The following is a 72,089-nucleotide window of genomic DNA, read 5'->3' on the forward strand; positions in this document are numbered from 1 at the left end:
GGGAGGGGAGGAAAGGGAAGGGTACCGATCGCTTGTTTTTTATTCATTGAATTTCATCACAACCAATATTTGACTGCAGTTATGCCTTAAAAGCAAACTGGTCAAATGAAGTATGCCAGACCATGGTGTCGGATGTCAAGTCTTATCATTATCATATCATTATTATTATTATTATTCTATTATTGTTATTGTTATTAAAACTGTCTATTATTATTATTATTATTATTATTATTATTATTATTATTATTATTATTATTATTATTATTAATGAAATGTCATTCTTCTTATTATTATTTTACGTATTATTATTATTTTCACCATCATCATTATTATTATCATTACTACTATATATATATATATATATATATATATAATATATATATATATATATATATATATATATATATATATATATATATATATATATATATATATATTATTAATTATTATCAATTTAATCATTACGCATTCTTCCTATTATTATCATCATCTGCACATTTAAAGCAGGCTGGTGAAGATTAATTTTTTGTTCTAATCATCAGGTAACACTGGTTCTGCGGAATAAGTGAAGAAAGGTATAGTAGTAGTAGGGATATACACGTCGGATAGGGGCATGAAGTTCTCTTTGTACACCTCGGATAGGGGTGATTGTCCGCTATGTTGGTGGTTTATTAAAAATTTGTCAGACTGAATGTTAAATCCTCCAGAAAGAGAAATCTGTTTTGCAATAGGTGGGTAGGAATTGTTACAAAACTCTGGAAAAATTAATTAAATTTTAATAGACAAGCGCGGGGGAGGGGGGGGGGGGGGGGGGGGAGTTGGTGACGTACTGTATTGAAGTTGCTTTTCGTTTCTTTAGTTGAAATGACGTTGTTTTGTATTTTCAACCAAATTGTTAATTTCTACAAGAAACTAACTGACAAACGAATATTAACGCAAAGGCATACAATTTATCATAAAATATAAAAGATCCAGATAATTTAGTTGCGAGGGAGCGTTGACTGTTTGAAGAAATAGTATTTTTGAGTTAAATTTTTTTTTGCAGTGAAACCTATCTGTACACCAATGCCATCAGCTATTTTTAGATCCAGGACTCTTTCTTGTGATCTTACTCCGTCGACGGATAAAAATCATGACGATATTGTATTTGTAATCATTTGTAAAAATATCTGCCGTTATTTGTGCATCCTCTTGACATTTAAACACATTAAATACCCTAAATTAGATATTTAGTTAACCCAAAAGCATAAAATTACGAACCTTTGGTTCCGCCATGTTTACCATGATTGCTTCAGCTTTGATAAATATCTTGCCAGATATTTTCAAACAAATAGGTACCACAAATATTTTGCCGCTTCTTTGTAATTATGCTACAGTGGTTTCCGCTTATGAAGGAACCCACAATAGTGGGCCGTAACAAGGGGTTGAGGGAAGCTGGTAAATATATCTTTATAAAGAAGAAAATGAAAGGAATCGTTTGATTATGTACTTTCCACACTCTAATCCAATCCAAAGAAATGATCTGCAAGATTGTCCAGCAATGTGACAACAAAACCACCAAGTGTTTATACGTGGAATCAAAGTGGTTTTTAATAAGCGTTTTGTTGGATTTCTTTGTTCCTTACTTTAAAACAAAACTCCAGCGTTGTTCTCCGCCAAAAACTAACTAAATAAATAAATAAAACGTGTCACTGAACGTTACCCCTTTCCTTAATGTCAAAAGGGACCCGGAACGATCAGCTGGAGGCTGTTTTACCTTTTCTTTCATATAGAAGAGACAAGAATTATTTTTTTAAATTTAAATCTTAAAAAGCATAACATTAATTTTTTTTTAATTGAACATTTTTCTTTTACACGCTATCCACTAAACGTGATCATATCGCTTTGCAATGGGCCTCTAGCTAGGTGCACATTTTGAAAACAAGTAGGCTACATATCGGTTTCTGGAACAAGAACATCCTAATTTAACATTTAATTTAGGCTTGGGACAGACAAGATGCATGTGAAACGATGTTACCTACAATTGTTTTTTTTTTCAACAGAGAAAACGCTGTTAACTGCCAATTACGTATTCTACACATGACTTTGGTGAGAGAATTTGAGTAATGAATCTGTTCTTAGGCAGGAAAAGTAGAAAAGGGTAGGTGCTGACTGAAGCCGGTTATCGTGAAAATTCTAACGAAAGAGTGAAAACGGAGAGGCTTCGTATGGGAATAAAACAGACAATGGACGTTTCAGGTACAAACCCTTCGTCAGCACAACAATACACAAATTAACGTGGAAAACAGATAAAATAAAATGCAAAATAACTTGTATCGTCTGTACTCAATGGTCGTTGCAGTATGACTGCAGTATGACTGCAACGACCAAGGAGTACAGACGATTTCTTAGGCAGGGTACCTTATTATGTTCTTGAAATGAGATTATTGAAAAGTTAACACATATCATGATCATTTTAAATTAAAATTTATATCAATTTATGGGTTGTATGAACTAAGCGCATGACACTCGCGGATGGTCCTGGGTTCGAGTCACACTCTAAGCGGCGCATAGTTGATTCTTATGAAAAAACTCTTTCTTCACATTCTCTCACCGCACTCAGATGTAAAAGGAGTACATGGAGGATTACAGCGTTGTCCATGTAAGGAAAATGAATATATTATCGCCTAACAGGCATCTGTCTTGTCTCATCTTACATGTTAAGATTTGCTGTCAACACTCTTAAAGTCAACTTCTGATTAAAGTCATCACCTCTTATTGGTATCAAATTTTCTGTCCTTTATATATGTGAACCCTCGTCTCAAAACGGTATTAAGTCGGGATGATTAAGATGCTGAAAATTGAATTTGTAGCCAAAAATATCCGACAAGTTGAGTTTGTTATGCTTTATAGAGGAGAAGGAATATCATATTTTAGAGTGCTAAATACCAACGTTTCATATTTTTGACCTGTTTAACTATAATTTGAATTTTTAGCATCTGGTACATCCCGACATAATACAGTTTTGAGACGTTGGGTCACATAATATGTGTTCAACCGTGCCTAAAGTCAACCAAACTTTCTGGCATGGCGGTGTAGGCTCTATAAGGATTCCACTATATTAGGTTATTCACGCAACCGTAGAGTAATGATAATAATAATATATAATTTACTGTAGGTAGGCATCCTTCCGTCTCAAGAGACGATGGTTTGCGCCCTGTATGGCTTTAGTCTCATCAGTCTTGTTGAGAGCAACGACGGGTGTGACTCAGCAGACCAATCCTTGCATGGCAGTCTCTACCGCAGTTGTTGCACACATAGTTTGACTGTGTGTTTGGTATTTAGATCTGCTGCCTCTCTTTCCTCCTTGCTCTCCTCTCCTCAAACTTCATCTTTCTCCTCTCCTCACCTCTCTTCACTCCCTCCATCACCGCATATCTCCAGCCGCTGCGGTCGTCAGCAAGCGACTCCCAGGTGTTTGAGTCGATGCCTGTCAATTTCATGTCTCGTTTGCAGACATCATAGAAGCGCAGAGCTGGACGGCCATTTGGTCGCCGTCCAGAAGCTAGTTCACCGTACATGATGTCTTTGGGTATGCGTCCATCGTCCATCCTGTGTACGTGACCAAGCCATCGCAAACGTCGCTGGCAGAGCATGAGATGCGTACTGAGGGAGTTTGCTCTTTCTAGCACTGAATTGTTAGTGAGTCTGTCCTGCCACCTGATGCCAAGAATTCGTCGTAGACAGCGAATGTGGAAGTTTTCCAGTCGGTTCTCCTGTCTGGCATATGTTGTCCAGGATTCACTGCCATACAGTAGGCTACTGACACATGCCTGGTATACTCTGAGTTTGGTATTCAAAGTGAGTTGGTTGTTGGTCCACACTCTCTTGCTCAGTTGTGCCATGACAGCGGCAGCTTTGGCGATGCGCTTGTCTAATTCTGCATCAAGTGAGAGGTTGCTGGTGATGGTTGTGCCCAGGTATGTGAAGTGATCAGCGACTTCTAGCTCCTCGTTGTCAATGTAAATTGCTGGTATAGAGGGGACATCCTGACGTATTGCATTTGTTTTCTTGATGCTGATCGTCAGCCCGAATTCCCTGCATGCGTGGGAAAACCTGTCCATCAGCCGCTGGAGGTCTTCCTCGGTATGCGCGCATAGAGCTGCATCATCTGCAAATAGCATTTCCCTTATGAGGACTGTGCGAACCTTGGTCTTTGCTTTCAGCCGTGCCAGATTGAACAGCTTCCCATCACTTCTGATGTGTAAGTGGACTCCTTCTGTGGACTCTTTGAATGCAAACTTCAGCAGTAAGGAGAAAAATATACCAAACAAAGTCGGTGCGAGGATAACAGCCTTGTTTCACGCCGCTGCGCATGGGGAAGGGTTCAGAGGCTCCACCGTCGTAGCTAATGGTGCCCTTCATGTCGTCGTGGAATGAGGCAATGATCCTAAGCTGCTGAGGAGGACAGCCAATCTTCTTTAGCAGCTGGAAAAGGCCCTTCCTGCTAACAAGGTCAAATGCCTTTGTCAGGTCAATAAATGCAATGTAGAGGGGCATCTGCTGTTCTCTGCATTTCTCCTGAAGTTGACGTACTGAGAAGATCATGTCCACTGTCGACCTCTTGGCTCTGAAGCCACACTGCGACTCTGGGTAGATACGTTCGGCGAGGACTTGTAGTCGAGCGAGGACAACGCGCGCAAAGACTTTATCCACAATGCTCAGTAGAGAGATTCCCCTATAGTTATTACAGTCACTACGGTCTCCCTTGTTTTTGTAGAGGGTGATAATCTTGGCATCGCGCAAATCCTGGTGTACCTTGCCTTCTCTCCAGCAAAGACACAGGAGTTTATGTAGTGGTTCCAAGAGGGCTGGCTTTCCACATTTGATGATTTCGGGTGGAATGCTGTCGTCACCGGGTGCTCTGCCACAGGCCAAAGCATCGATTGCTTTGCTGAGCTCCTCCAGAATCGGTTCTGCGTCTATTTCTTCCAGTACTGGCAGTTCTTCAATTGCGTCTAACGCTTTTTGGGTGACAGAGTTTTCTCTGGCGTAGAGTTCCAAGTAGTGCTCTACCCATCTTCCCATCTGCTTGTCCTTGCCTGTGATGGCTTCCCCTGTCTTGGATTTAATAGGCGCAGTTTTCTTTGTAGATTTGCTTGTCGCCCGTTTGATGCCCTCATACATGGCTCTTATGTTGCCACTGTCAGACGCTTGCTGGATGTTGTCCGACAACTGAAGCCAGTAGTTGTTGGCGCAACGTCGTGCTGTTTGCTGTGCTTTGCTGCGTGCAGCTCGCAACGCCTGCAAGTTCCTCTGACTTGGTTTTTGTTTATAGCTGACAAGTGCGCTGCGCTTGGCATCAATGACTGGCTCCATCTCAGTAATATTGGCTTCAAACCAATCATTGTTCCTGTGCTCCTTTTTGCCGTATGTCAGAACTGCAGTGCTGTAAATGGCGTTTCTAAGAGAGTTCCAGCTGTCCTGTGCGTTTTGTTCTGCTTTTCTATGAGCTGTGTTGAGATTCTTCTCAAGTTGCTCGTTGAACTCTATATTCTTTTCCCGGTAAGCTGTTTTGCTGATATTGATCCTGGGCTGGCCCTTTCTCTTTGAGTAATGAAGTTTCTTTGGTGTCAGTTTCACCCTTGTGGCAACCAAAGAGTGATCTGTGTCGCAATCAGCGCTTTGATAGGACCTGGTGTTGCAACATTATTAAGAGAATCGCGCTTAGTGATGATCATGTCCAGCTGATGCCAGCGTTTTGACCTTGGATGTCTCCATGACACCTTGTGACATGCCTTGTTCTGGAAGTAGGTGTTCGTCACGCATAGTTTGCGATAGCAGCAGAGTTCAAGAAGCCTCTGACCATTCTCATTCATCTTTCCTATACCGTGGTGCCCCAAAACGGTTGGCCATGATTCTCTGTCGGCACCAACTCGCTCGTTGAAGTCGCCAAGAAGGTAGATGTGCTCCACTTCTGGGATATTGTTGACAATGGCGTCTAATGACTCATAGAATTGGTCCTTTACTTCAACCGAAGCTTGCAGTGTTGGGGCGTAGACGCAAACAAGGTTCACCTAGCCCTGCATGGATGACAGGCGCAGCTTAAAAATTCTCTCTGTGCCGTCGGTTGGCGGTTCGATCATAGGAAGCAATGTATGGCGTACTGCAAATCCATCACTGTGCTCCCTCACGTCTTCTGTGCCTTTTCCTTGCCAGAAGAATGTAAAGTGTTTCTCCTTCAGGGATCCCCTCTCTGGGAGTCGCGTTTCCTGCAAGGCTGCTATGTCGATGTTCAGTCTGTTAAGTTCATGATCAATTACTGCTGTTTTTCGAGCATCGTCCATGGCCTGAAGGTCATCTGTCAGTCCTGAGCGCATAGTTCTTACATTCCAGCTTGCTAATCGAAGAGCTGGGGACTTCGTTTTCTTTTTCATTTGCTTGCCTGGTACACAGTTTAACGATCCACTTGTCAAGCTTGCAAGCTCTAAGCTACAGGCACCCTCTGAAGCAGGCAGATCGTGGCGGGTCAACACCTTTCTGCTGGGGGCTGCCCAGCTTGGGGCGGGCGGTAGCTGACCAGTAGGATTACGATGATCCCTCCCACCGTCGAAGACAACCCGTAGCGTCCAACTCTACGCCAATCGAGCAAGGACTTATCACTCGTAGACTGCTGTCTTCCGTGTTGTTACTCTTCACCGGTGAAGGTGAGACTGGAGTGTCCTCTCCAGGGCGCGGCCTGGGCAAAGTATGTGGAGATCCTGGGCTGCCCAGTAACCAGAACCTCCCTCTCTTCCTCCCTGGTGTGGTCCAAAGGATCGCACAGCGATACGTTTGGCATCAGTTTGGATGCAAGTTTCTGTTAGGTTTACTCCTTAGCCTTTCCTCCTCCCGAAGGTATCCACAAGGCAGTGGAGCCATACATCGATGGCTAGAGAGGGTATGAGTTATAGGGGTAGGTTAAGAAAAGAAAATTTACTACACCTAGTTTAAACACCGCAGTTAGTGGCAAGAATGTTTCGTTCACTGGCAGTCTGTACTCTATACATAGGCAGTGGTCTGGATGTATTTTACAAGTACCCATTAATCTTCTTATATGTTATGATATAATATAGTAAAAGGCGGGTTCTGTTGACAGCAACACTTTAGGGAACAACGTATCATCATTGCATAAGATTAGCCAGTTGCAACGTAATATAGCGGTTTAGTCTTTGCTTCGTATCCAGAATCACCAAAGTTCTATCCCCCAACAGCACTATGTGATCTTGAGCAAGTCACCTCGCAATAGCGCAATTTGTGGCGCTGCGTTGCGGCGGACACTTGCGTTATTCCAATCTTCCCACAAATAGAGCCTAAAATATTCCTTTTGGGATGAAACAAAGGGTAATTTTGATATTTTTGAATATTATTTTAAAGCATTGCTAACAAGAGAGACAAAATATATGCGCAGCTTTGAGATTTGACACTCGATTTCGAACCAGTAGGTCCCGATTACTTGTCTCGCTCTGAGTGGCGCAAAGCTAAGTCATTCGAAAAGGCTCTTTACTCATATTCTCTCACCTTACTCATGTGTAAAATGAGTAACTGGCTGTTCACAGCGATGTCTCCGTCGGAAAAATATTTACAGGCGTCATGTCTCGTCCTACATGTTAAGTGTTACAATTTATATTATATATATATATATATATATATATATATATATATATATATATATATATATATATGTGTGTGTGTGTGTGTGTGTGTGTGTTAAATAGAAAAGGGAATGGGCAATGTGAAAAACGAAACAGAAGTACAAGAGAAAATGCAAAATCAACACAAATTGAAGAATTGAAGAAAGCCGCCGTGGTGGTGGTGGTGGTGATGATGATATGATATGATATATAGATATATTGATGATGATGATGATGATGTGTGTGAAAGAGTGAGGGAGGATGTAGAGAAGAGAGAAGTAGAGAAGAAGAAAAGGAAGAATTGAAGAAGAGAATAGTAGTAGTAAGAAGATGTATAGTCAAGAAGTAGTGAAGTAGTAGGTAGTAGTAGTGGGTAGTAGTAGAGTAGTAGTAGTAGTAGAGAGTAGTAGTATAGTAGTAGTAGAGTAGAGTAGTAGTGGAGAGAGTAGTAGTAAGATAGTAAGTAGAGTAGTAGAGTAGAGTAGTAGTAGTAGTAGTAGTAGTAGTAGTAGTAGTAGTAGTAGTAAGAAAGTAGTAGTATAGTAAGTAGTAGTAGTAGTAGTAGTAGTAGTAGTAGTAAGTAGTAGTAAGTAGTAGTGTAGTAGTAGAAGAGTAAGTAGTAGTAGAGTAGAGTAGTAGTAAGAAGAGAAGAAGAAGAAGAAGAAGAAGAAGAGAAGAGAAGAAGAAGAAGAAGAAGAAGAAGAAGAAGAAGAAGAAGAAGAAGAAGAAGAAGAAGAAGAAGAAGAAGAAGAAGAAGAAGAAGAAGAAGTTCAACAACATTAACAACAACAACAACAACAATAACGTAACAGCTTCAACTGATCCACGGATGACCAATCAAGACATGAACATAGCAATATGGAATTAATGATAATAGTAACGGTTGACTTATAACTATGAGCATTGCGTCCAATACATCCTCCGACCAAACGGTAGCTCTTACTGACAAAACATGCTTATATATATATATATATATATATATATATATATATATATATATATATATATATATATATATATATATATATATATATATATATATAATATTAATTTTTTAAAGGAGCAAATAAATAAATAGTTTGGTTAAATTTGTAAATAAATGCAAATGAATGGCTGAATAAATGATTAATAAATAAATTGTATAACTGATTGATAAATAATTTAATAAGTTAATTAATTGATTTTTTTCGTAGGCTACCTTGAATTCTGCACCAAGATTAAAGGAACTAACGGGAGAGGGTGTTGCTGTTGGTGATTGATGAAAGGTTGCCAAAAAAAAATATGCTCAGATCATTATTATTCTGTCACTTTGTACGTGGAAAATGCTCAGATCCCTTAGTAATTAATTATCTTTGATTTATTGTGATAACGCCATGCCGAAGGAAAGGAGAGTTCGCGCATTCCAGCTCAGAGGCTACCGAAAACTACTAAAATATCATATTTGGAACATAGGACCAATGTAAGTGTTCTGGACGAAGTAAAAGAACTGGCAGGAATGCAAGAACCACTACTTGCAATGGTAAAGAGAAGGAAATTGTCTTGGTTTGGTCACCTCGTAAGACACGAAAGCTTATGCAAGACAATATTCAGGGCACAGTAGAAGGCTGCCGAAAAAGAGAGAGACAGAGGAAAGTAAAGCAGGATAACATTAAATATTGGACAGGATTGATGTGAAACAATCTAATGAGGAAAGCCCAAGACCGTGGTGAGTGGCGCCGAATCGTGAATCTGCATCCCGAGAGTCCCCCGGTCATGGGATAGAGTGAGTGAGTGAGTGTGTGTGATTTATTGTGATAACGCCATGCGTTTCTGATGGCTTGGGACCACAGACTAGGATTCTCTATGCTTGGGACCCCGTGTAAATCGTTCTGAGTCAATGCTGTCTATACTCTATACACTCTCTACATTGCTATGTTCTGAGTACATTTTTGTGGATTTTACATTATTTTGAAAAAAAAGGGCCCAGCTAGGTTTGACCTTAGGATACGACCTTCAAGTTCGAATCCGATCTAGGCTTCACGACGATCTATATTTAGAAAGAGCTTTACAGAGAAATTACCTGTCATCGTGTAGGAAAAGCACCTACAGCTGCTGTGGTCCATTAGGCGTGTTAGAGGCGATACACGTGCAGACGTCAGGCATCAGAACGCTAAAAGAGACAGCGGTTTCATTGTGCAATACTTCTATAAGCAGACTAAAATTTGGTCTATGTCAAAGTACTTCAAAATTAGTGTTCTGATCGTCATTGCAGATGTTATGAAAGAAGCAACAACCTAAGCCGCTGACCGCAATGGTTTTTTTTTAAAGTGTCAAATGTAAGCCTTTTGTACAAATTTGTAGACGGGTATTTTTATGGATGCATATAGATCTAGATCTAATTTAATGACCGAAAAGAATAAAATGTGTTATAACTAGTCATTGTTGGCAGAATGTCATATAATACTCACACAATATAATGATCGCCATTATATAAAACGCCCTTAAAGATAAATACTCTCCCGACAAAACACATATTTTAGAAATGGCAAAAAATTCAATTATCAACCAATAAAAATGACCTCCATCTTGCCAAAAGCTCTTTGAAGTTTGCAAGTCGACGGTCATTGATACTTGAAAATAAAAAAAATATTTCTAGTCAAAATGAAAAAAGTGTTGTTTTGCCAAAGTATACGGTACACTGGACCATCTGTCGCAGATAAACATATTAGATGAACTATCTACGGTTCAACAAAATCTCGAGGGGTACGACATGATTGCCTCTTGCTGATTTACAGCTTTAATAACTGTTTAATTTTGGACATTATCATGAAGGCCCTACGGCCAGAACATTCGTGATATAACATGAGAACTGTGATAAAATACATAGCAATGACAGAAGTGAACTCTAGGCTAATAAAATAAGAAAAAAGAGTCATTCGGACACTATATAACACGAACATAATATATTTCAGCATATTGAGAAGTATCATTTTGTCAGGGAGGCCTTGAATTGTAATTAGGTAAACACATAATTTGCGTACGGAAATACGCTGATTTGAAATCAACACATTCAACTGTTATTGCCAATATTATGTGGTCGATTCCAAATATCTAGAGATCTACTTTACACGAGGAAACCATTCATAGGCGCTGTGAGCGATTTAACCTTTAGGATTGTCTTTCACTAAGCCATTAGAGCAAGGTGCATGGCATCATCAAATCAGTGCGAAATGACCATCATGTGGAAGCTGTTCAGGCGTTGGTTGCAATGGCGCAAATTTTTGCAATTCTTCTGTCTTTTCGAAGGCACAGTAATGAATTTGGACTTAAAAGGTCCTCGGTTCGTAGAATCTTCAATGATGAATTAAAAATGAAGCCATTTCATTTTCTAGCTCTAGTGAGAAAAACAAGGCATGCTTGGTACTTGACAGAGTTGAGACTACGAGGATTTTTCTACGTATGTGCATTTTTTGGGCAATGTCAAAGGCCAATGGTCAGTTTAAAAAAATTCTATACATTCATGAGCTAAGAAATTAAGAAGAATTTATGGTTGTGAGATCTATCATACCACAAAAGAGGGAATTCTTTTCAACATTTCTTTGACAGAACGCATGTGGAGCCTTTTTTATAAATTGTAAACTAGCAAACAAGGGATATCTCTTCATTTGGTAAATTATACTATAATAAGTGGAGATTGTTTGTTTTTTTTTGTTTGTTTGATTGTTTGTTTATTTGGAATGTGCATATTTAAAAACAATAATTCGCTTTGCGTTAAGCGGCTTTTGTTGACTTCGTTGCTTTTTGTCCGCCATCGAGTCTGGAACACTCGTATAGATAGAATGAAGTTGACGTAACTCGGGCCTTTGTTATTGTTTTTTTTTTTGACATCCACGTTTATGAGTAATTCTCACTTAACTGTATTATCCAGACTATAAAGGTTTCTAAAAGAGTTTTGTGTGTTGGTACGTTATACTTCCGTATGGCAATGTTGTGAGCTTCTTAGCCAAGCGCATACTATCTATATGGCATATGCTTTTACAAGGACCTTATAAAGTTAAATTTCACCATTTAGGCATTAGCAATGATAGTACAAGAACTACTTAATACTGAAATATGGGACCATGAGGAAGGATTATATTCACAATGAAGACATTACAAATGAAACGGGACATCCCCTATACTTGGGCGTCGGTTCCAATGGTGATTGGTTGAAAGATGAAGCAGCACAAAAACCCATCGATCAACAGCTTCTCACGCCAGATGGTGAGAGGGTGGGGTGGCTTATTTGGATTTGGACGGGGACGAAAGGTCAGTTAACTGGAATCTCAACTCTAAATAGGCCATGTTTGGGGAGTGGGTTGGGGGGGGGGGAAGGAGAGGGGGGGAAGCATGAGGGGGAGGGTGGGGGGGGGACAGGAGGAGGAGGAGGGGGGCAGGAGGAGGAGGAGAAGGGGGGGGGGGGCAGCAGGTGGAGGAGGAGGAGGAGGAGGAGGAGGAGGAGGAGGAAGGGTGACTGAATGGTTTGTCTAAAAAAAATTGGATTGGCAACGAGCTCTACGAAGAACCCGCGATTGCTGAGGACGTGCGATCGACAAGGGTTTTCAGATTGTGTTTATTAAAGAATGCCAAACAAGATACAGAAAAAAAATTGCAGATTTATTTATCAATAAAAAATATCTTCAAATATAACAATCATAACTTTATTTTTTAAATCCAAATACTGGTTAATCTTTAACAAGTCTTTACCAACTTCCTTTTCATTTTTTTTATTAACAAATACAAGCGGAAGAAGCGCATAGCATATGAAAACGGTCAATATATATCAATATAATTATAAAAAATAAATGATCGCCATGCTTATTACTATTCGTAACTCTAGAAAACTATTACCCTTTAAAATGTTCATGGTAATAAGAATTATTGGAATTTGTGTCATTGACGTCACGTGACAAACCGTCTTGTTACGTTAGAGTAGTTTAGATGTGCAGAAAATTAAATTATCTACTGTCAAAATATGAAACGTGTAGACTGTATTGAATAGAATCAATATAGAAGATTGTTCAAATGAAAGAAGAAAAAACAGAAACAAAACATAAACAAAACAAAACGAAACAAAACAACAACAACATCAACAACAGCAACAAGGAAAACAAAAACAAACAAACAAACAAATAAAAAGTAAAACATCTAGAGTAAAAAAAAATGTTTTTTAAAACTCAAACTCCAAACAAGCAGAAAAAAAAAAAAAAAACGAAAAGAAAAAAAAGACAAAAAATAAAAAAATAAAAAAAGTAAATGAAAACAAAATCCTAATAAATGACAAAAACTAAAAGGAAAAACAACAAAACAACAAGATTTCTCATTTCTTATCTATTCACTCCCTGGTCACTTTCTGGTATCAGGTTCACCCCGCATAATGCCATATAGAGACGATAGATCACATATTATTATCTATCAAGTAATGAGATAAGTTGTTAGAAAAATATAAGCTAATTCGAAAAGAGAATATTAAAATATCAAATGTGTGTTTTGGTTTTTTATAACGAGCTCACATGTCGAATATTGGGATTTGGTATTAAATTGAAAAACTGGCAACCTTGCCTTGGACATTAGGACACTCCACACCTTTGGAAGTCAGATAAACTATTCGTAAGCCATAATAAAAAAAGGAAACTAATAACACAACACTATGACAAATTATTATGATCTAGTTAGTTGTGTAATGCTATTGTTTGTTACTTACACATTTTGATTATAATAAATGGACTAAATTTCACATTACACAAAGCAAGTAAGACCTATGAAACATCTTTGTCAATATTTGGCTGCCTTCAACGAAGATTCCTGCGTTCTCAGCAGTGAAACACCCGCCTGCATGTGTTAACAATAATCTTCCATCGCGTTTGGGCTTTTTGTGGTCACACTTCATAATGATAGAGGCCCGTGGTTACTTTTCGTGGTTCTGATTTGTTGGTATTTTATGAATGGCATGATAATAATTATTCTAATATCTGCCTTCCGAATTACTGTATTTTCTCTACTGTCTTAGGCATAATAACTGAAAGCATTAAATACGCTTTTAGTCCCCCAAATATTGTGATTTGTTGTACTATAATAGATAACATGGAGCTAATAAAGAAATTCCTATTGTGTGGATGCATTGTTTATTTAATGACATTGTGTGATCTGATAGTTAATGTAAATACGGTAATGGTGGATTCGCCTTTCGGCAAAATACAAGGCGCCAAGAAGACGGATAAGATTACTGGACAATCTTATCTCTCCTTTAAAGGAATTCCCTACGCCAAACCTCCACTGGGCGATCTCAGGTTTACCAAACCACAACCACATCCTAAGATTGGTGAGTTGTTTAAAAAAAATTATACTCGAATCAACAACAAATACAAAAAAAAAGGAATAAAAAATTACATATATTTAAAGACAAACAAATGAAAAACCAAAACCAAAACAAAAGAAAACATCTAAACAAAACAAAAACGGAACAACTAATAAAAATATAAGAAAAAGAAAAAGAAACAAACAAAATACCCCAACAAAAACAAGCCAAAAGCAATAACAAATAAAGAAACAAACAAAATACCCCAACAAAAACAAGCCAAAAGCAATAACAAATAAAGAAACAAACAAAATACCCCAACAAAAACAAGCCAAAAGCAATAACAAATAAAGAAACAAACAAAAATTGAATTGATTTTCTTTACTATACTTATCATTATTATTATCATCATCATCATCATCATCATCATCATCATCATCATCATCATCATCATCATCATCATCATCATCCTCATCGTCATCATCATCATCATCATCATCATCATCATTATCATCATCATCACCACCACCATCTTCTTCACTACTACCACGCTACTACAACTAACACTATTACTGCTGCTGCTACTATTACACTGTTGCATAGCGCTAGGATGTCCCGCCTTGAAAAATACAAGCGATGATGAGCATGTTTAGTGAACGGATGAACTGATTGCAAAACTCTTTCCACGGTACTGAGTCCTTGATTACGGTACATTACAAACTTTACCTTAAAACTCGACTCAGGTATGAAAGAGTCCCAGGTATTTATTAAGTTTATTTTCTACAACACAATAAGTCCAACAACATCAATAAAACAATGATATACTACTACTACTACTACTACTACTACTACTACTACTACTACTACTACTACTACTACTACTACTACTACTACTACTACTGCTGCTGCTGCTACTAGTACTACTACTACTACTACTACTACTACTACTACTACTACTACTACTACTACTACTACTACTACTTACTACTACTACCTACTACTACTACCACTACTACTACTACTACTACTACTACTACTACTACTACTACTACTACTACTACTACTACTACTTACGACTACTACTACTACTACTACTACTACTACTACTACTACTACTATACTACTACTACTACTATATACTATTATATTATTATTATTATTATTACTTTTATTATTATTATTATTATTATTATTATTATTATTATTATTATTATTATTATTATTATTATTTAGATATTATTATTATTATTTTTATTATTTACTAAACAAATTTTGATTTAAAGTTCCTCTAATGGTAAGTTATAACTATTAAAGTTCTCTGCAGCATCCAGCGATGGTTTAAAATACAATACTTTATTATCAGTTATACACGTACATGGTAGGCCTTTAGACCAATATAGAAACAATTTTACCCTCACCAGCATCATACATCAATCAGTATGACATTTCCTTGACCTGTGTCCCCCGTAAGATAATAACAACGTATGCATTCATATTCTGTTGTTTAAGCCATAACCTTTCGGCACATGACCTTTGCATTAGGAAGACCATTATAACAACTCCAGGAATCTTCACTAATATTGTAGGTACGGTACGGTGTGTGAGAATGCGAGAGTTTCTGTTTTTAGAATCTCTATCATCATCATTATCCTAGCTTCGCCCAAATAACCGGGTTATGTCCACTATTAGGCTTTGTAATTTTAGATATGACATATCATTCCCTTTATCTCTGTTCAGTGAGTGCAAAGCTGGTCCCATGAACTAGTTGTAGATGTTATATAATCACATAATATATTATATGGTTGTGGTAGTGGTATATGTATAACACTCGCCATCGGACGGGAAGGTCCAGGGTTCGAGTCCCGCTCTGAGCGGCTCATGCATAGTTGAGTCATTGGAAAAGGCTCTTTACTCACATTCTCTCACCTTGCTCAGGTCAAAACTGAGCACCTGCTTTAATTTTTTTTAAATCTTAAGTTTCAAGAATTACATTGCAAGTCAGATTTTTGGTGGCCCAGAAATCAGTTAATTAAATGTGTCTTTAAAAAAAATAATAAATGTATTATTATTATTAATATATTTTTTTTTTTTGGTCTTATAATCGACGAAGGTTTTTGAAATTCCCATTCAGTTTTCCTCTTTACATTGGACCCATCCACTAATAATTGCCAGTGAACACAGTTCAATATTCCCCTTTAAAATGGTAAAACCATTTAGTTAAAATTGCAAAACATAATTTGGTTTCGATTAGCAAGAGAAGAAATCAGTATCTAAGCAGTGTGTCTCAAAATTTATGACTCTTCTTTCTTTCATGTTAGTAGATTTCCCTCAACCCTACCTATGCTAATATTATTATTATAATATGCAGTTAAAAGGGGAATATTTGGCCTTGTATAATTAATACGAATTGGATTTTAGAATCCCTTCGCATTAGAGAGATTGAATGACCAATCCCTGTTTCCCTTCACGTTATGGTGAGATCACAGAAGATCAAAGAAAGGGGAGGTCACTGGTCACTCACGTTTGATAACTGTGTCAAACTTGTTTTTTTTAAAATATATTATAATATGTCCCGTGGACTTAAATTCTGATATATTATGTCATCATAACTACTCCAACCTGTTTCGCAGAGCTATTGGTATTTCAAGTCAAAGGGAAATATACATTATTTTTCAAAAATTCACGAACTGTGTGTAGTAACTCGCTTCTTCTGTTTGGTTCCTTGGTGTAATGACGTAATGATTTATATATATATATATATATATATATATATATATATATATATATATATATATATATATATATATATATAAATCATTACGTCATTGCACCAAGGAACCAATATATATAAATATATATATATATTATATATATATATATATATATATATATATATATATATATATATTATTGGAGGTACCAATTGGTAGAACGCACGCTTTACTCCACACACGGTAATGATACTTTGAAGCTCTATATAAATGTACATATATTATATTATTATATTATATACAAAGGGGGTATTATGCAGGGCGCATTATTGAAGTAATCAGTCGAGAGTTTATTTTAGGCAAACGGAATCGTCGTCAAATTTAGATTAAATAAATTATTTAAGTAAAGTAGGCACTGATATAAGACAATAAGGGGTAGTGTCTTCGCCTCGTTATCATGGGGTACTTGGTTCACAACCTACTAGCTGTGTTTGTGGCCTTGAGAACGTCATCTCGCTCTAGCTCAAGGGCACTCTTCTTAGGGTGACATCAAGAGCTGTCGTTAAAATTGAGCTTTTATATAACCCAATATCCACTAAACGTGCTCAAAGCGCTTTACAAGGAGTCCCTGGTCAACAGCAGCATTTAACATGTAGGACGGGACATGACGCCTGTTAGGCGATATTACAATTTTTCGGACAAAGACAACGCTGTTCACGGCCAGGTACTCATTTTACACCCGAGTACGGTGAGAGAATGTGAGTAAAGAGCCTTTTCCAAGGACTCAACTATGCGCCGAGCGCGAGGCTCGAACCCATGACCTTCCGATCCGAAAGCGAGGGTCATACCACTCCACCACATAGCACGTTACTCGAGGATAAATTTACCAATAAAGTTAAAAGCGAAAGTACTTTTAAAAAGATAATTTTCAAAAGTGATAAGAATAAATATGCCTTAAGAAACACAAACAAGAGACCATTCAGTGACGCGACAGAATATTCGAGATCGCGTCATTTTCTGCAAGGAAGTCCAAGAAATTAGATCAGTTTTGGGGCATAAGCCATCAATACACTTCAACAGTCATGACGTCTATTCTCTTGAAATGACGCATGGTTACTTAGTAACTGGCTCTAAGCTATCGGAACAATGGCCGACGCCCTTATGAAATATTTCTCCGACGAGCATAAAAGTGTATCCAGAGGAGAAAAACATTATAAATATGATCATGTTTTGAATTTTATACATTCTGATCACATGACATATGAAAAGTTCTAGCCAGCATGAAGAATAAAAAAGTACCAATTTTCTTTGTTTAGAACCACGTTGCTCGCCGTTTGCTGGGCGACGTGACATCAGACTATTGAATCCAATTGCCGCGCGCATGTGCGTCTTCTGCTGATTTATCGATGAGAAAAGGAATGAGCAGCAGGCTAATGTCGTTTCTCTCTGTCTGTTTATTTGTTTGTTTGTTTGTTTGTTTGTTTTTATTTGCTTTTGTTTGTCTCTGTTTTGCTGACACATTTTTATTAATTGACCATTATTCTGAACCTAGAAAATAACGGAGATGGCGGTAAGGTAACTTAATTTCATGAATTAAATATACAGCCAAATACGTTTTTCTTTTTAATCGTACCGAACAATCCCGAACCCCTTGGCAGGGCTTTGTCTATCATAAATTCTCCCAAATTTGATTTGAAAGTATAAATATTGAATTAATCTCGCATCCCCTCATAAGAGAAAGAATAGCATTTCGGACTGGTCTCTCATATTTAAAATTCGAATCCTTCCATTGAAAAAGTAGCAAACACCTAACCACAGACGAATAATTTTCTGCTAGCTCTAAATTACTATTACTAAGCTACTTGTCACTTCTTGGAGTGCAGATGACATTATAAAATTCCATCGTAACCTGGATTAAAGCTCAAGTCCTCCGAGTATCAAACCAATCTCACATGAACGAATCATTGGATCTTCAAGATAATATTTTGTAGAGAAATAACGTAGCAGTACTAACGAGAAAATCGAAATCGATAAAGAGATCAGTTAGTTTTGTTTCTTATGAAATGCACATGTTATCTACTCTAAATCAATTTGGCTGACATGAAGTCAACTGTTAAGTTGAAATGTGTTTTAAATACTAGATTTATACTCTCTCCCACACAAACACAAAAACACACACACACATACACACACACACACACACACACAATTTAGACAAGATATTTTATCATAAATTTGTTTTGGCCAGGCATGCGATTTAAAAACAAACAAACAACCAATCCACGCTTTTCTCATTTTCCTTCAACAGTGGAGACATTTGATGCAACCAAAGACGATAAAATCATCTGCCCTCATCCTGACTCCGCGACAATTGGCGAAAAGGATTTTACAGAGGATTGTTTAATTTTAAATATTTACACCAAAAGCATAGACAAAGCCAATGATTCGAAGAAAGTTTTGGTTTTTATTCACGGCGGAGGTTTTAGACTGGCCTTCAGTACATTTCACGATCCAAAATCCTTTGTTATAACTCAAGACGTTGTTGTTGTCACTGTGAATTACAGAATTGGTATTTTGGGATTTCTCAGCCTGGAGAACGAGGCGGCCCTAGGAAATTATGGTCTTTGGGATCAACAACTCGCCATTAAATGGGTCAAAGACAACATCCGGGCATTTGGCGGAGACCCTGATGACATTACAATTGCAGGAGAATCGGCAGGTGCTGCATCAGTAGGATTACAAATCATTTCGCCTCGTAATAAGGGACTATTTTCCAAGGCGTATGCACAAAGTGGCACGGGGACATCGAATTTTGCCATATCATTCAATGCTCAAAGCCACGCCTTGTCTGTCGCCAAGTCTACAGGCTGTTGGGGAAAATCCATTGACGATTACATTAATGTGAAAGAAAGCACTACTGTAATAGATTGCTTGAGGAATGTCCCATTTGCTGCATTAACCGCATTCAGTGGTTATTCATTGATTGATGTTCAATTCACACCGCGGGTGGATGGTGACTTTATTCCAGATTTGCCGGCCAAGCTTATCGTTGACGAAGAATATCTCGATTCCATTGGCTTTTATGAGCGTACCTATTTAACTGGATTCAATAACAACGAGGCCGTATCCTCTGACGGCTACTTACAGTCAATTAAAATGGTTGTGTCCATGGACCAGGGGCCATCAGATGAGGAAAAACAAACCACTTTGAAGTCATATCTTAAACGTATCGAAAATAATCACATTAAATCAAGGCTCGGAGAAGCAGCTTCATCTGACAAAAATGCATCAAATGCCATTAATAGATTTTATAAAAGGAGGTTTTTGGATGAACGTGCCTTCGTTGAAATGACGACAGACGTGGGCTATTTCCTCCCTTCCATTGATCTCCTAAGGGCTGCATCGAAACGCAAAACTTGCAATTCTTACCTGATATATTTCAACTATTTTCCAAACTTCATGAAAGGTTCTCACACTGGTACACCACACGGAGCAGACCTTCTTTTCTGGTTTGACATGGACACGAGCAATCTTGAAAAATTAATCCACGCTGGGATGCAAGAGGATTTGAATGAAGAAGATTTAGAGGTTAAAAAGATGTTCTCTTCTCTCATTGGAGAATTTATTCGTTCAGGGTGAGTTAATATTTTCATTCCTTCTTTACATACGAATTATTTTTTTCACATCTCACGTGTTAAATTCCAATATCACATCTTAAAAAGAACCAGCACGGCTTAACTGTGGAGGAATTGCTGACAGTTTGTTGTGTTATCTGATTAAATCATCAACTCTGTTCTTTGTTGTTGTTGTTGTGCTTGTTGTTGTTGTTTTTGTTTTTAAGGGTTTTTAGCCGCTTGCGACTCATTTAAGTAATTTCAGCGCCAGTATCGTCAACTCCAACCATAATGTTAGAATGTATGTCTTATTATGCACAAGAAAAACAACAATGACATTTTGTAGGTAATTTTAATGATTATTTTTTTTTAAATTGTGAATAGCAAAAAATAGTTATATAACTCATAGAAGATATGACAAAGTTTAATTTCCTTCAAAAAAGAATTCCCACCCGCTCAAGATATCCGTCGGTCAGTAATTGTTCTTAGAAGTTAAAATCTGCTATGCAGATAGAATAATTATTGAAACGAATATATTATGTTGAGGTATCTATTCGTGCAATACAAGTTATATTGAGACGGTCAGTGACCAGGTAGGGAATACTCCCAAAACTCTCGCTTCGGCGTTCTGTCCTTTGGTACGATGCTTTACACACATGATTCCATAGGCATTGGTGTGAATGAATCTCTGGTCATAGACGGTGAGGAATATGACCAGAGCGCTGTACAAAAAGGACGCTGGATGAGCATTTTTCTCACTGGTAAATCCATGGACATCCAAAAATGTTCATTTTACGTTATATCATATTTTTTTTCATATCTGTTAAAACCTCGTTTTGTCTGCATTCATTTTCAGAAATCCTGAGCATGCTCTGAAAGACTATATTTCGTGCAGTTGGCCGAGATACGATGTCAGCAATCCTCGGTACCTGAATTTCAACGACAAGCCATGGATTGGAAGTTTTCTGGAGAAAGACAAACAAGATCTCTGGTTGCACACCGTGCCAAATTTGATGGGAACTTTAGATGCGGAAAACACTAACACCCAATGCGGCATCAATGGTGTCCCATTTTTAGCACCTTCCCCATACATTCTAGTTTTCCTTTTTGGGCTGTTTTCTATTATTACTTCCCGCTTTTTATTCTGATTTGGTTAAATATTATTCAACAATTTCAAAATGGCAGCGATGTCTACATACGCTGTTTCGGAGAAAAAAAATGACGCAAAAAATATTTTTATCTTAATATTAGTGTCCATTCAAAATTAACCGATTTATTAATCAAAATGTTAATTTTAGTGTCGATGTTTATGCATTTTAAACATTTTATATATCCATGTTCTAATTATCCAATTGAATGGAATGTGTACATTTAAACGAGATACTCTAGCTTCTAGCATTACTTTTCTAGTCTGTGGCCATTGATCTCTATGACAGCCTGGATGATTCCCGTTTATTAGATTGATTATTTTATTCCTTTATAAAGAATGTTTATTATTTTATTCCTTTATAAAGAATGTTTATTAGATTGATTATTTTATTCCTTTATAAAGAATTCCTAAGCAAGAACCATTGATATACTTGGGGGTAGAGGAGGGATAGGAAATTATCGACACCAGTGACGGGATTATATCAGTTCTCCTCTGTTCAGACACTCCCCTGTGTCTCTTTTATCCCTCAATATCATTTCCAAATCACCCTCCTCCCCCCCCCCCCCCCCCTGGTACATTGGGTTTGTCTGGGGTCTTTTGTTGATTGAGATAGATGGCCAGATCGTTGTTTCCTTTTAATTGAAGATGCTATTTTACTCATGTAAATAAACTCTGTGTGTAATTACGCCATCATTAATTGTCAATATTATGTACATATAGAGATGGATGGCCAGATCGTTGTTTCCTTTAATTGTAGATGCTATTTTACTCATGTAAATAAACTCTGTGTGTAATTACGCCATAATTATATTGTCAATATTATGTACATATAGAGATAGATGGCCAGATTGTTGTTTCCTTTTAATTGAAGATGCTATTTTACTCATGTAAATAAACTCTTTGTGTAATTACACTAACATTTATTGTCAATATTATGTACATATATACATCATTACAATAGGGAAAACATCAAACCCTCTACTCTTTTGTTTCTTAACTCCTTGGGAGTGTGTATGGAACCAATCCATCGGAGTACTAAAAATTAATAGGTTACATAAAGATGGCATAACTATTTTAGTAGCAGGATGTATAGGTATATTCTTAGTACTACGGGATGTAAAAGAGCGAGGATGGATGATCTTTATTGACGACCGGCATATATTTAGACTAGAAAATGAGATGCAGTCACTTCTAAAGTAGAAGATGAATTACACAAGTTCTGTATCCAGGCCTCCGGAAGAGTAGTTTTACATTTCCAATGAAATAGGAACCAGTTTTTAACAGCAACATTTTCTTCCCGATTTGAGTGTATATTTCTTGGTGGGGGTCCCATGTTTGTGTTTGGGTGAAAATCTGAAAAGGCGTGTTTGAAACAGTGCCAGGCAAAGCAGGGAGAAACATAGAAGAAAAAATCATCCCAAAATTCAACCTGTCCCGTCTGGGGATCGAACCCCATACCTCCTGATTACCGGTTTGACGTGTTACCATAACACAGCAGAGGTCAACCCGATAGTTGGAACGACTTAACTTAACTCACTCAACCCTAATACCCACTATATTATCCGTAGTTTACCCGGGTTACTTTTACGCCCATGTCTATTGATTACATTTCTTTTGAGACAAATTATAGGCGTATCTAGTATCACAGGTAATGATTTTAGTTTTTACATGTTAATGATATTTGAATACAACTATCTATCTATGTACATGCTTATTTTTATTACATTTTTTCCAATTTTGAAAAGTAGCAAACATCTCTAGGACTGAGTGAGTTAACTTAATGCCTACATATTCTTCACACAGGTACGCAGTTTCCGCTGGATTGACGAGAACAGTCTTGGGTATAGGGAGGGGTTTTTCATCACGAAACGTTCCTGGTCATGTAGACGTCTACGGCTTCTTTCTTTCCTTTCTTTCCTTTTAAAAAATTGTTTATTACTGTTAAATGTGTCATATTTACATATATATTTTACTTACTATTAAATTATTATACTAATCTCATCACTTCCATAAAAAACAAAACAAATAAATAAATAAAAACATATATTTAATATAGCGCATATATTCCGCTTGTAGTTAAATTGAAGCTTACATTCATTTTCACATTATTATCAATGAATTTAAATTTAATGTCGTAAACTTGAGTGATTTCTCATTTTTTAAAACGAAAAACATCTTTGTATTATTATGTAGATTTCTATATCATTCGACTAACCCGTAACACATCAAAAGCCAGACATTGTGAGACACAGACCAAGAAACTTACATTTTACCTTTTTCAAAAAGATAAGGAGTCACTCAATCTAAATACATCCCACTTGTACATTAATTTGCTGATGGGCACGGGTGTGTTCAGACAATCCAGTTTTACTCGCACGGAGAGTGGAGAGAAAAATAAAGACAAAGGAGGTAACTGTATTAATTAGCAGACACGTGATGTCTTAAAGAATGGATAGCGTCCCTTGTAATTTATCATATTATCTCTGGGTCAATCCGCTAAGATCAAAATGACATACTTGACTGTTAAACGCTTATAACTTTTAAACCAGAGATGGTCCTTCTGAGATACACATTAAAGTAGTTTCTCTGAAAATTTCAGAGCAAAATATGTTTGCACTCAAAAGTTAGAGCTCCCCAAAAAACAGTTATTGGCCTCGATTGTTTACAAAAGCTGCCATTTTCTTATACTGATTCACTTCCTGTCGTCTGCTGCGTTTGAGAGATAACTTCGTCAATCCACATCAAAACTTTACATCTTTATATCTTACAATACATTCCATTTATGGAAGTTATTTTTGTTTTACATTATTCAATTAATTGGCGTTTTCATGTCCATGCATTCATTTTATAATTTACAATTCTCTTCCTTTTTTTTCCGATTGATTTTTCACTGCTGATTTTGACGTTTTTCATCCTTTGACTTACGTCTGTCCAATTTCGGGGAACGGGGGAGCGGAAGTTTTTAAAATCACCTATTTTCGATCATTTTAATTAAACACTAATACACCACCTCAAACATTTATCAATCCATATCTCTGCTTTTATGAGGTCTATTTTCATTTTGAAAAGTTCAAAGTGAACAACTAAATGACGCCGATTCAGTGGTGTATTTGGTCTATCTACATGTGAATAAATATTTAATTGTCGACTTTTCCAAAATTCCAATAGGTCATTCATTTGCATGGTCGTGGTCTATTTTTCCTTGATTTCAACTGTTTCAGCTCTAAACTATACCTTTCACTCTCAATAAATAATTTTTTTTTCTGTTTGCAATGTATTACAGAGATGTTGAATTACCACATATGTAAAACTTTCAAAGTTATATCTGAGGCCGTTTCTGAATTATACTTGATTATCCATTGGGTTGCTGTGTTTTGGTCACATATTTTCCTAGATGATAGAGTTAGAGGGAGAATGACGAGAAATGAGTTGCCACTTAATTAAGGAAAAAAATTGTCGTATCTATTTTACTTACCTTCTTTGTTGACTTTTTAATAAAAAGTACATTATTCTCATTTTCGAATGTTTTCAAATTGGAGAAAAGATGAGAATGTCTCGTTTACCCAGAGGGCCATTTTTTTTTTTTGCTTCACACTTCTCAAAGAAAGACCGCGAAAAGTGGAGGCGGTTCGGCTGGTCCTTGAAAGCTCACAAATGCAACTTTAAACGCATAAGAGTGCTGGGAGTAGCTACAAATAGGTAAAGGAGCGGTGGTTTGCAACTTTAAACACATAAGAGTTCTGGGAGTACAAATAGTGAAAAGCAGTAGTTTTCGCTATTTGTAGTGGTAGTACAAATAACCACTTCGTTTAATTAAACCTAAGGACAGCGAGAGAGTGTGAGTAAAGAGCCTTTTTTAAGGACTCAACTGTCAAGGGAATTAATCATTGGTATTTGTACACCCTATGTTATATTCTTGAGTTGCATCCCTTGAGTAGTGCATTGAAAACGAGTACATGGCTGTTACTAGTGTTTTTTTTTTCCGTCCTGTCGTGTCCCGCCCCGCGTGTTAAGTGTTGCTGTTGGCTGCATAAGCGGTGTAAAGAACTTTGAGCACGATTGCTTGGCTCGGCGCATAGTTGAGTCCTCGGTAAAAAGGTTCTTTACTCACATTACTCACCGTAATCAGATGTCCGTTAGTAGTCTTTTCTCCGTCCTGTCGTGTCCCGCTCTGCATGTTAAGTGTTGTGGTCGGCTGCAGACGCGTTGTAAAGAGCTTTGAGCACGTTACTGGATATGTTGGCGAGAATAATAATAACAGTAATAGTAGTAGTAGTAGTAGTAGTAGTAATAATAATAATAATAATAATAATAATAATAATAATAATAATAATAATAATAATAATAATAATAATAATAATAATAATAATAATAATAATAATAATAATAATAATGGTAATAATAATAATAATAATAATAATAATAATAATAATAATAATAATAATAATAATAGTAGTAGGTCAAGGGAATTAATCCTCGGTATTTGTACACCCTATGTTATATTCTTGAGTTGCATCCCTTGAGTAGTGCATTGAAAACGAGTACATGGCTGTTACTAGTGTTTTTTTTTTTCCGTCCTGTCATGTCCCGCCCCGCGTGTTAAGTGTTGCTGTTGGCTGCATAAGCGGTGTAAAGCACTTTGAGCACGATTGCTTGGCTCGGCGCATAGTTGAGTCCTCGGTAAAAAGGTTCTTTACTCACATTACTCACCGTAATCAGATGTCCGTTAGTAGTCTTTTCTCCGTCCTGTCGTGTCCCGCTCTGCATGTTAAGTGTTGTGGTCGGCTGCAGACGCGTTGTAAAGAGCTTTGAGCACGTTACTGGATATGTTGGCGAGAATAATAATAACAGTAATAGTAGTAGTAGTAGTAGTAATAATAATAATAATAAATGGCATTTATATAGCGCTTTACCCCGTTGTCACAGGCTCTAAGCGCTTTACAGTGATATAAAACAAAACATATTACAGTGAGACAAGTGTGAAGGAAACGTGATACGAATTCAATTTAACAACAACAAAATATGAAAATAATATTGCAACATTATGACGTAAAAAGATAAAACTTTAAGCGAGATTTGAACGTTGTCAACGAATCCGAGCATCTCACGTGTGACGGGAGAGAGTTCCAAAAATGGGGGGCCGAAAATTGAAAAGACTGTTCACCTATTTTACGCAATGGCTTAGGTTTGACAAGGATTGATTGGTCATTGCTTGACCTCAAGTTTCTATTGGGGACATATATGTTTAGAAGGTCTTTAATATAGGAGGGACTGTTCGTGCTTAGGGATTTGTAGACAACAGTACAAATCTTATAGGCAACTCTTTTTTCAACAGGAAGCCAATGTAACTCACGGAGAAGAAGAGTTGCTGAGGGGTATTTTTTGTTATTGCGTACAATGAGCCTGGCTGCGTTATTTTGAGCAACCTGAAGTTTGCTAATTTTGTCTTTAGTTAAATTCGCCCAAAGGGAGTTACAATAGTCCAATTTAGATAAAACCAAGGAATTAATTAACAGTTCTGTTATATGCTTCGGTATTAAATTACGAATTTTGCTTATTTTTTCATTTCTATGTACATAGATTGTATGGTGTTATTCACGTGGCTTGTCATGGAAAGATCTTTATCAATGATGACGCCAAGGTTTTTTGCTTTATTTGAAAATTCTATTGTGCTATTTCCGAGAGTAATTAGTGATTTATTTGCCTGTTTAAGGATACTCGGTCTTCCACACATTAAAATCTCAGTTTTACTATCATTTAATTTTAACTTATTGTGGTACATCCAAGATTTAATCTCATTAAAACAGCTCGTAATTCGTTGTATTAAGAACTGTAAATTACTAAGGGGTGCTGAATCATATATTTGCGTATCATCTGCATAAAAATGATAACTCAGATTGAATCTGGATATCACACTAGAAAGGGGCTGCATATATACAGTAAAAAGGACAGGGCCAAGAACAGAGCCTTGTGGCACTCCAAAATTTAGTAAAACTTGTTCTGACTGAACACCATTCACCACGACAGTCTGCCATCGATCCTGTAAATATGATGTAAACCATTTAAGGGCAATTCTTTTTATGCCGAACGTATTTTTTAGTCTTCTTAACAAAATGTCATGGTCAATGGTGTCAAAGGCAGCTGAAAGATCTAAAAGGCATAATACATTGATATTGTTAGCATCAGCATTACATAACAAGTCATTAAAGATTTTAAGAAGCGCCGTTTCAGTACTGTGTTGATGTTTGTAGGCTGACTGAAAGGGTTGTTCCAAACTGTTGTTCTTAAGATGAGATGTTAATTGTGTAAGAACTACCTTCTCCAAAAGTTTTGACAAAAAAGGTAAATTTGATACAGGACGATAATTGTTTAATATATTGTGGTCCAGTGATGGTTTCTTCAGAAGTGGTTTGACGAGGGCACTTTTAAAGCACGATGGAACTTCGCCAGTCAGTATGGATGTATTTATGATTGATGTAATGGATGGTAATAATGTATCGATGGAGCTGGCCAAAAGCTGTGCTGGTAGGGGATCAAGGTCGCAGGATTTAATGGGGGCTTTTTTTATCAACTCGTTTATGAAACTAGGTGAAACTGGTTGGAACTTGTCTAAAGGGGTACCACAGAATGTATTTGTATCTATAAATGGTTCATGCCGATCTAGTTCTGAACGAATGTTATGGATTTTGTCTTTAGTAGTAGTAATAATAATATAATAATAATAATAATAATAATAATAATAATAATAATAATAATAATAATAATAATAATAATAATAATAATAATAATAATAATGGTAATAATAATAATAATAATAATAATAATAATAATAATAATAATAATAATAATAATAATAATAATAGTAGTAGGTCAAGGGAATTAATCCTCGGTATTTGTACACCCTATGTTATATTCTTGAGTTGCATCCCTTGAATAGTGTATTGAAAACTAGAAAATGGCCGTTACTAGTGTTTTTTTTTCCGTCCTGTCATGTCTCGCTCCGCGTGTTAAGTGTTGTTGTTGGCTGGGAATCCGTTGTAAAGCGCTTTGAGCACGTTTACTGGATATTGTCCCGCTCGGCGCATAGTGAGTCTTTGAAAAAATGGTTCTTTACTCACATTCTCTCACCGTACTCAGGAGTAAACCGAGTAGTTGGCCGTTTGTAGTGTTTTCTCCGTCCTGTCATGTCCCGCTCTTCGTGTTAAGTGTTGCTGTTGGCTGCAGACGCGTTGTAAAGCGCTTTGAGCACGATTGCCTCGCTCGGCGCATAGTTGAGTCCTCGATAAAAAAGGTTCTTTACTCACATTCTCTCACCGTACTCATGTGTAAACCGAGCAGCTGGCCGTTAGTAGTGTTGTCTCCGTCCTGTCGTGCCCCGCCCCGAGTGTTAACTGTTGCTGTTGGCTGCAGAAACGGTGTAAAGCGCTTTGAGCACGATTGCCTGGCTCGGCGCATAGTTGAGTTCTCGATAAAAAGCCTCTTTACTCACAATCCCTCACCGTACTCAGTTGGAAAACGAGTAGCTGGCCGTTAGTAGTGTTTTCTCCGTCCTGTCGTGTCCCGCTCTGCATGTTAAGTGTTGCGGTCGGCTGCAGACGCTTTATAATGCGCTTTGAGCACGTTACTGGATATGTTGGCTAGAATAATAATAATAGTAATAGTAGCAGTAGTAATAATAATAATAATAATAATAATAATAATAATAATAATAATAATAATAATAATAATAATAATAATAATAATAATAACAACAACAGAGTCCTGGGTTCGAGCCTCGTTCGGCGCATAGTTGATGTAATTAACTGACAAACCAACCGGTAGCCATTGTGTTGATCATTTTTACTTAAACCTGAGTACAGCGAGAGAGTGTGAGTAAAGAGCCTTTTTTCAAGGACTCAACTGTCAAGGGAATTAATCCTTGGTATTTGTACACCCTATGTTATATTCTTGATTTGCATCCCTCGAATAGTGCATTGAAAACGAGTAAAAAATGGCCGTTACTAGTGTTTTTTTTCCGTCCTGTCATGTCTCGCTCCGCGTGTTAAGTGTTGCTGTTGGCTGAGAACCCGTTGTAAAACGCTTTGAGCACGTTTATGGATATTGTCCCACTCGGCGCATAGTGAGTCTTTGAAAAAATGGGTCTTTTCTCACATTCTCTCACCATACTCAAGTGTAAACCGGGGGTAAAAGGCTTTGAGCAGGTTTACTGGATATTTTGGCTATAATAGTAATAATAATAATAATAATAATAATAGTAATAATAATAATAATAATAATAATAATAATAATAATAATAATAATAATAATAATAATAATAATAATAATAATAGTAATAATAATAATAGTAATAATAATAATAACAACAACAACAACAAAGTCCTTGGTTCGAGCCTCGCTCGGCGCAAAGTTGATGTATGGAAACTGACAAATCAACCGGTAGCCGTTGATCAAAATGCATTATTCAAGGAATGCAGTATTCAACGGATGCCACTCAAGAATTATAACATAGGGTGTAAAAATATACCAAGGATTAATTGCAGTTTGCGAATGAATGAATCGCGCTTCGCAGAAGCCTGTTAGGGGATAAAAAAAAAAAAAAAAAAAACCTGTTGGCGGATTGCGTTTCCACAGAAGCCTGTTTAGGGAGAAATAAAATTAAAAAGCAGTTGGCGAATGAAGAATCGCGCTTCGCAGAAGCCTGTTGGGGGACAAAAAAAACTCCAAAACCTGTTGGCGAATTGCGCTCAACAGTAGCCTATTGAGGGAGAAATAAAATTAAAATGCAGTTGGCGAATGAAGAATCGCGCTTCGCAGAAGCCTGTTGGGGGACCAAAAAAACCCCAACAAAACCTGGTGGCGAATCGCGCTCAACAGAAGCCTATTGAGGGACAAAAAGAAATGCGCGGAATGCCGATAGTTGCGCAGCGAGCGAATGTTAGAAAATGCACTTGGCGAACTGCCTGAATTGGAGAAGCCTGTTAGGGGACAAAAAGAAGAGAAAAAAGTACCTCTGGACGGAGGGAAAAAAAATTAGTTATATACGCTGTCCACCCAACGCGCACCGCGCGCCGACAAACCGAGCCCAGTCAAGTCATGGCGGCTGGGGGTATAATCTCAGCGTTCGGGGATCTCAGCTCGATAAGTAAGTTCTGATTTCACCAAGCCCGTTCCCTGGGCTGTTTTCTTCGACGGAACTATAGGTCACAACTAGTCCCGCCGTTCTTCACTCGACCGATTGTTCTCGCCATCTTCCCGGGGTTTCTTGGTTACCTCTTCGTTACCTTGGGTGGGCGCGCTTCTCCTACTTCCATCACCTGCCTGCGTCGGGTATTCAACCATCCTTTGTCACCAGCTCGAGGTCTGTGGGGGGAGGCGCTAGAACACTATTGTTACGTCCCGAGATTGTCACCCGCCCGCTGAGTGACCCTCTTGGTTACCGTTGGGTGGGCAGGCTTGTCCGACTACGGGCACCTGCCTGCATCAGGTATTCTTTGTCACCAGCTCGAAGTCTGAACCCCGTACGCCTCCTACCTTCTAGAAGGCGCCGAGTATATGTTCACGACAGAATCTCATTTCTCTCTCCCCCTTCCTTCCTTCCAACCGTTCTCTCCAACTGTTTCGCCTGTGAGGGGAGGCGCTAGAACACTACTGTTACGTCCCGAGATGGTCACCCGCCCGCTGAGTGATCCGTTCCGAGCTGAGATGGCCGTGCGAGACCCCCCCCCCCCCCCCAATAAGCTGCACTTGTCCAACCTTACTTGCTACTTTGGTAACCGTCCCGCATGAAGTCTCCCAGCAGTAGCCGCTAGATATCGCACTACATTGTTATCACGACCAATCAAGGCAACCCAATTGACTGTACCGGTATGACTAAAAACGATCTGATGGGCTATCCATCTCAGTCATCTGTCAAGTCTAGTCGTGTCTACCAAACTACAACGGGCCAGCCCATCGCCTGACAAACCCTGATGACAGGAGAGCGTGAAACGGGGTTAGGGTCTTCGCCCGCGAATGACACTTCCCTCGCAAAATCAATCGTATTGTCCAACTAGCTAAGGCGCTGGAAGATGTCCAGCGGAGTAGGGAGCTAGAAGGTGCCTAGCTCATTAGGGGAAGCCAGAAGTTGGCTAGCCAAGTCGAGAGGTTGGGTGCTAAAAGGTGCCTAGCAAAGACATTGTTTCAGACGTACGATTGATTTTGCGCGACAAGTGTCACCCCCAGTTGAAGAACGAAACTCCGCAACATGATATCCAGCCATTAGAATTCACCAGACTACGGGCAGATCGTTGCAGAATGATATCGTTGGTCGCTGTCATGGTCAACGCACATGCTACTGCCCACGCGATGGAGGCCACTACCGGCCTTATTTCGCTCGGTTGTGTGTCCCTGTGTTAACCACCGCCTGGATAGATCGCGTGTACATAGTAGCGTGATACCATTTGGAAGTTGCCTGCATCATAAAAGACGGGAAACGACATGCGATATATCTCAAGCCAAAGTCATAGCATTTCCTCGCAGCAGAAGAACGGCCCGACCATCTCAAACCCGTCATACCGCACAGACAGCGATTCATCATCGCCCGACCACAGAATTGACCCTAGACGGGAAGCAGCGCTCGCCCCAACACATCACTGGCCTGTCAACAATGTGAGTAAAGGGGCTTTTTATCGAGGACTCAACTATGCGCGAGGACTCAATCGTGCTCAAATCGCTTTACAACGCGTCTACAGCCAACGGCAACACTTAACACTCAGGCCGCCGAGAAGGAAAGTCAAAAGTGCCTCTGGACGGATTTCTATTATTATTAGTGTTATTGTTATTATTATGTGGGAATGTGAGTAAAAAGTCTTTTTATCGAGGACTCAACTATGCGCCGAGTGGGACAATATCCAGTAAACGTGCTCAAAGCGCTTTACAACGGGTTTCCAGCCAACAGCAACACTTAACACGCGGAGCGAGTCATGACAGGACGGAAAAAAAAACACAAGTAACGGCCATGTACTCGTTTTCAATGCACTATTCAAATGATGCAACTCAAGAATATAACATAGGGTGTACAAATACCAATGATTAATTCCCTTGACCTACTACTACGAGGGCTCTTTCAGAAATAACCGAAAAATGCCCATTGCTCAGCAACCAGTGGAGATTTTTTAATTCTGTAAACGACATGATACTCCTTATTTCCTTACGGATATTCCCAGAAATTATGAAGTGCATCATTTTGCACAATGAATTTCTAGACGATTTTAAAGATGGCGGCCCACCTTGAAACTTGGTCAAAGGAGGAAATCAGAGTTGTCATACGTTTTTTGAACGCGAAAAGTCTGAATCCTACCGAAATTCATAAAGAACTTCAGAGTGTATGGTGAGCATTATAAGCCGTACACAATCTATCACTGGTGTAATTTGTTTGAAGCCGGCCATTCCGACTTGACAGACAGGGAAGGGAGAGGGCGTTCGATAACTGCGACGTCAGAAGACAATGGGAAGCGAGTTGATGAGCTTATTCGTCAAGACAGGAGGTTGAAACTTCATGAAATCGCAAGCAGTCTTGAAATTTCGGAAACTTCTGCCCATAGAATTGTATTTGATGAACTTGGCTACAGAAAAGTCAGCGCAAGATGGTTCCTAAGCAATTGACAGACAATCATAAAGAACAAAGATTGGACATCAGCAGGAAACTTTTGAGAAGAAGCAAGAGCTCACGCAGGGTTCACGGGCATACTGCCAACGCCGGCGGAGACTTTCTAGGGTACGATGTGACTTTTCTTGACAGCATAGTCACCGGTGATGAGACTTGGTTGCACCATTGCACCCCAGAAACAAAGCAAGATTCGATGACATGGAAACATCCATCCTCACCTGTCGCGAAGAAATTCAAAGTCATGCGGTCAGCAAAGAAAATAATGGGAACTGTTTTCTGGGACAGTCGTGTTGTTATTCTGTTCGAAACCAATCAATGCTGCAAGGTACTGCCAAACTCTTGACAAGCTTAGGGAGGCCATTCGCAGAAAGCGCCCAGGGCAGTTGACCAACGGGGTCATTTTGCAACACGACAACGCTACACCCCACACAGCACGAGTGACGCAAGGGTGGCTAGAGAAATATGGATGGGAGATTTTGCCACACCCACCACACAGTCCAGACCTCGCACCATCTGATTATCACCTCTTTGGGCCACTGAAACGAGAGCTGGCAGGAAAGCGCTTTGATGTCGATGAAGAGATTGTTGACCATGTGCGGAAATGGCTACAAAACCTTGACGGAAATTTCTTCCGAGAGGGTATCTATTCCATAGTGCGGCGTTGGCAGAAGTGTGTCGACAGACTTGGCTGTTACGTAGAGAAATGAAGGACGAGTCAAGGTATGAACACGTGCAAGAATTTTGTTGATAGCATAAAAAACGCGGATTATACAGGCATTTTTCGGTTAATAATGAAAGAGCCCTCGTATTATTATTATTATTATTATTATATTATTATTATTATTATTATTATTATTATTATTATTATTATTATTATTATTATTATTATTATTATTATTATTATTATTATTATTATTATTATTATTATTATATTATATTATTATTATTATTATATTATTATTATTATATTATTATTATTATTATTATTATTATTATTATTATTATTATTATTATTATTATTATTATTATTATTATTATTATTATTAATATTATTATTGTTATTAACATTGTTATTTTTGTTATCATTATTTTCATTTTACGAATCGGGTCTGGCAAATTTAAAATATACTTTCCGATAGAGAAAACGCTGTTGACGGCCTACTCACCCGAGTAGGGTGAGAGAATGTGAGTAAAAAGCCTTTTAAAAATTTGCACGCTGCGCTACTTTTGACGTTGGGCGCGCAGTTTTATTGACTTTCAATCGCCTTTTAGAATCATTGCATGCATCTAGAAATACAAACGGACTTAGGGCACCGATAGTTAGTTTGATTTTTGTAAACTTTCCTTCTTGGCGGGCTGCGAAGCCGATTTCGCCAACTGCATTTAAAAAAACATTTGACTTTGCACGCGCAGTTTTATGGACCCTCAATCGCCTATTTGGCGCACTCAACGATGGGTTCCCGACGGATCGGGTCTGGCGACTTTGTCCTATCACTATATTTTTAAAATTATCCTCTCCATAGCGGAAATGCGTCCTACAAATGTATACTGTTATCCCCCTATGACACTGCCACCATTCAAACCACGTTCACGACCAATACTGCCGGAAATCAAATCCGGCATGCCACGATTATAAAAACTGTTTAGCACTAAAGTGTCCGAGCTCTGTCCGAGGGAATCGTTGTTTAAATCAATTCCTTCGTTGCCTAGCGTAAATGCGCGCGACCAAATACGTTAAAGAATTGATCTCACCACTCCTATTTGGCGCCCTCAACGATGAGTCCACTCGTTGTATAAAATCCAATTTTGTCCGAGGATATTTTTTTAATTATCCTCTCCATAGCGGAAATGCGTCCTACGAGTAGATACTGCTATCCCCCAACGACGTTGCCACCCTTCGAACAGACAAAACTACGTTCACGATCTATAATGCCGGAAATCGAATCCGCCATGCCAGGAGTATAAAAACTGTTTGGCCCTAAATTGTCATAACCCTAACCCTAACCCTAACCCTAACCCAAGACCGTGATGAGTGGCGTCTAATCGTGAAGTCTGCATCCCGAGAGTCTCCCCGACGACCAACCGGTCATGGGATAGAGTGAGAGTGAGTGAGTGACTTAAAATACGCTGGCGAATAGTACTTTGATAAATAGCTTTTTAAAAATTTGGCTTGGTGATCATGTCGTTCGATATTTGGTTTCTGGCTTCAAGCAAAGCACTTGTTAGAATTTCTCTGTGGGTGGCTTAGACAGAAGTTGAGTCCTTGGAAAAGCCTCTTTACTCTCGATCTGTCACCATACTAGGATGTAAAAACTTTTTGAGATTAAAAAAATAATAATTGAACTTTCATATAGTGCAATATCCACTAAACGTGCTCAGAGCGCGTTACAAGGGGTCCCTGGCTAACAGCAACATTTAACATGACGCCTGGTAGACGATATTACAATTTTTTTTTCAGACACAGACAGCGCTGTTAACGGCCAGGTACTCATTTTACACCTGAATACGGTGAGAGATTTTGAGTAAAGAGCCTTCTCCAAGGACTCAACTATGCGCCGAGCGAGGCTCGAACCCAGTACCTTCCGATCCGAAAGCGAGTGTCATATCACAAGACCACATATGATATCGGAAAGAAATGTTATAGATAGTCTGCGCTTGGCTGAGAAGCTCACAACATTGCCATCCGGAAGTATACCGGACCAACACACAAAACTGTGTGTATCCATAGTCTAGTTAATGTAATTTAGTGAGAATTACTCATAAACACGGATGGCAAAAACAATAACAAAGACCTGTGTGACGTCAACTTCGAACTATCTATAGATAGTTCGAAGATGACGTAACTCAGGTCTTTGTTATTGTTTTTTGCCATCCGCGTTTATGAGTAATGCTCACTGAATTGTATTAACCCGACTATAAACGTTCATGGATACAAACGGTTTTGTGTGTTGGTCCGTTATACTTCCGGATGGCAATGTTGTGAACTCCTAAGCCAAGCGCGTACTACCTTTTGGCTCCCAACTTGTCAAAAAGTAATGTAGTCTCAGGTTTGATATTTATTTTGACAATTCGATCAGATGTCATCTTAAAATCAATCGACATTCAAAGAAAGAGTTTTCTGGCCACATTGGTATTGATGTCATGCTCACAACATCCACCAGCCAGATATAACGTTCCGACATACAAAATCTATGGGCAACCTTGAACGTTTATGGTCTGGGTGATATAATTTGGTAAGAACTAATTACCAGAATTGTCTAAAAACAAAAGCAAAGTCGAATAGCGTCAGAAGATCCTTTTCTAGATAGAACGAAGTTGACGTCACTCAGGTCTTTATTATTGTTTTTTTTACCACCCGTTTTTTTTTATCAGGAGTCCTCAATAAACTATAATAACCAGACTATAGATAGTATGCGCTTGGCTAAGACTAAGAAGCTCGTAACATTGCCATCCGGAAGTATAACGGACCAACACACAAACCTGTGGTCAGGTTAATACAGTTTAGTGAGAATTACTCATAAACGCGGATGGCAAAAAAGAATAACAAAGACCTGAGTGACGTCAACTTCGAACTATCTATAAACGTTCAAGGTTACACATAGTTTTGTGTGTTGGTGCGTTATAGATAGATTGCACTTGGCCAAGGGGTTCACAACATTGCCATCCGGAAGTATAACGGACCAACACACAAACTCTGTGCAACCATGAACTTTTATAGTCTGGTTAATACAGTTTAGTGAGAACAACTCACAAACGCGGATGGCAAAAACAATAACAAAGGCCTGAGTGACGTCATCTTCGAACTATCTATATTTCCTGATGGCAATGTTGTGAGTTTCCTAGCCTAGCGCACAGCGTCTGTAAAAGAAAAACTTGTTTTGTCAGTAATAAAATGCCAATATGACCATACACTTTGCTACCCGTGACCAGTGTCAGTGACGTATGGGTGTGACATTGGCCATTGTGCTCAACAACTCTCTGGAAAACACACCTTGACATGTCTGTGGTCGCAGTAGATACACGCTCTTTTACCGTATCGAGATAGAAACGCATTTCTTCATTTTTGGCCAAGAAGATTTTACTCCAAATATCGAGCAGTTTCGATGATCCACCATTTATCAAAAAGTCTCAAATCTGACACATTATCTTAAACCTGAGGTTTCTCTTGAGTTTTAACAAGTGTCCGGTTTGGTGAAACTTTTTGACAAGTTGGCTGTCATCTTGATCAATGTTTAGTGTAATAATTTTCTGGCCAAATGATACCAAAAAAAAAAACCAAAAAAAAAAAAAACACACACACAAACTGCATAACAAAACGTTGTTCCAAATCTGACACATCTTAAACCTGAGGTTTCTCTTGAGTTATGACAAGTGTCAGGTTTGATAAAACTTTTTGACAAACTGGGTGTTATCTTGATCAATGGTTGGAGTAATAATTTCTGGCCAAAATTAAAAAAAAAAATAAACAAAAAACAAAAAACAAAAAAAACCCAAACAAAAAAAAAAAAACAAAAAAAAAAACAATCAATAACAAAATTGTTTTTCGTGTCAGAGTACAACAGGAGCTGAAAAAAAAGAAACCAACCAAATATAAAAAACAAAACATTTTTCAAATTTTGGCCATAAAACCCGTTCCACAAATTACATCAATCGATTTAAGTCACCTTATCTTATCAAAAACTCTCAAACATGTACAAATAATATTATGATCTTGCCCAAAAATTCATTGAGACTATCCATGTTTGAAGAGTTTTTGAGACAAGATATGGTCATTATTATTAATCGGTCGAGATTTGAATAACGAGTATTCTGGCCAAATATTTTTCTAAAAGTGTTGTTCATTTCAAAGTTCGTTCGAAACGATTGGATTTGGATGTGACACGATGACCTATAGACGAGGGACAAGCCTAGCGTAAAATGTCTGAATTTGGTTTGCCACTCAAGCGTCAATAACGTTGAGAGTCAACAGTGTAAGATCAACCAGTCAACCGTGTTGTCCTACCTACCGGCCTGATAGTCACAGCTCTATGATATCAGGACCAAATCTTTTTTGGGGTTTTTGCTATAGATAGTTCGAAGATGACGTCACTCAGGTCTTTGTTATTGTTTTTTACCATCCGCGTTTATGAGTAATGCTCACTGAACTGTATTGACCTGATTATAAATGTTCATGGATACACATAGCTTTGTGTGCTGGTCCGTTATACTTCCGGATGGCAATATTATGAGTTTCTTAGCCAAGCGCATACTATCTATAGCTATGATTTCAGGACCAAATCTTCTTTGGGGGTTTTTGCTATAGTTTCCAGCTATCATTTTCCAATCAATACGTAATAACATTGCTGTGATTGATTTTGTAGCTCTCAATTTAAAGGAGATAAAATAAAACAACTAATAAACAAAACAAAACAAGTGGATAAAGATGATATGTAGTTCCTCCATAGTGTCTATAGATAGTATGCAGATGATGTCACTCAGGCCTTTGTTATTGTTTTTGCCATCCGCGTTTGTGAGTTGTTCTCACTAAACTGTATTAACCAGACTATAAAAGTTCAAGGTTACACAGAGTTTGTGTGTTGGTCCGTTATACTTCCGGATGGCAATGTTGTGAACTCCTTGGCCAAGCGCATTCTATCTATAGGCAACAAATGTGTGCCGCACGCTTTGGCTGAATTGACCTAAAAGTAAAAGTGTCGCAAAAGCTTTAAAATTCATAACAAACCCCCCCCCCCCCCCCCACAAAAAAAAAACAAAAAAAAAAACAACAAAAAACAAAAACACTCATTGCTTTTATCATGGCTCCCAAGTTTTGTCCAAAATTCCATTATAATGTTATTAGTCAGAGACCTCACCGGTAGATCGTGTTATTATGGCTTTATATGCAGTCTTGAGGTCTTATCTAAAAAACAAAACTAAAACAAAACCAAACAAAACAACAACAACAACAACAAACAAAATCAATCTAAAAAGTTTGACCAGACAACACATCCTTCAAATATCGATCGATTAAAACAACCACCATCTTGGCAAGATGTCCAAGAGTTTGTTTGATTGTTTGTTTTGTTTTGTTTTTACGTGTTTGTGACACAAGTGGTGGTAGATGGAGTACGTATGAGAATGGTCGAGTCACCCTCTCCATAAAACACTGGACGGATATTTTGTTTTTTTCAGGGCATTAGTAAGGTTGTTAACAGTTAGTTGTGGTTTGATTTAAACCTACCCGTCATCCTCCCCCATCCACCTCCTTATCAAATTAAATTGAGCTTTTATATAGCGCAATATCCACATAATGTGCTCAACGCACTTTACAAGGGGTCCCTAGCCAACAGCAACATTTAACATTTAGTCATTTAGGGCGGGACATGACCCCTGTTAGGCGATGTTATAATTTTTTCGGACAGAGACAATGCTGTTAACGACCAAGTACTCATTTTACACCTGAGTACGGTGCGAGAATTTGAGTAAAGAGCCTTCTCCAAGGACTCAACTATGCCCCGAGCGAGGCTCGAACCCAGGACCTTCCTATCCGAAAGCGAGTGTCATACCACAAGACCACATCGCCGCACCTCCTTATCCTCTTCTTCTTCGTCTCATTTCCTTACCCAATCTGTGACAACAACCTCATTAATTTTCCCTGGTCTATTTCACCAACCGTTTTAGTGTGTGGGAAAATCCATCAATAGTTCAGAAACTTAGTCTGCAGGAAATTACATACCAAATCAATTTCACCACGTATTTGATGCTCTGATCTCGTGTCCGCCCCCCTCCCCCCCCCTCCCCCTCGCCCCCCCCCCTTTTTTTTACGCCACTCTATCCATTATTTATCTTTCTATGCTCACCTCTATCACTCTCTCCGTCATTTTTTCTCATCTAATTTCTCTACCGTTTTTCTATCTATCTATCTATCTATCTATCTATCTATCTATCTATCTATCTATCTATCTATCTATCTATCTATCTATCTATCTATCTGTCTATCTATCCATCTATCTATTTATCTATCTATCTATCTATCTATCTATCTATCTATCTATCTATCTATCTGTCTATCTATCTACCTACCTATCTGTCTATCGATCTATCTATCTATCTTTCTATTCATCTATCAGTAAACACACACACAGACACACACACACACACACACACACACCAGTCTATATACTCTCTTATATATATATATATATATATATATATATATATATATATATATATATATATATATATTGTCTCCTTCACGGTTTCAAATGAAATGTAAAATCAAATAAATAAACAAAGGGCTTGCTTATCTGAGTCGAACCATGCGATTCCTTATTGTGGTCAAAGCGAATATGAAGCGATGTCCATTTAATTAGATATCGTAGCTTTTTCCTCTTCTCTCCTTCTCTCTCCTCTCTCTCCTCTCTCCTCCTCCATCCTCCTCCTCCCCCCCCCCCCCCCCACTCCTACTCCCTATTTATCTCCTTCTTTTCGGATGAGATTTTCACTATTGTTTTCAATCTTGCTTTATAATGCCAAATGATTATAATATTCACAACTTTTTGTATATCTGAAAAAAACAAAACAAAACAAAGACAAACATTCACAGAAAATAGATAGATAGATAGATAGATAGATAGATAGATAGATAGATATGTAGATAGATAGATAGCTAGATCGATAGACAGATAGATAGACAGACAGAAAGATAGATGGATATATATATATATATATATATATATATATATATAGATAGACAGATAGACAGATAGATAGATAGATGGATAGAGAGAGAGTTGGGGGGGGGGGGGGGGAAGGGCAGGAGGATGCTGATTACTTCCAGCATCGACCAAACCACTCGCTTGTTACTGTTACGCGTCAAAGTATTAGTTTAATGAGATTACTACTCGTCTCAAGAAAAAGTAGTCAGAGCTTTTTGGTGCGATAGTAATGGAATCGTCTGGGCAACAAGACCTTTGTTGCTGGACCTCTCAGTCTTTTTTCTTTTTATATTTACTTTTCATTCTCTTTTTTTTAAAGGGGGGGGGGGGGGGGGGGGGGAGGGGGGGGGGAGTGGGAGGGAAGAGAGTAAAGTACTAAATGACATTTAAAAAACCCCAAAACAAACCAAACACAACAAAACAAAACCAAAACAAACAAAAACTGCCTGCTCTGCTGGGGATCGAGCCTCAGGATTTTTTTCCCATTTGTTTGGATTTTATTAAATGTGTGCTGATTTAGCAAAACCTGTCGGATGTAGATTATTATATTTGTTGTTATATTTTGAATGTATAATGTAAGCATTTGAGTGTATTCCTCTTTGTTGGATTTTGTGTTGTGCTTGTGTCCGGATGAGACTTTTAGGTGATCTCAAACTAAGTACATTGGTGGTATGCTCTTGGAATCTACATCTGATCCCTATTTGTTCCCAGCTCCCCTATGTCTTATTTTCTCTTGGGTGTTTTAATTGTAATTCTAGAACTTTTTACTTTCCCATTTTCTTCCTTTTTACTGGCGCTGATATAACCTAAATGTGTTGCAAGCGCCGTAAAACCCTTAAAAACAAAAACAAAACCAGTCGGATGTCGCATGAGCTAAATTTGAGATACGAGCGAATAAAGGTGAAAATTTTAAATCGTTATCTGCATGGTTTTCGTTTTTCCACTTCATCGTTATTATTATCCATTTTACTACATTCTGACGACAGGATTTGACAATTTGAGGCTTGTAGTTATAGATAATTTAGTCCCCCCCCCCTGACCTTATCAAAGAGAAATACCTTCAAAATTGACTTAAAATCTGCTTTCTGACTTCAATTCAGCACTGAGAACCCAAATTGTTACCAAACTCCAACATGAAATGAAGGTAAGAGAGCTACCATTGTGTCAGAAAACCGACTGCGCACAGCTATAACCATATATGACACTCGCTTTCAGATCGGATAGTCCTGGGTTCGAGCCTAGCTCGGGGCATAGTTGAGTCCTTGGAGAAGGCTCTTTACTCATATTCTCTCACCGTACTCAGGTGTAAAATGAGCACCTGGTAGTTAACAGCGTTGACTTTCTCCGAAACAATTGTAATATCGCTTAAAAGGCGCCATGACCCGTCCTACATGTTAAATGTTGCTGTTGGCCAGGGACACCTTGTAAAATGGTTTGATCACGTTTAGTGGATATTGCGCTATATAAAAGTCCTTTTTTTTGGTTCATGGATGCTGTCAACTGTGAAAATTACGAATTATGAATTTTTGAATAACCTTGGATTTTTCAGGTAAGTTTAAAGAAAATAAACGGAATCAAAAAGATTAAATTACATTTTTTTAAATCACTCATAATATCAGCAATTTTCCTTTAGCTTTTATTGAAACGTGATATTTCCTGCTTAAACACCAAATCACGTTTATTCTTTTTCCTGTTCAGAGATGCTGTCAATTGTGAACATTAGTCGAAATAAATTGTGGGTTGTCGGTTGCTGTTTTCATGAAGCACAAGTGGGAATTCACACAATGTATCTTTTTTTTCTCTAAAAAAAACCCAGTCTTCTTCACATCTACAGAGTATTAATTTTGTGTTAATCGCAGACGCCCCTCGTATTGACCATATGTGACCCTTCGTCTCAAAGCAGTCTTATGTCGGGGTAAACATGATTCATGTTTTGTTTATTCGTTTGAACTACGACACTACCACATTATCTCATTCATCTGTAGTGTTTCATTCATCCTGTTTTATTGATAAAGGGGAAACCCGAAACGTTCATCTTATCTGTTTGTGTAATTAAATTGAAGCTTACATTCAATTTCACATTATTATATATAGACATGATTCAGGAAATTTGAATTTATAGACACAAAATACAAAAAATTGGGTTTGATCTCACTTCCCTTTGGTGGAGAATAATAGATACAATGTCTAACATGTTTTACAATAATTTGACATTAAGAATTATCATTATGGCCCGGATATCATTAAGCATCAAAATTCATTTATTATAAAAACCAAAGACATATTACTTTAGAAAACATTTCTTTACTTGATTTTCTTTTCTTTTAAAATGTATTTCTTTGTTGATAGCTTTTTAAATATTGAATATGTCAGTATCTAATAGCTGTAGTCATTGTTTAATTACTGATAATATATATTTTATTTTTGTAAAGCGCCTAGAGCTCATATTGCATGAGATGTTGGCGTTATATAAGTGTGTAGTATTATTATTATGTGTGCCGGAGAAATAAATTTCTTGAACGCATTGCATTACATTTAATTAATTAATTTTTTTACAGAAGGTAATAGGGATTCCCCGTAATCTTTTTTGCTATTACGCTATATATAGATAGTATGCGCTTGGCTAAGGAGCTCACAACATTGCCATCCTGAAGTATAACGGATCAACACACAAAACTGTGTGTATCCATGAACGTTTATAGTCTGGTTAATACAGTTTAGTGAGAATTACTCATGAATGCGGATGGCAAAAAACAATAACAAAGACCTGAGTGACGTCAACTTCGAACTATCTATCGTAAAATCAGGATTTCCAAACCCCCTCCCCCCCAAAAAAAAACAAAATAAAAAAAAACAACAAAAAACAAAAAACAACATAAAACAAACAAAAGAAAAGAAAAGGGGTTTAATCATTTTGGATTACCAGAACAAGTAATTAGAGAGTACAATTAGGTTAAGAATAACAATCATGCGATGGTTACGAGTAGCAGCCATCAGCAATGGGTCCCAGCGGGGCGACAGGCATGTTGATGGGACGATTCCAGGTCTACTACGCTGTAGATTGAACTTAAGCTGGCGGGGGTATTCTGCCAGAACCATAGCAATCTACAGGTCAGAACCAATGCTCTCTCTATAATAATAATAATAATAATAATAATAATAATAATAATAATAATAATAATAATAATAATAATAATAATAATAATAATATATAATAATAATAATAATAATAATAATAATAATAATAATAATAATAATAATAATAATAATAATAATAATAATAATAATAATAATAATAATAATAATAATAATAATAATACTAATAAGCATATTTATATAGCGCCTTTCGTCGAAACCTCAAAGCGCTTTAAAAAAGCAGTACAACTTCTGACTGGTAAAGGGACTTGTTTGGAATTCCAGTACAGACAATTTTTTTAAGCCCCGTCTATGCAATCAACAAAAACACCAGGGAACATAGTGATAGTGGTGATACATATTCACTTGATTCTAGCATACCGAATAGGATTCAATAGTCGTAACGTCACTTCCTTCATAATGACGCATGGTAACTTAGCAACACTGGCTCTAAACTATCGGAACAATGGCGGACGCCTGTATGAAATATTTCTCCGGCGAGCATAAAAGCGTATCCAGAGGAAGAAAAAAACATAAACTTGATCATGTTTTGAATTTTACACATTCTGGTCACAAGACATATGAAAAGTTCTAGACAGCTTGAAGAATAAAAAGTAATGATTTTCTTTGTTTAGAACCAAGATGGCCGCCGTTGCCGGGCGGCGTGACATCAGACAACTGAATCCAATTCCAGCACCCTCTACAATACGGTAGCGCTGGAACTGGCTGACAACAAGAGATGAAGTGAGTAGGAAATTGCCAGAAGACAATAGAGAATAAAAACATTTTCGCGGCGGTGATGGGGGTTTGAACCCGCGACCTTACTGGTACGACAACTCCGCCAGAATGTTTAAATTCTCTATTGTCTTCTGGCACTTTCCTACTCACTTCATCTCTTGTTGTTATCAACATAAGTGCCTGCTACACTCACTTTTCTGACCTAGGTGACAGTATTTTATCCGGAGACAACGATATGTGGAGACACGAAACTTCTGAAGAGGTAACGGAGTTTTAATAGCAGAAGACGCGTATCTATGTCAGGTCGTGTCAAGTCGGTAAACATTCTCTCGCTCATGTTTATAATATTATGTAATACAATAGAAAATTGGATTCAATAGTCTGATGTCACGCCGCCCGGCAACGGCAGCCATCTTGGTTATAACCAAAGAAAATCTTTACTTTTTATTCTTCAAGCTGGCTAGAACTTTTCATATGTCATGTGATCAGAATGTGTAAAAGTCAAAACATGGTCAAATTTATGTTTTTTTCCCCCTCTGGATATACTTTCATGCTCGCCGGAGAAATATTTCATACGGGCGTCCGCCATTGTTCCGATAGTTTAGAGCCAGTGTTACTAAGTTACCATGTGTCATTAGGAAGGAAGTGACGTTACGACTATTGAATCCTATTGGCACGGGATTTTCCAGCTTACTTTATTCAGATGTGATTTGTTCTCACCAAATTAAATTCTCTCTGATTATAAACTTTTTGTGATTTGTACGATTGATAGAGCGTGAAGGAATGGTGTGTATTTTATTAACACACAAAGCATCAATACACACATGCCATGTTTACCGACTTGACATTGAACACGTACACACGGAAGGGGTCACGTCTCCGTTTTATCTATAGATAGTTCGAAGATGACGTCACTCAGGTCTTTGTTATTGTTTTTTGCCATCCGCGTTTATGAGTAAAGCTCACTGAACTGTATTAACCCGACTATAAACGTTCATGGATACACACAGTTTTGTGTGTGGTCCGTTATACTTCCGGATGGCAATGTTATGAGCTTCTAAGCCAAGCGCATTGGTGGCATATTGGTATGATCTGTGCGTCTTGCTCAAAAGGTATTGGGTTCAAATTCCCGTTGGGCTGTGTGGTTTGAGCAGTAAGAGAGTAAGCCTATGCAAAAGGTTATCTAAGACATTTGCACTATGCAAAAGGTTATCTAAGACATTTGGTGCAAACTGTCAATTATATATCAGCAAATGGGTTTAGTGAGTACATAATGCAGGCATATCAGTTAAACTTGGTCCATGCATGATAGGTTTGGGCAGTTTTTATGTCAAAGTTACTGGACAGGTTATCATGTTGAGTACTATTTAATCAATCATTCTTAAATTGGTTTAGGGGTGTTGAAACAGGTGAAAGGGGCATTTATCAAAATAATGTTATATCATAAAAGGCGGGGTTTAACATCAATATGTAGGAATTGACGTTTCAGGTTTGATTATGATTTGGTCTTACTCTTAGGGGTTGGATTATAGACTGACAGGGAACTGTCAATAACTGCAAGGGGGCGTGGAAACAATGGAACTGTGGGTAAAATTTTGATAGGGATAAAAGAGGATGTTTCGAGGAAAACGGGAGGATTCTGATTCTACTTGACCATGAGCTGCACACTTTAAACCTTATGTACTCACCATCTTTTATTTGAATATTTTTGGACATAGAATTTGTTTGGTTGGAATTTGTGAAAATGTAAGTTGGATTGTTAAACATGTTAAACAACGCAATAAAAATCGCTATATAAGATCACAAGCCTTTACATATGTATTTGCTACACCACATATGTATCTAATTTGGTGCCGTGACACTAGGATGTGTTCTTGTGAAGATGTTTTTAAATTAACGAAGTTGGCTAAAATTTTGAATTACTTTATCTTAATATAATGAAACCAGAACAACTACCACAATTAAAAATAATAAAGCAAAATAAATTAAGATCAAAAAATTATAAAAGTATAGGTTATGCTGAAAATTTAGACGAGGATTATATTTTTGTATTTGAGGGAATTTGGGAGTTATCATTTGAAGCTAAATCAGGAGTTATAGGAGTAGGAGACAAAGTTTTTATTCCCGGGGAAAACATAATAGAAGTGGGTACTGTAAAAGAAATAATTAGAGGGATAGAAGTCACTGAATTAAGTTCAACAGAAAGTGAAGGAATTACTTTGAGGGATATTAAAATTGACCATATATATCACGATGAAGTTGGGCCTAGTGAACAAAGGGGTAAATTAAAAATAGAATTAGATGTGGATGTTTCTGTTCTCGAGGAAATAGAAATCAACATGATTTGCTGTAGGAGGGTTTAGTGATTATGTTATTTGGTAACAAGAAATGGCACAATTTTTAGAATTTTTTACAATTAGATGCCCGGGTTGCAATAAAGTTTTTGGGGAAGCAGAATTTTTATCAAAAGATAATTTTTTTCATTTTAGTGATACTCAAGGAACCGTAATTATCGATGAGATAAGTGATATTAAACTAGGGCAATATGTTATAGATGAAACGAGTAAGACGGTGTCCATTCATTGCGATAAAGATTTATGTGATGCTGAAATAGGTTATTATTATATAGCTTTAACATTGGAAGAAATAGAGGCATTTGAAGGAAAATATTTAATATACAGCGATGTATTGAAAAATATTGGTAAGAGATAATGAATAAATAAATAAATAATTATTAACAACAAAAGAAAAGAATAAAGTCAGAAATGAAAACTATAATAGTGTGTGAGTATTGTAGAGAAATTTTGGATGTTAAGGAACCTTTATATTGGCGTAATAAATTTGATAGTGTTGATAAAATAATAGCAGTAAGGGATACTACTGAAGACAGAGAATTAGTACATTGTATCAAATGTTTAAAAATAATTGGTTATTGTCGTAGAAACGTTTACACCATATATGAGCGTAATATATCTGTTTCCTCCAAGTTATCTAAAGTTATTTCGAAACACGGTGTCCGAAGGTAAATAAATAAATAAATACAAGGAATTAGTTAAGGGGATATTAATTAAGAAACAAAACAAACAAAAATGGCCGAAAATCCGGTAATTGATGCAGCAACAATAGTACAAATTTACAATTAACACTAGATCAATTGTCGAGTTCTATCTCAAATCAAGGAGTAGGTCACTTGATAGAACCCTTTGACGGGGCTTCTCACAAATTTGCGGAATGGATTAAGAGTGTTGAAAAATATAGCTTGCTCAATAGTTACAATGATGTAAACCAGATAAAAATTGCGTTAATGACAGCAAAGGGGCCTGTCAGTGATTTTATTGTTCACTGGCAAAAGGATAATTCAAATAATATACAGACTTGGAATGCTTTGAAAGCTGAGTTAGCTGTTCATTTTTCAAATATTACGAGTCCAGAGCAAGCAACAAATCTGTTAAGGCAGATTAAACAAAAGCCCGGTGAGACAATTACTGCATTTAATCAAAGATTGCTTAATCTCGCATCAGAGGCATTTGCAGATGTTAGAATGGATTTAGCAGAAACTAAAATTCTCGTGGAGAGACAGTTAGTAAGCTATTTTGTAGACGGACTGTTAGATGATGGAATGAAATTTAGGATATTGAGAGAAAGTCCACAAACGTTAGATGCAGCTTTGAAAATAGCTATAGGGGAGCAAAATTTAAGAAGAAGATTCGTTTCTCGATTTTCTTCTAATGTACGTAAAGAAGAGGACATGGAAGTCCAATATATGAAAACAAAAAATAAAGTATGCACAATATGCGGCAGACAGGGACATATTGCTGTTAACTGCAGAAGAAGGGAGATTAATGTTGTGACTAATGACACAAGACATAGAAATCAGCCTATCCGATGTTACTTTTGTAACAAGCTAGGACATATCCAAAGGGATTGCCGAAGTTTGAAAAGTGCTCAAAGGGGCAATTCGATGAATTCAAATTCACAAAGTGGCTACAGTAATTATAATCGACGTGGAAATTCAGGTGGTAATTTTGATCGGAACAAGGAATGGGATAAGCCGAATCGACAAAGTTTTCATGAATTCAACAGAACTTTTAGGACGTTTAATAAACCAAACACAAAAAACTAGAAAACTCTTCAAAGAGCGAAACCGCTTTGGGGAGAAAAAATAATTCTCAATATTCAGTCTACAGTTTAAATGTTTCAAATAACCCAAATTCTTGTCTCGTTAAAATACAACAAGCACAAATAAGAGCGCTTGTAGATACGGGATCAGAACTTAGTATAATTAATCAGCGAGTTTATAACAGCCTTAAGTATAAAACACCATTAAAAAGAAAACGCATAACATTGTGTTCTGCAAATGGTTCTAATCTAAATGTTTTAGGTGAAGTAGAATTAGATTTTAAAATAGCTGGCATTAGGTTAAAACACAGCTTTATCGTAGTTTCAGATTTGAATAGAAGTATAATCCTTGGTAGGGATTTTTTAGTTAAACATGGTGTTAGATTATATTTTGATCTAGGGAAAATGAGAATACAGAATGCCTATGTTCCGTTAGAAAATGATATTCACGTGTCAGCAGTATCTCGTTTAACAAAAACCATAGAGATAAAACCGAAAACTGTGTATCTAGTAGAGGCTAGGATAAAGAAAAATCCATATTTTGATGAGGAGAAAAGTTATGAAATTATAGAGTTAGACAGGGGATTTATAAGCGAACAGCCAGAAATTAAAATAAGCTCATCAATAATTAGATTGAATAAAAAACGAACATTTCCTCTACAGCTAATAAATCTATCAAATAAATATGTTCGGTTGAAAAGAGGTTGTATCATTGGAAAAATACAAGAGGTGAGCGTGGTTAACGCTATTGATTGTCCTCGATTAAACCCAAAAACCGAAGTTAAGTCGGATGAGGAATTCATTAAACAAATTATAGTAAATGATGAATGTAAGAAGCCAGTGACAGAAATGATTCTCAGAAATAAAAATGTATTTGCGTTTGATGATTCAGATTTACAATGTACTGATCTATTAGAAGCCGACATAGATACAGGTAACCATGACCCCATTAACCTGCGCCCGTATAGAATACCGTTATCACAGAGAGATAATGTTAGTGACACGATAGATGAAATGTTGAGTGCTGGAATTATCAGGCCAAGTTTTAGCCCATGGAATTTTCCGGTAGTTCTAGTAGAAAAGAAAGTAGATGGTTTGGGTAATAAACCGAAACCACGCATGTGCATTGATTTTAGGGCATTGAATAAAATAGTGAGAATAAAAAGTTATCCTATTCCACTGATTGATGATATAATTGGTAATTTAAAAGGTAGTCAGTATTTTTCATTATTTGATTTAAAGTCTGGATTTCATCAAATTTCAATGTGTGAAAGTTCCATTCCGAAAACCTCATTTTCATGTTTTAAAGGTAAATATGAGTTTAACGTTTTACCATTCGGCTTAAAGAACGCACCTTCCATATTTCAACGTATGATAAATAAGTTGTTGATAGGGTATGAACATTTTACAACAGCTTATATAGATGACATATTGATTCATACAAAATCAACACTGGAAGATCATTTATACCATATCCAATTAGTGTTTGATCGACTTTTACAACATAATTTGAGACTAAAATTATCCAAATGTAGTTTTGCACAATCAGAGACTAAGTATTTAGGCTTTATAATAAACACCAAAGGAGTTAAACCTGATACTGAAAAGGTGAACGCGATTAAATCGTTGAAACCTCCAGCGAGTGTAAAACAAGCACGCAGTTTTTTAGGTTTGACAAGTTGGTACAGGCGTTTCATTCCAAATTTTGCTAAAATAGCCGAGCCGATCATCTCGTTGACAAAGAAATATGCACGTTTTAATTGGGATGAAAACTGTCAAAGAGCATTTGATTATATGAAGGATAGTTTAACTGTGGTTCCATTGCTCGCGTACCCTGATCCAAACAAGCCTTACATTTTGTATACTGATAGTTCAGATACATGTGTAGGTGCAGTTCTAGTACAAAGTTGTGAAGATGAAAAAGAGTGTATACGAGGCATTTCCAGTGAAAAACCAATATACTTTTTAAGTCATAAAATGTCGCAGTCACAAATAAAGTCATATTCAACTTCAGAGAAAGAAGCTTTTGCAATTCATTATGCCCTGAATAAATTACATTATTATTTATATAATGCGAAATTTGTAATAAAAACAGACCACCAGCCTTTAAAATATTTGTTTAGTGCGGAACAGAAAAATAGAAGAATTCAAGCCTGGGCGTTAACTATAAACTCTTATGACTGTGAAATAGAATATTTAAAAGGATCAGAAAATGTATGTGCCGATTTGTTATCTCGATCGCCGCCAGAAAATGAAGATACCACTGTTGAAATCGCAACTTTAAATTCAAATAAATTTAATCCCGAGGAATTTATAAATGTCGAAGTCCATGATGAAAATAATGACGAACGCCCTACGTTACCCGACTTTGATATAAAAGATGAACAACAGAAGGATTCAGATATAGTAGAAATAAAAACAAAATTAACAGATGGAACAGCTGATACTTCTTTATATAATAAATTCATCGTAGTTGATGACATTCTATATTATATTTCACAAGTAGATGAGGATCCAATATTAAGACTGTATGTGCCAAAGCATTTAAAGCAACATGTGATTAAACAGTACCATCATTCAAATGGGCATATGTCAGTAGGAAAAATGTTCGATGCTATAAAATTAAAATATTATTGGCCAAATTTATATAAGGAGTTACATGAGATTCTAGGAGAATGTGTGACATGTAAAGTAAGAAATATGAAACAACAAAAAGCACCGATACAAGATACAGATATCCCACCTTATCCTATGGCAAGCGTCTCTTTAGATTTATCGGGACCTTACAAACAAACGTTGTCAGGAAATAAATATATTGTAACTTTTATAGACAAATATTCAGGTTGGCCGGAGGCATTTCCAGTGCCAGATAAGACGGCTGACAGTATCATAAACCTTTTGCTAGAAGAAATAATACCTAGACATTCATGCTTATTATCAATTACTACAGACAACGGACGAGAGTTTGATAATAAATATTTTAAAGAAACTCTTGAATATTTAAATATTGTTCATATTAAAACAAGTTTCTATCACCCCGAAGCAAATAGTAAAGTTGAAAGAAGTCATAGGACTATGCATGACCTATTAGCAAAAAAAAATGCAGGAAAATATTGACACATGGGATATACACTTGAATAATATATTGCTAGCAATACGCACTAATGTTTCGAAAACCACAAAAATGTCTCCATTTTTTTTGTTATACCATAGAGACCCAGTACTCCCTCTAGACAATGTGTTAAAACCCAGAAGAAAATACGAAGGTGAGGAATTCCATAAAATCGCGTTAGAAAATCAACATCGTACGTTTATGACACTTGTAAAGAACACGAAAGAAGCGAGGCGTAAACAAAATACAGTCATAAATAAAAACAGAAAGGACGTAACACTTAAAGTAGGAGATCCTGTATATTATCGTAATCATGCTAAATCCAGCAAACTAGAAAATAATTGGCTGACCCATCACATTATAGTTAAACAAACAACACCAGTATCCTTTTTGATAAAAAATCAATTAACTAACAGGATAATAAAAGCACATGCAAATGATCTTAGATTAGCAAATCTTGAATGGCAAATAAAGCCACAACAAGGACGAATATTACGTAAAGCAGCACTTGCAGAATCACCACCGGAGGATAGTGATAACGAAAGTAATGATTCAGACAGTAGTCAAAACACTATCATTTATGATTATAATGAGAGAACTGATATCCCAAAATTAAACGAACCAAATCCAAATTTTGTGAATAATGATAGCGAAAATTTGATTGATAATGAAGAGGAAAATCTAGCTGATGAGGAAGAGATAATGGATTATGAATCCAACCAACCTACCACTATGATAGGTACACCAGCACAAGAAGATAGTATTATGAAAACGTTTAATAAACGTAAAGTCTTGGACGATTCAGATCAATCTGAAGATGGCATTCCTATGTTCGAATTACAAAAACGACTTAGAACAAAAGCTTATAAAAACACAAGGAGCAGAAAAAATGTTCATGAAATCCAGTGTAAAAATAGACCAATTACTAATTCGACTCGCAAAGTCGATGATATTTGCAAAGTTATCAAGACTGTATTGTCAAATATATAAGAAACTACGAATTATAATCAGACTGTATTGTCAAATATATAAGAGACTGAATATTTTATTTTAAAAGGTTTCAAAGTGAATGTAAAGAAAATAATACCGGTTTATAAAATAAGACTGAAAAGTCAGACAGCTGATAATGATTGTGACACAAGCGGTTAGCTTGTAAAGTATCAGTTTTAAAAAAAAAAAAATTTAAAAAAAAAAAGGAAAATGAGAAGAATATTATTTTCTTAAAGAAAGTACCGATCGGACGAAAGAACGTTGACGAAGCATACAAAAGAATCAAAATTTTTATCTTTTATGTTATGATTTATAACTGTACAGTATTAATGATACCTCTATAAATGTAATATTTATGAAGTTAATATTATGTACTACCAATAACCTTGAGTTATGAATGGTGTGATTTAAGTTGATGTTTGTACTTGTCCACAGGTGGGGCACGAACCATCAGTCGGTGTTCATTACCCTTTACCTTTCCCTGTTTCTAACCAAAGCTATTGTGGTCAAAGAAAATGTTGTGTTTGACAAAGTAAAGGAAATCAGTTCCTCACGAAGTTCATGGATCATAACGCTGGTCCTAAGTTTACAACCGTATGAAGATTTAATTAACGATTTCTCTGAGAAGGCGTCACAGCTAGAAAAATTAGTTTTTGGGGCAATAAAAAGTGACATAGGAAGGATGCAACCACCATATCGGGTTCATTTTGAATTTATCAAACATGAACTGGAGCATATAACAAACATGAAATACGAAATAACAAATAGTTTTCAAAGTTACAAATCTTTAAATCAAAGGAACAAGAGATCATTGCTTCCCTTCGTAGGCAAGGCAATGAGTTTTTTATTTGGTACTACGAGTGAAAGTGATTTAAGAAATATTCGGAAGGCGATGAAAAAGTTGAAACAAAGTCAAAATAAAATCCAACATATTGTTAAAGAAAGTTTGTCTTTCATTAACATGTCGCATGCAGAAATAGTTAAAAATAGAGTGAGAATTAATAAAATAAATGTTGGACTTGCTCGACTATATAAACAAGTGAATCAAGGCTACAGTGAATTAAAAACCGATTTGGGAGGTTTTAAAACCTTTGTGAGTGTCTATATACAATTAGACAAAATTGCTAACGACATTCGTGAAATGATGTTAGAAACAATAGCACGTTTGGAAAATTTGCAATTACAGATTGCTGTAGTGTCGATGGGAAAATTATCTCCATCAGTGCTTCCACCAAAGTTACTGATAAATATGTTAGTGGAAATAAAATCTAATTTGCCATTATCATTAACGTTGCCAATAGATCCATTGACACAATTATGGAATTATTACAAAATATTGTCATGTTCAACAAGCTTTGAAGACAATAACCTTTTGATTATGATTTCTGTACCACTAGTAAATAATGGAAGAAAAATGGAAATCTTTGCGGTCCATAATTTACCAATCCCAAATCTTAATATGTTGTCACAAGACACGAACACTTATCAATATAATTCTAAGTTTATGGTTGCAAAATATGAACTAGAAGCTAATGCTATTGCGATCAATAAAGAGAAAACTAAATACGTTTTGTTATCTCGAATTGAAGCAGACACGTGTGCAAAACCTGAATTGCCGTATTGCGAATTCAAAAGTCCGATTTACCCCATTAATGTTAGTAAATTTTGTATTATAGCGTTGTTTTTGGAAAACAAAGAAAATATTAAAAAGCTTTGTAAGGTAACTGTAAGTTCTAATGAAAACCTTCCACAAGCTAAATATATCTCTCAGGGTCTGTGGATTGTAACGTCAGTATAAACACAGACAATTACAACACACGACCTCTGTCGACTACTACACACGAACTCTTTGTCAACACATGGCTGAGTTCACAACTTTCTTTTGACTTGCTGGATAAGTCAAACTTCATTTAAATTCAAGATCTCGCACACAGTTAATCTTGAATTTTTACAATTTCATCTACAATGAGATTCAACGTTTACACAAGACAACCACAAATATCTACGAGGAGAATCGACCCAGATGCCGGAGATGAATGGATTACAGCGACGTCACAAAACCAAGAAACAACCCAACAGGTTAAGCATACGTTTGCTACCTGTAGAGTCTTTTTTCGTCCCAATTCAAAAGACTCGAACAAATACAACACACTACTTGCAAAAGTTGGTCACTTTAGTAACAGCCCACAATCACATACTATTTTAGATTTTACTTATTTAGTTATTTACACTGTACTAAATATGAACAAGTCGGACAGACTAATGTCTGATTATTTATTAAACACTAAATATTTGAATGTGAAGACATTATGGTGATAATTCGAAGACATTTACAGAGGAAAAAGTTTTTAATTAATTAACAATAATTAAATTGAATTTATGACACTTGGGCTATGCAGTGACCACAACACACACAACAATGCAACACGTAGACTAGATACAATCACCTCAACTCTTATAGTTGATATATTTTTTTCATTACATGAAAACTCATTCTAAAATGGAGACAATGACTTAATTAACAATTACTGACAATTTTTACAGGATGACCATTCTCAAAACGAACGGATTACTGAGAAATGTTACCTCTGATGGATGACCATAAAGTACATTTTGACTTCAAACTACACCCTGAATGATTTAAAAAGCTAAAAAATTGAAACATCAACAATGAACAATGAATGATAATAACTTCAACTTGAATTTTAAAATGATGATAATGCTATTATTATGATTTATTTTTAAATATTTTTTATTACTAATTGAAATATAATTCTTCGTATTTGAATCTAGATGTCTATAAAACATTATTTGTACCACATATTATAAGTTGGAATTAATGTAATAATGTTGTTTAAATGGAATCATACAATATAAGGGAATGTCAAAGGTATTGGTTTTGAGATGACAGTAAATGAGTAAACATACATGGAAGCTGAGATTATCACCCATGTCGTATAGAGTTGAATTTGAGATTGAGTAAGACAACGTGAGTATATCACAAATGGAAATTGAACCATTCTTTTTCAAGCAAGAATATGGATATATGATTAAATATGACGGGAATTAACACTTGTATTGCTATGAAGATGGAATTTAAGATGAAAAGATAATTTTTCTTTGAACTTTTAATTACTTGATATCTTGCTGTCGATGCTGTAATGCCTTAAAAAGTATAATCGATAAATATATAAATGTTTAATCAACTTTCGTATTGGTAAATTTAAATTTTAATCACTTTTAAATGATAGATACCTTACTGTTGATGTTGTAATTTGAGAGAAAAAAAGAATCTATAATCGATATATATCTATTTAGATGTTGTAATCAAATTTGATGTTTGTGAATTTATCAATGTTGTAATACTATAAAACCTATAATCGATATATATGAATGTTGTAATCAACTTTGGTGTTTTAGAATTTAAAGTTTAAAGTTTTTTTTAAATATTAAACTGGTATAAGTATTTATCATTATTTTTAAAATAGACTATTTCTTACATTTGTTTATTACATTTTAATTCGACATTACATATATATTTAATCTCTTACTGTTTTTTTTAATTGAAATTGTTTTAAGTCAATTTAAATTCTAAGAAAGGGGCGTATGTAAGAGAGTAAGCCTATGCAAAAGGTTATCTAAGACATTTGCACTATGCAAAAGGTTATCTAAGACATTTGGTGCAAACTGTCAATTATATATCAGCAAATGGGTTTAGTGAGTACATAATGCAGGCATATCAGTTAAACTTGGTCCATGCATGATAGGTTTGGGCAGTTTTTATGTCAAAGTTACTGGACAGGTTATCATGTTGAGTACTATTTAATCAATCATTCTTAAATTGGTTTAGGGGTGTTGAAACAGGTGAAAGGGGCATTTATCAAAATAATGTTATATCATAAAAGGCGGGGTTTAACATCAATATGTAGGAATTGACGTTTCAGGTTTGATTATGATTTGGTCTTACTCTTAGGGGTTGGATTATAGACTGACAGGGAACTGTCAATAACTGCAAGGGGGCGTGGAAACAATGGAACTGTGGGTAAAATTTTGATAGGGATAAAAGAGGATGTTTCGAGGAAAACGGGAGGATTCTGATTCTACTTGACCATGAGCTGCACACTTTAAACCTTATGTACTCACCATCTTTTATTTGAATATTTTTGGACATAGAATTTGTTTGGTTGGAATTTGTGAAAATGTAAGTTGGATTGTTAAACATGTTAAACAACGCAATAAAAATCGCTATATAAGATCACAAGCCTTTACATATGTATTTGCTACACCACATGAGCAAGTCGCTTTGCCGTAGCACAATTTGCGGCGCTGCAATGCGGCTGATACTTGATCTATTCCAGACTTCCCTTGAAATATACCGTTAAATAAAACCGCCCCAAAAAGAATGAATAAAAGGTCTGTTTAAAGAAAATTCTAGTTAGTATAGGATTGGGTTGGGGGGTGGGTGGGGGGGGGGGATGGTCCTGATAGCTCTGTTTGTAGAGCACTCGCTTCACACGCAATGGGACCGAGATCGATTCCGTGTCAAGTCGAGATATTTTTCTGACTCCTCTGTCAACCCATCAGTGATTTGGTAGCCAGCTATTAGGTTTGGTGGAACGTGCTATGCGATAGACTGGAGTCCTATTTGAAAGGTAGCCAGCAATTGCAAGTATCCGTATAGAAACAGGATAAAATCCGACTCCATAGGCTTAATATCTCTGAAGGATTCTGTGTGTGCGGCTATGTGGTCTAGTGGTATGACACTCGCTTTAGGATCGGAAGGTCCTGGGTTCGAGTCTCGCGCTCGGCGCATAGTTGAGTCCTTGGAAAAGGCTCTTTACTCACATTCTCTCATCGCAATCAGGTGTAAACCGAGTACCTGGCCGTTAAAACAGCGTTGTCTCTGTCGGAAAAAAAATTGTAATATGTATCGCCTAACAGGCTTCATGTCTAGTTCTACATGTTACATGTTGCTGTTGGTCAGGGCCACGTGTAAAGCGATTTGAGCACATTAAGTGGATATTTCGCTATATAAAAGCTCATAAATTTTGTGAAAAGGATTGGGTGTTTATCCATCTGGCATATTCACTTAACATTTCCATAAAAGACGGATTATATAAGATTTTAAGCTTATTGATTATGATGCTAAATCGACTGTTTTTGTGTTAGGTTCCACTAAAAATGGATTCTGTTCAATCAATTGTAGAGAGCTTTGAGCACGTTTAGTGGATATTGCTCTATATAAAAGCTCAAGTAAAAAAAAATAAAAAATTGTTACTCAATAATATTCAAATATTTGCAAGTTCGTTACTTTGCTAGTCAAACAGAACACAGGGTTCTTTACATGTAAGGCGAGAAGGGGGTGGGGTAGGAGGAGGAGGAGGAGGGAGAGGAGGAGGAGGAGGAGGAGGAGGAGGAGGAGGGGAGGAGGAAGGTAGGAGGAGGAGGAGGAGGAGGAGGAGGAGGAGGAGGAAGAAGAAGAGTAGGAGGCGGAGGAGGAGGAGGAAGAGAGGGAAGAGGTAGGAGAGGAGGAGGAGGAGGAGGAGGAGGAGGAGGAGGAGGAGGAGGAAGAAGAGTAGGAGGCGGAGGAGGAGGAGGAAGAGGAGGAGGAAGAAGAGTAGGAGGAGGAGGAGGAAGGTTGTCCTCTTAATAAAGTGGATTTGCAAAGGAAATTGCTGAGCGTTCGTCTAATATTTGTATTACTTTTATTTGATATGAACAACTTCCATATTTATATAAATCTTAATCAAACTTACTTTTTGATTTAATAATCTTGTTGGGGCGTATGCTTAGTTATTTATTCTGTATTTATCGTTTCGATGTGTTTGGTTGGTTGACAGATTAATTCCGTCACGATTAATGCGATTCAATAGTCTGATGTCACACGCCCGGCAACGGCGGCCATCTTGGTTCTAAATAAAGAAAATCATTACTTTTTATTCTTCATGCTGGCTAGAACTTTTCATATGCCTTGTGATCAGAATGTGTAAAAGTCAAAACATGATCAAGTTTATGGGTTTTATTCCCTCTGGATACCCTTTATGCTCGCCGGGGAAATATTTCATACGGACGTCCGCCATTATTCCGATAGTTTAGAGCCAGTTACTAAGTTACCATGCGTCATTACGAAGGAAGTGACGTTATGACTATTGAATCCTATTGGCTGAAACTGAAAGATCGATCACATGACGTCAGACGATGAACAAGCCAAAAGTCCTAGCTGGCTAACGAAAAAAGATCAAATGAAGACTAAACGGGTGCGGAATCAGACCTATAGATAGTATGCGCTTGGCTAAGAAGCTCACAACATTCCATCCGGAAGTATAACGGACCAACACACAAAACTGTGTGTATCCATGAAAGTTTATAGTCGGGTTAATACAGTTCAGTGAGCATTACTCACAAACGCGGATGGCAAAAAACAATAACAAAGACCTGAGTAACGTCATCTTCGAACTATCTATAGATAGAATAAAGTTGGCGTACCTCAGGTCTTTGTTACTGTTTTTTTTGTCATCCATGTTATGAGTAATTTTCACTTAACTGTATTAAACAGAATATAAACGTTTAAGGTTACACATAGTTGTGTGTCTTGATCTGTTATATTTCCGGATGGCAATGATGAGAGCTTCTTAGCTCAGTGCAGACTATCTATAGTTTTGTCTTATTTGTACGAGATAGTTAAAGAAGAATCGGGCACCGGAGCTAAATCCTGCCGTTGCGTTTGTTTGATTGGTTGAACGATATCTTCAACCAAACTCTGACAGAACGCATTGTAAAACATTTGGCCGGATAACAGTTTCTTGAAATATCAATTCAGCAAATTTATGTTTTTCAGTTTGCCAAAAAGTCTCAAAATTGGCAATTTTTGAAATTCTTTGATGTGTTACAATTATTGTTTTAAGACTTTTTGACAAATTCGTGGCCATTTTAAAAGATCGATATTTGGAGAAAAAGTTTTTGGATTAAAATGGGAAAAAAAGTGTTTTTTTTTTCTTCTTCTCCGTGTCGGTAGTCTCGTCAGAGAATGGAATCCCATCTACCAGATAGTATTCCAGAGGTTTGCGTAGTAAATCTTTTACCCAAAGGAACGATAATATAAAACTACTCTATTGATCTCAGCTATCTATTACAGAACCAAATGGAACGCATAGCAATAAGCCTCTTTGCGGCTTTCAGAATTCAACATTTTAGAGGGATCCTCTCCAAAAATCTGATTCATTTTTTAAAATAACTTTTGGCAAAAAATTTCTTTAACCCTCTCCTTATTACCTACAGCAAAATCGTCACATTTGTTACGACACAATATGCATTTTTTCTTATTCAGATTTAGATATATTGTACATCACAATGATCTTTGTTTAATCAATAAGAACATAAAGTTGTTTTGTAGAGATATTGTTTGAGTTTAAAGATCAATTTTTCTGCTGGGTAAGCCTGCCATTTTGGGAAAATACTGAACGTGGTCGGTAAGGGGAGAGTTAAGATTAGAGTTTATATAAAATTCGGTTTTTGAATAATTTTTTTTTTTGGGTCAAATTTGTTCTTAGGGTGTCTTTACAGACACCTAGTGGAAGGAAACATTAACTACGCCCCTCAATGGCGGTTTGAGTCAAATTAGGTAAGCTGCACGGTGTTACCGAGACTTTATGCATTTAAGTAAATGATCCATCGTACCGTCACATGAAGCTATGTAGTGACCTTCATCGTTTATCGTCTGATTGAGTGAATCTAGTGAGAAATTGTTACACAAGTAGACTATAATAATGATAATAATAATAATAATAATAATAATAATAATAATAATAATAATAATAATAATAATAATAATAATAATAATGATGATGATGATGATGATGATGATGATGATGATGATGATGATGATGATGATGATAATGATGATGATAATAATAATATAACGCCAACATGATATGCAATATGAGTTCTAGGCTCCAGACTAGAGAGATGTTGACCTCCTTTATTCTATTCTTTGTCAACAACCAGCTGTGTTTGTCCTGGCGAGTTTGAGGGTGTATCACAAATCCCCCGTTTTGATTGGTCAAAAGTATAGATAATGGTAAATATTAGTGTACATAATATAATATCAAAATCTTTTGGGTAAGATCAACGTGTACCTTGATGCAGGTCTAATAACCGAAATTGTTATGGGCCCATTGTTGTAATGGCCATACTCTTAAACCATGAAAAAATATTGTCCATGACATCAATGCTAAATGAGGCCGCTAAATGAGGCCCATAATACTCTTCAACAGTCGTGACGTCACTTCCCTCCTAATGACGCATGGTAACTTAGCAACTGGCTCTAAACTATCGGAACAATGGCGGACGCCCTTATGAAATATATCTCCGGCGAGCATAATAGCGTATCTAGAGGGAAAAAAAGCCACATAAATTTGATCATGTTTTGACTTTTACACATTCTGATCACAAGGCATATGAAAAGTTCTAGCCAACTTGAAGAATAAAAAGTAATGATTTTCTTTGTTTACAACCAAGATGGTCGCCGTTGCCGGGCGGCGTGACATCAGACTACTGAATCCAATTGGGCTCGGTTATCAAACCTGTAGATATGTTTACGTGGGGTAAAATGTATCGATAGATAGTATGCAGATGACGTCACTCAGGCCTTTGTTATTGTTTTTGCCATCCGCGTTTGTGAGTTGTTCTCACTAAACTGTATTAACCAGACTATAAATGTTCATGGTTACACAGAGTTTGTGTGTTGGTCCGTTATACTTCCGGATGGCAATGTTGTGAACTCCTTGGCCAAGCGCATTCGATCTATAGAAACACGGTAAATCTGTTTTCTAAGGCAATTATTTATTTTAGAACAGTTCCGCGAGCAAACATTTAGTCTAAATTCAAAATTGGATCGCATTCCTGGAATCGGAGCACGCTTGTAAGAAATAGATAGCATGCCTTTGGGAAATCAAAGAGCGAAATATTTGCGATTTTATGTTTATTTTATTCAACTCATATCGATCGGAACCTGTTTTATTAATTTAGGAGGCGGAAATTGAACACTTTAGGAAATAGGCATGGCATGGCGGAAGATTAAAATCTTCAAAATGTTTATGACTCGCTTCCAGACAAGGAAATAGAAACTTCTTCTTTCCCTTAGTATAGATAGTATGCGCTTGGCTAAGAAACTCATAACATTGCTATCCGGAAGTACAACGGACCAACACACAAATCTGTGTGTATCCATGAACGTTTATAGTCAGGTTAATACAATTCAGTGAGCATTACTCATAAACGCGGATGGCAAAAAACAATAACAAAGACCTGAGTGACGTCATCTTCGAACTATCTATACCTATTGCATTCATCGCACGGCATCGTCGCCTAGTAATCTTCCAAAGCCACACGGGCCAAGGAGCCAGAGTTTATACCGGTTTCTATAGCGTGAAACGGGCGCTAGTCTATCGGAGAGTACTTTCCGCCTGATAAAACAGAACCAGCTACCCAATTAATGATAGGTAGACAAGGGAAAATAATCTCGACTCCATTCGGCATCAATCTTGGACCCTTTGCGTGGGGGACGTGCTCTACCAACTGAGTTATTGGGTCCCCGTTACCGTCGCCAATGCGGTATTTCGAGAATTGTGTATAATTCATCAAACACATTTACCTGTTTAAAATTTATTAGACATTCCAGTTGCCCAAGTAACAATACTGGTGCTACGAGTCTTACTCAAGGACAAAAAGTAATTAGACATTCCAGTTGCCCAAGTAACAATACTGGTGCTACGAGTCTTACTCAAGGACAAAAAGAAATTAGACTTCCCAGTTGCCCAAGTAACAATACTGGTGCTACGAGTCTTACTCAAGGACTAAAAGAAATTAGACATTCCAGTTGCCCAAGTAACAATACTGGTGCTACGAGTCTTACTCAAGGACTAAAAGAAATTAGACTTCCCAGTTGCCCAAGTAACAATACTGGTGCTACGAGTCTTACTCAAGGACTAAAAGGAATTAGACTTCCCAGTTGTCCAAGTAACCATACTGGTGCTACGAGTCTTACTCAAAGACTAAAAGAAATTAAACTTCCCAGTTGCCCAAGTAACCATACTGGTGCTACGAGTCTTACTCAAGGACTAAAAGAAATTAGACTTCCCAGTTGTCCAAGTAACCATACTGGTGCTACGAGCCTTACTCAAGGATAAAAAGAAATTAGACATTCCAGTTGCCCATGTAACCATACTGGTGCTACGAGCCTTACTCAAGGATAAATAGAAATTAGACATTCCAGTTGCCCATGTACCCATACTGGTGCTACAAGCCTTACTCAAGGATAAATAGAAATTAGACATTCCAGTTGCCCATGTACCCATACTGGTGCTACGAGCCTTACTCAAGGATCAATAGAAATTAGACATCCCAGTTGCCAAGCAACCATACTGGTGCTACGAGCCTTACTCGAGGATAAATAGAAATTAGACATTCCAGTTGCCCATGTACCCATACACAAAACTGTGTGTATCCATGAACGTTTATAGCCATGTTAATACAGTTCAGTGGACATTACTCATAAACGCGGATGACAAAAACAATAACAAAGACCTGAGTGACGTCATCTTCGAACTATATATAGATAGTTCGAAGTTGACGTCACTCAGGTCTTTGTTTTTGTTTTTTTTTTCATCCGCGTTTATGAGTAATTCTCACTAAACTCGATTAACCAGACTATAAACGTTCATGGTTACACATAGTTTTGTGTGTTGGTCCGTTATAGTTCCGGATGGCAATGTTATGAGCTTCTTCGCCAAGCGCAAACTATCTTTTTGTGTGTGTGTATCCATGAACGTTTATAGTCAGGTTAATACAGTTCAGTGAACATTACTCATAAACGCAGATGGCAAAAATCAATAACAAAGACATGAGTGACGTCATCTTCGAACTATCTATACAGTTCCCTTCAATGTAATATTATATTGACATTACCTCAATTCATTTTTAAAATAAACCCGAAGGAGAATTATTGTACGTAAATACATATTATCTTACATTTAGGACCACCTGGAAAAATATAACCTTTTCGGAAAACCAAACATCAGCCTATTTTGACTGGGAGAGCCAAATGACCCACGGAGTCGGAGTTAATCTCGGTTTCTATAGCGCAAAACGGACAATAGAAATTGCTTGCTATCCTTTGGATAGGACGCTAGTCTATCGCAAAGTACTTTCCTCCATATCTAACAGACCCAGCCACCCATTCACAGCTGGGTAGACAGGGGGATCAGAAAAAAAAAAACATCACGACTGCACCCGGGATCGATCTCGGTTCCTTTCGTGTGAAGCGAGCGCTCTAACAATTGCGCTATCGGCGCCCCCACTTTGACTGGGAACTGAACTTAAAATTCATTTTCAATATCCGGAGAGATTAGCTTTACTTATACTTCAGATCTTATCTTAAAATCATTAAGAATTTTTACACATATTTATTTCCCTATCTTATTATGGTTAGCTCAGTTAGTAGAGCACTCGCTTCGGTGAAAATTGGGTAGCTGGTTCTGATAGATATGGAATAAAGTACTTTGAGATTCACAATAGTCCTTTCCTAAAGGTAGCAAGCAATTGCAATTTTCCGTTCGTGGAATGGAAATTGGAATTTACTCCAGCTCCGTTGGCCGTTGCGGCTCTGAAGGATTACAATGGAACCGGAAGCATATCCTAGTTTTTGTAGAGTAAAACGAGCAGTGGTAATTGCTTGCTACTCTTTGGTGAGGACGCTAATCTGTTGCAAAACACTATCATGTGAACCTATTTTGACGCACCGACCTTAATCCCAGCAGGGTGGATGAGGATGGGCAAAACACGGAAATTAAACAAGGCCGTTTGCGTGTGAAATAGTTTCTCTCATATTTCAGTTACAAAACTAATGGGAGAAATCTTCTTCTTCTTCTTCTTCTTCTTCTTCTTCTTCTTCTTCTTCTTCTTCTTCTTCTTCTTCTTCTTCTTCTTCTCTTCTTCTTCTCTCTTCTCTCTCTCCTCCTCTTCTTCTTCTTCTTCTTCTTCTTCTCTCCTTCTTCTCTCTTCTCTTCCTTCCTTCCTCCTTCCTTCTTCTTCTTCTTCTTCTTCTTCTTCTTCTTCTTCTCTTCTTCTTCTTCTTCTTCTTCTTCTTCTCTTCTTCTTCTTCTTCTTCTTCTTCTTCTTCTTCTTCTTCTTCTTCTTCTTCTTCTTTTCTTCTTCTTCTTCTTCCTTCTTCTTCTTCTTCTTCTCTTCTTCTTTCTTCTTCTTCTTCTTCTCTTCTTCTCTCTTCTTTTCTCTCTTTTCTTCTTCTTTCTTCTTCTCTTCTTCTTCCTTTCTTCTTCTTCTTCTTCTTTTCTTCTTCTCTTCTTCTTCTTTCTCTTCTTCTTCTCTTCTTCTTCTTCTTCTTCTTCTTCTTTCTCTTCTTCTTCTTCTTCTTTCTCTCTTCTTCTTCTTCTTCTTTCTTCTTCTTTTCTTCTTCTTCCTTCTCTTCTTCTTCTTCTTCTCTTCTTTCTTTTCTCTTCTTCTCTTCTTCTCCTCCTCCTTGTCACGTTTTTTTTTGACTGCTGTACACACAGAATAAAAGAAAAAAGCATTTTCTCTTTTACAGAGCGTAATTTGGATATCCATAGTACTAATCACGTGATATTTTACGAGAATGTAATTTCCGTCTCATTTAAAGCCCCATTATTATTATAATGCCCAATTTAATTTGGGGGAAAATCCAATTTTTTATGAAATAATAACAAAACAAAAAAATATGAGACGTATGCGGTACATAGTATTTTTCTCCTGTCATCACAACATGATTCACTGTGTATAGATAGTATGCGCTTGGCTAAGAAGCTCATAACATTGCCATCCGGAAGTATAACGGACCAACACACAAAACTGTGTGTATCCATGAACGTTTATAGTCAGGTTAATACCGTTCAGTGAGCATTACTCATAAACGCGGATGGCAAAAAACAATAACAAAGACTTGAGTGACATATATAGTACCGTTATTGTAAACCATTCATTTGTTCACTCATTCCAGACTCTTCGTTTTTAATATACCGTTAAAAATAATAATCCCAGGCTTTACTACAAATGGAATTTGACGTGTAATGATACCACGACCACAATGATAATTTAAAATTTAAAATATACAAAATTGTGAATTGATCATTCTTTCAAAAGAGATTGTAATCATTTGCATAAGAAATTATAATATTAATTAATTGAGCTTTATATAGCGCAATGTCCACTAAATGTGCTCAAAGCGCTTTACAAGGGGTCCCTGGTCAACAGCAGCATTTAACATGTAGGACGGGACATGACGCCTGTTAGGCGACATTACAATTTTTCGGACAAAACAACGCTGTTAACGGCCATGTACTCATTTTACACCTTAGTACGGTGAGAGAATGTGAGTAAAGAGCCTTTTCTAAGGACTCAACTATGCGCCGAGCGCGAGGCTCGAACCCAGGACCTTCCGGTCGGAAAGCGAGTGTCATACCACTAGACCACATAGCCGCTTTAAAAAGAGAGTGTAATCATTTGCATAAGAAATTATAATATAAGTGAGGTCAATGGAGGAATATTATAAAAGTACTCTTGAACTCCCGCGTATGAAATTTCGAACTCTTTCCTTACGCGCTCCCAAGGCTTATGTGGTCTAGTCGTATGACACTCGCTTTCAGATCAGGAGGTCCTGGGTTTGAGCCTCGCTCTGCGCATAGTTGAATCTTTGAAAAAGGCTCTTTACTCACATTCTCTCACGTACTTAGGTGTAAAATGAGTACCTGGTCGTTAACAGCGTTGTCTTTGTCTATAGATAGTATGTGCTTGACTAAGAATCTCATAACATTGCCATCCAGAAGTATAACGGACCAACGCACAAAACTGTCTGTGTCCATGAACGTTTATAGTCAGGTTAATACAGTTCAGTGAGCATTACTCATAAACGCGGATGGCAAAAAACAATAATAACTATCTATATGTTACGTGTTGCTGTTTGTCAGGGACCCTTTGTAAAGCGCTTGGAGCACGTTTAGTGGATATTGCGTTATATAAAAGCTAAAGTTTTTATTAAAACCTCAAGGTCACTAAAGTGATATTGGGAATTTGTTCGAGATTCCAACTGTGAAAGTTCAATAATTTTATAATATATTCATTAAATGTCTATCAAGCACGAGTTCAAAGCTTTTAACCCTCTACTTACCAGCCATTTTCAAAATTTTCCCCAAAACTTCACACACCCCCCCCCCCCCCCCACCCAACACAAAAACAGACATTTCTTACTCAAACAGAAAAGCAACAAGCACATTCTATACATAATATTGTTAGACAATTCAATATGAAGTCTATTACAGAATGTCAAGTTTTTATATTTTTAGCAAAGAGAAATGACATCTGGATGAGAAAAGTGACGGTTGCATCGTAACGAATGTGACGATTTTCCCATAGGTGGTATGGAGAGGGTTAAATAGAATGAATGATAATGGAGAGGCTTGAGATAGGACCAATTCAGACAATGGACGCTTCGGGTACAAACCAATGGCCCTCTCTATACATTGCTATGGTACAAACCCACCCATTGTGCGGCTATGTGGTCTAGTGGTATGACACTCGCTTTCGGATCGGAAGGTCCTGGGATTGAGCCTCGCTCGGCGCATAGTTGAGTCATTGGAGAAGGCTCTTTCAGGTGTAAAATGAGTATCTGGTCATTAAAAGCCATGTCGCTGTCTGAAATTTTTTTTTGTAATTTCGCCTAACAGGCGTCATGTCCCGTCCTTCATCTTAAATTATGTTGCTGTTGACCAGGAACACCTTGTAAAGCACATTGAGCACGTTTAGTGGATATTGCGCTCTCTCTCTCTCTCTCTCTCTCTCTCTCTCTCTCTCTCTCTATATATATATATATATATATATATATATATATATATATATATATATATATATAAAGCTCAAAGCTCATTTGTCTGTTTTTCCCATCCCATCGACAGCATCTCCACTATCAGTCTTTTATGAGTATCACGACCCCAGCCTTCAGGCATCCCCCACAGAATGGAAGAAGTTTGACGTCACTCGGCTCTTTTTAAAATTGTGACCCATCGCCTCAAAACGGTCTTATGTCGGAACGAACCAGATGATTAAAAGCCGAATTAGAGTTGTCCATTCTCCTCAATAAAACATACAAACTCAACACAAGTCTGATATTTCTGGCTATAAATGCAATTTTCAAAATCTTAACCAACCCTAGTTAATACCGTTTTGAGGGGAAGGGTCACAATTGATTTTAGAATGTCGTTTATTGATTAGTTCTCAATGTATTATCTCAATCATACTATAATTGAAGGAATGAAATCAACGTCACTCGGCTCTTTGCTATAGTTTTTTTTTTTGACAGCCTTTGTGGTAATTAATAATTATTACTAAATTATATCAATCAGACTATTATAAACGTTCAAGGTTAAACAAGGTTTTGTGTGTTTTGTATACGATATTGACATGGACACTCTCACACAGATGCACACTAGTAACATCGTAGTCATCGAGAAAAAAAACAAACAAAACAAACAAACAAACAAACAAACAAACCGGCATCAACAACCAACAACATCATCATCATCATCATCATCATCATCATCATCATCATCATCATCATCATCATCATCATCATCATCATCATCATCATCATCATCACAACAACCTTCCTAATATTTTCGTTACAATCCTTCACTTTCCCCATTCCCCTATAACACCATCACCATCTTCATCATACTCCGTATTATTATATTATTTCCTGTAACAAGCTATGAGAGGGTTAACATAACGGACCAACACACAAAACTATGTGTATCCATGAACGTTTATAGTCAGGTTAATACATTTCAGTGAGCATTACTCATAAACGCGGATGGCAAAAAAACAATAATAAAGACCTGTGTGACGTCATCTTCGAACTATCTATAGTCTGGTAAATACAGTTTAGTGAAATTTATTAATCATAAACATGGATGACAAAAAAACAAACAAACCAAGAACAAAGACCCGATTGACGTCAACTTCGTTCTATCTATAAGAAATGAAATTTACATAACATTTGAAATGTTGACTTTCCTCGAATGAGTCAATACTCTTCAACAGTCGTAACGTCACTTCCTTCCTAATGACGCATGGTAACGTAGTAGCACTGGCTCTAAACTATCGGAACAATGGCGGACGCCCGTATGAAATATTACTCCGGCGAGCATAAAGGGTATCCAGAGGGAAAAAAAAAACACATAAATTTGATCATGTTTTGACTTTTACACATTCTGATCACAAGACATATGAAAAGTTCTAGCCAGCATGAAAAATAAAAAGTAATGATTTTCTTTGTTTAGAACCAAGATGGCCGCCGTTGCCTGGAGGCATGACATCAGACTATTGAATCGTATTTGCGCTCAAATAAAAATCTTCTGCAAAATAGTCGATCTGTCACTAGATTTAATTATGAATGGAGAGGATGCAATTATTAAGTAAATATCAATTATAATTCGATTGCTGTGAAATTGGATAACAAACAGTCCACAAACATTCTGAAATAAATATAAGTGAGAATTAAACACACACACACATACACACACACTCACAAACATACGCGCGCGCGCGCACACACACACACACACACCCGAAGAGAGTGAATGATCGAAATAATTGTGGAAGAGTAAACAAAATTATACTTGGATTATTTTATAAATATCTCCTTTTACCAAAAAGTTGAGCACTGTAACAGTATCATGATATTCACCATTAATACTTAAATTAGATGCTGTGCACCTTATTATATAAATGTCATTTTGGTGCTCTTCAGTTTATTTGATTGTGTTAATAATAATAATAATAATAATAATAATAATAATAATAATAATAATAATAATAATAATAATAATAATAATAATAATAATAATAATAATAATAATAATAATAATAATAAATCTTTATTGCCCTAAAAAAAGTGGCAATTTTTGTCATCATCACAACAACCTTCCTTATATTTTGGTTACAATCCTTCACTTCCTCCATTCCCCTATAACACCATCACCATCTTCATCATACTCCATATTATATTATTCCTGTAACAAGCTATGGTCCTCCTTCTCTTTCTCTCTCTCTCTCTCTCTCTCTCTCTCTCTCTCTCTCTCTCTATCTATCTATCTATCTCTCTCTCTCTCTCTCTCTCTCTAGCTCTCTCTCTCTCTCTAAGTATACTAAGTTACTTGAATGTAGAAGACACCCAATTTCCAAAGTTAAAGATGAATAAACAGAATGTTTAGAAACGCGCATCTACTTCTATCCGAATATAAATATATATATATATATAATATATATATATATATATATATATATATATATATATATATATATATATATATATATATATATATATGAATACATTTCAAAGGGGTAACCCGAATTTGTCTTTGTTAATTAAATTGAAATTTTCCATTCAATTTTACTTTTATTGTTGACAATAGATTTAGACAATAACAAGATGTTCAACAATCGTCGTTTAGAAAAAAAAACAACCTAAGAGCATTTATATAGCGCAATATCCACTAAACGTGCTCAAAGTGCTTAACAAGGGGTCTCTGACCAACAGTAACACGTAACATATAGGACGAGACACATGACGCCTGTTAGGCTATATTACCTTTTTATTCCGACAGAGACAACGTTGTTAATGGCCAGGTACTCATTATACACCTGAGTACGGTGAGAGACTGTGAATAAAGAGCCTTTGTCCAAAGACTCAACTATGCGCCGGGCTAGGCTCGAACACAGGACCTTCCGATGCGAAAGCTAGTGCCATACCATAAGACCACATAGCCGCACACGTCTTTTTCCGTCAAAGACTGTAGATCATGTTTTCCTATTTAGGTCAATATACTCGTGGTGCTGAAGCACTTTAAATCGTTTCTTCCTTCTTGTTTTCATATTTTCCACGCTCTTACGCTTTTGTTTAGCCTTGCATCATGAACAATCTTTCACAATTTTAAAAATCCTGAAAGGGGGGTAAGCCAATAGTTTTATGGTATCGATCTTCAGTGTCAGCCCATCGGGTTTTTGTAGATCCGATTACATTTGTGATATCCTGTTTCAAGGTTTTATAAAGATTACTCAGAATTAAAAGATAATAATCGTAATCGAATATTACCAGAAAGATTAAGTGAGTATTTGGCAAGACAAGACCATTTTCTGAACATTCCAACGAAATTATTTTTATTGTTTGTTTGTTTGCTTGTTTGTTTTTAAGGGTTTTACGGCGCTTGAAACACATTTAGGTCATATCAGCGCCAGTAAAAGGGAATAAAATGGGGTAGTAAAAAGTTCTAGAATTACAATTAGATCATCCAAGAATAAGGCAGACAAAGGGGAATTTGTTCAAATCTGGAACAGATGTAGAGTCCAAGAGCACACTATCAGTGTACTTAGTTTTGAGATCACCAAATGTCTCATCCAGACATAAGCACAGGTCCCCGCCAAGAGGAACACACCCAATTGTTTACAAATCATACATATGTAAAAGAAAAAATAATACAGTACACAGTAGAGAGATGATTTACAAGGAAAAAAAATATAATCTCCCAAAAACTAACTATACATTTGACTGTTTCCCACCCAGCTAGGGTATCCGGCCAGGTAGGGACAAAACCAAGTAATCTCAATCCAAGACAAAGACAGAAAGCATGTTGGAAAACAGATATAAGGGGATAGAAGACACAGTAAGTACCTCCCTGCCCACTATGAGAGGTCAGGAACCCCATCCAGATATAGGGTGATAGAAGACACAGTAAGTACCTCCCTGTCCACTATGGGAGGTCAGGAACCTCACCCAGATATAGGGTGATAGAAGACACAGTAAGTACCTCCCTGTCCACTATGGGAGGTCAGGAACCCCATCCAGATATAGGGTGATAGAAGACACAGTAAGTACCTCCCTGCCCACTATGGGAAGTCAGGAACCCCACCCAGAAACTCTTTTTATTCATTTTGATCAGAAACCATTTAAGTTCAAATATCGAACAATTACAATGACACTCAACTTGTCAAAAAGTCCCAAAACCAAGGATTTATTTGAAGTCTCAGGTTTGAGGTTGTTTTTTTTCTGTGAGACTATGTGGTCTAGTGGTATGACAATTGCAGTTCGGATAAGAAGGTTCTGGGTTCGATCCTCGTTCGGCGCA

At 36.9% G+C, this 72,089-nt stretch overlaps 3 protein-coding genes across 3 annotated transcripts in view; 1 reads left to right on the forward strand and 2 right to left on the reverse strand.

Moving 5' to 3' along the window:
• LOC144971045 (histone acetyltransferase KAT5-like) overlaps positions 1–1,315 on the reverse strand; it is a 10,590-nt gene extending 9,275 nt beyond the window's left edge. The window contains exon 1 of the mRNA XM_078911371.1: positions 1,261–1,315. Within this exon, the coding sequence (XP_078767497.1) occupies positions 1,261–1,284 (24 nt within the window). The 5' untranslated portion in view covers positions 1,285–1,315. The remainder of the gene's footprint in view (positions 1–1,260) is intronic.
• A 1,010-nt stretch (positions 1,316–2,325) lies between these two features.
• LOC144965451 (uncharacterized) lies at positions 2,326–5,895 on the reverse strand. Its single transcript, XM_078900849.1, has 3 exons — positions 5,870–5,895; positions 4,803–5,674; positions 2,326–2,411 (listed from the first exon to the last, which is right to left on the reverse strand). The coding sequence occupies exons 1-3, from the start codon at positions 5,893–5,895 to the stop codon at positions 2,326–2,328; spliced, it is 984 nt and encodes a 327-aa protein (XP_078756975.1).
• A 7,650-nt stretch (positions 5,896–13,545) lies between these two features.
• LOC144971051 (cocaine esterase-like) lies at positions 13,546–24,958 on the forward strand. Its single transcript, XM_078911385.1, has 3 exons — positions 13,546–13,992; positions 18,988–20,314; positions 21,150–24,958. Exons 1-3 carry the CDS (start codon positions 13,755–13,757, stop codon positions 21,439–21,441), a joined length of 1,857 nt encoding a protein of 618 aa, XP_078767511.1. The 5' UTR covers positions 13,546–13,754; the 3' UTR covers positions 21,442–24,958.
• The last annotated feature ends 47,131 nt before the right edge of the window (positions 24,959–72,089 follow it).

Source organism: Berghia stephanieae, chromosome 1 (assembly GCF_034508935.2).
Source record: "Berghia stephanieae isolate SIO BIC M18660-M18661 chromosome 1, UCSD_Bste_1.3, whole genome shotgun sequence".
Lineage (NCBI taxonomy): Eukaryota > Metazoa > Mollusca > Gastropoda > Nudibranchia > Aeolidiidae > Berghia > Berghia stephanieae.

What these genes read in the sequence shown, in the direction of transcription:
- LOC144965451 (XM_078900849.1), bottom strand. Translation starts at nt 5,895, where the DNA reads ATGGCCAACCGTTTTGGGGCACCACG. An exon ending in AACCGTTTTGGGGCACCACG is followed by an intron (nt 5,675 to 5,869) that starts GTATAGGAAAGA and finishes TTGCAACACCAG; the next exon opens with GTCCTATCAAAGCGCTGATT. An exon ending in GTGTCTTTGCTGGAGAGAAG is followed by an intron (nt 2,412 to 4,802) that starts GCAAGGTACACC and finishes TCTCATTTCAAG; the next exon opens with AACATAATAAGGTACCCTGC.
- LOC144971051 (XM_078911385.1), top strand. Translation starts at nt 13,755, where the DNA reads ATGGAGCTAATAAAGAAATTCCTATTGTGTGGATGCATTGTTTATTTA. An exon ending in ACAACCACATCCTAAGATTG is followed by an intron (nt 13,993 to 18,987) that starts GTGAGTTGTTTA and finishes TTCCTTCAACAG; the next exon opens with TGGAGACATTTGATGCAACC. An exon ending in GGAGAATTTATTCGTTCAGG is followed by an intron (nt 20,315 to 21,149) that starts GTGAGTTAATAT and finishes ATTCATTTTCAG; the next exon opens with AAATCCTGAGCATGCTCTGA.